This window comes from Nesoenas mayeri, assembly GCF_963082525.1.
Source record: "Nesoenas mayeri genome assembly, chromosome: 3".
Taxonomy (NCBI): Eukaryota; Metazoa; Chordata; class Aves; order Columbiformes; family Columbidae; genus Nesoenas; species Nesoenas mayeri.
Genome location: NC_137544.1, coordinates 4,954,993 through 5,027,081, shown reverse-complemented (window position 1 = coordinate 5,027,081; position 72,089 = coordinate 4,954,993). Strand labels below are relative to the sequence as shown.

The window sequence follows — 72,089 nt, the reverse complement described above, 5'->3', positions numbered from 1 at the left end:
CATTTTATTACAATCAAATTCAAGTCTCTGATGTTGGAAATAATATGCTTACAATATTATTTGAAATATTTACATATGCAGGATATGGTCCAATGTCCCAACAATAATTTGCTTAAAGACTTACATCTTTTGGTATTACATGAGCACTATGAGCCTTTGCTCTGCAGGTAACAAATTATTTTTTACCTAGATTACCATTTGATCTGTTAATATTAATAAACCTGAGCACTCTTGAAGACCTAGAAGTTCCAGTTTTTGACTTATCGACCCGTACAGATTTTTGGTAAGGTTCAATACAGATCTGATTCAACCTGAGTGAACTGCTATATTCTTACCATTAAAAGGCTACCTGCATCCCAAACCTTCTATTATTTCCTTTAGTATCTTAGCAAATTTTAACAGCAGAATTCTTTTAAAAAGGTAGATGTGAAGTTTATTGACATTCACAGGCTCTATATTATTTATTTTTATCTGTACTTAATAATTTTATTAAGAGAAAAAAAAAATACTACTGCTTTTTCTGCTGAGCTAACTATCAGAGCAGTTTGGTCTCAAAATGCCTTTAGTTTTTGAAAATTGAACTTTCAGTGCAGTTTTAAGCAATGAATTGTTGCCATCTCAGAGCACACTCATGAATTAGATCAACCTGAAGGAAGGGCATGGTATGAAGATAGCAGGTGATCACTGGTAGCAAATTCAGTATATTTGTATCTTTTTGACTTTGAAATTAACCTGATCTGAAAAAAAGAAAAAAATCTCCCTTTGAGATATCATGGAATTGTTTACTCCATTCAGGTCAAAAGCACTGAAGGATTACAGTAAAGCATCTAGACCATTGCCAAAGCAATGAATTAAGTTCATGCTTCAAGTGTTGGGTATTTGGATCCTGTTGTACTTCAGTCCATTGCTCAGCTGTGTATGCATTACGCCTTTCCCACCACAAATCTCAAAACACTTTAAGTAGGTCTCTGAACTTACTTCTTATACTAAGCCCTGACACCTTTGACTCACAAAGACCAACTATTGATACTTGGATTTGTTAGCAAATTACTCATGAACAAAACACACTGAATAACCACATGCCTTTCTTCCTGAGGCAATGTGTTACTGCGAGTATGAACTGCTCGTGTGTTGACTAAGCTCTCCAAATCAACAAGGAATCTGGTCTTTGAAATTTCTCTTTAACTTTCCCCCCCTCAAAAAAAAACAATGACAAAACCAAATATGCTACAAAGCAGGCAGAATGTATGGTCCTTCCAGATCCAAGACCTCTTTGTAAATATTGCCCCAGCTCCTTTGAACATGACTCAGTGGCACAGCTGCAGCTCATAATTTTGCAGCAAGTCTCAAGACAGGATGCTTTATTGTTCTAAGAGCCAATTTCTCTAGTTTTGTTTGTTTGTTTCCTAGTATCAACAAGCAGTTTTGCTCCTAGATGCCTTAGGTATCCAAGAGGACTGCTGATAAATTCCCAGGCCATTTTACTTTCATTTATCCTTTGGAGAGTTGGTCCTGCTGCTCTAACTCTTAAAGGACAAGAAAAAATAGCATTGATAGAAGACATAAGCTTGCAACACAAGGAAGAATCAATGAGCATAATTATACAGGAACTGTGTTTGTAAAAATATCCTCTGCCTCTGCCCTCATTACAGGTTCAACAAGACTTCAAGTACAGCTGTGTGGGGAATGGGGGAGGAAGATAAAGTCATTTTCCTTTGCCAGGTGAAGGTCATTTGAAGAGGTCTGATCTTTTTTTATTGCTATTCTTTACTTTTCTTTATTTTGTACAATTAATTCTGTTCTGTACAGCAGCTGTTGTGATTGTATTTAAATGTGAGTGTGCACTTGGTCACCAACAAGCAATGTCCTATTTATTGGTTTGGGGTTTTGGTTTGTTTTGATTTTTTTTTCCTTCCATTTAACTTAATTTATAATTCAGTGGTGAAAAACATAATCTTTTATATTTCTATTTCCTATACAAGCTACCTGTTTTACATGAGTCTATGAAGATAATGACCACATTTGATCAAACATTTCACGGCAATAAAATCTATGTTGATTTAAACCTGATTTGTCTGCTGCTTGAAAAGAATTTCCATCTCTGGATAAAGATAATCAAATCTGGCTAGGAACTTGATCTATGACATTACAGGACCTAGAACTTCCATTTAATAGTTATTACATACAAATCAGAGGAGCAGAAATACTATTCCCTTATTACAGTGAGAAGATTATCTTGTACAGAGGTTAATGGTGGGATTTATTCCACATAATTATAGTTATATTAAATAAGTATCTCATCTAGAATCTGTTAACCAGATTTCATTCTTGATGTATCAAGAGAAAGACAAAATGCAAGGTAATTTGTACTGTCCTAAAGCAGAAATCAAAGCTGAATGGGATGATTTACTTTCAATTAGTCTCTCTCAGTTGACCACAGAGGAAAAGTGGCAGGAATCTTAGTCTCTGTCCATTGACAATGGATACAACCTAGAAAATTATTTAACCTTGAATACTTAATATTTAGATGACCAGACTATATCGACATACATGCCGTCAGAAGTTACTTACCCATGATTGCATGGAAAGGCTGTGATAATGCTGGCAATCAAATCCACATCTCCACAGACTCAAACTAATTCTTTAATCTTCTCTCTGCAAAGTTACAACACTTCATTTCCAAGTCCTATTTCAGACGAGGTTCTGTGTTAGTTGTCAACGTGCTCACTCCGGATTTTGATGTCAGTGTTGTGGCACAAGGTTTGACTCTTCTCAGGCTGAAACAATGAGAATAAAAAAATAAAAAATAAAAAAATAAAAGAAAAACTTTAGATGTAATTAGCACCCTCTTTCAGGTATGACTTGAATTAACTCTAGCTTAGATGTTTCATCAAACTTAAAAAAAAAAAAAAAAAGGACCTGAAAATTTGCTGAAAAAAAAATCAGAAAGAGGGGGTTTTTTAAGTGCTTTCCTAGTCATTCTGTTTCAAAGCTGTTTGGGAACCTGATGACAACCCTTCTTTCTGTGTTGTTTCAGTGGTTGCAGAAATGACTTTATGCGGAATTCTAGACAATGACATACCAAGGACAAAGCTGCAATGGCAGAAACTTCAGAAGGATTTCAGGTGAAAAAGAAAAAGGCTTAGGAGGCAGTTACCACATGTTTAAACTTGGCTTATCCAACCCTCACCTCTGTTCCCTAACAAATGAAATCTCAATAATTAATATTACCTCTCTAATCTTCTGGGAAATACAATTTCCCAGGTGCTATAGAGAATTCCTCTGATTAATTCTGTATATGCTCTTCTCCAAATTCAGATGAAACACAACCATGACAAATTCATCAGTATTTTGAATACAGACACATGATATGTTGCCTCTCCCATCTCTCTTCACTTTGGTGTGTAAATTTTCCACTCACTCCATTAGAACAAAAAGAAGACAAACCTGATGAGATTTGCAGAAGGGCAATGCCAAAATGCATGTCAATGTGCACAAGTAGCCTCTAATTTGTAGACACTGTAACATACAAGAAGATGAAAAAAAGTAATAGGGAAAAAGTCGACCTCTATCAGACTTTAAATGCAAACTGCATACAGAGAGCAAATTCATATTCAAAGTGAGTGACCAGGCAAAAAAGGAACCAATTATGTAAAATTACGAGTGTCTTGAAGTTTCAGAATTAGCAGAAGTTATGAACTATGTACAGTGATATTTGTCCATGTGTTCAACAACAGAATTCCCACTCATGTTAGAGTCTAATTTCTATGTACCCACCAAAAGCCAAACCTAACAAAATGTCTACCCTCCTAACTGCTACTTGGGTTCACCTTCAGAAAGAAAAGATATGAACAAGAAATCAATGGGAACTTCAAACCTTAATGAAAGTGGTTGTTGCTCAGGGCAAAGGTTTATGTTGTTTGTTTTTGTTAGGTTGGTTGGTTTGTTGCTGTTTTAATGAAAATATATTTGACTTCATTGTATATACAGATAGTTTCTGAAGAAACTCATAATTTCAAACTTTTGGAAAAAGCATTACTAGAATTACACCACAGCGTGGGACAGAGTTCTGGTCATTCAGGATCTAGCACACTAGGCAGACCTTCTCAAAGGCAATCAAGACATCGTTTGCTGTTATTTTATACCCACAGACACACTGAGGGCATTATTCAGTCACCTACATATAAGCATCAAGTGATATTTCAGACAGCCTTGCCTATCTTACCTGGCTTCCTTCTTCTTCTCCAGAAGGTTTGTGGTCTCTCACATCTTCACTGCATCTGTCAATCCTTTGTGTATATCTTGGATACTCAAGAAAACCTCAAATAGTACTAAACATCATCTTTCAGCAAACATATATGTACAGTACAGTCTATACACACAGTCTACATGCACAGTATCATTTTGATTCAGTTGCTCACACATAGGCCATTTTAGCAGCCCAGGAGTATCCTGCTTGGTGTCCATCTACCACTCCAGAAGAGAATGAGCTTCCCATAGACCCCAGTGGATCCATCTTAGGAATGTCTCTTAATACCTGATGGGGGGAGTAAACAAGACAGAACCAGACTCTGCTCAGTAGCATCAAGTGACAGTACAAGAGTTGATGGGCATAAACTTAAATACAAGAAACTCCAATGAAAAACAATAAAAACTTTTTGAACTGTGCATTTATTTGAACTCTAGATTAGCTTGACTAGAGAGGTTGTGGAGTATCCATCCTTGAAGATAATCAGAGGCTGACAATGTGCTCAAGATGACCCTGCTTTGAGTAGGACACGTAGAATAAATGATGTTGAGATGTCCTTTCCAACCTCAGCTAGTTTGTGATTCTGTGAATCCTTTGGGCTCAGTTCAGTTGACCACACACAGGACCTAACAGCTTTTGAGGTAATTAAGGTATCCTGCCTAGTCTGTATGCACTTTCGCAGAGAGGACATGTCACATTTTCCAGCCTCACTCTGATTCCTTAGATACTGTAGTCCATAAATGCATGAAACTATGAAAAGAGTAGCTGCCTTGCATTTAGTTACATCTTGGTACCTGTGCAAATATAAGCCAATGTACTGGTGGCACATACACAGACAGTCACCACCTTATGAAGCTCAACAAAGGCCAATGAAGTTAGTGAAGGGTCTGGAACACAAGTCCAGTGAGGAGTGGCTGAGGGACTGGAGAGAAGAGGAGGTTGAGGGGAGACCTTCTCCTTCTCTACAACTACCTGAAAGGAGGTTGTAGCATGGAGAGTGTTGGTCTCTTCTCTCAAGTAAGAAGTGATAGGATGAGAGGAAATGGCCTCAAGTTGTGGTAGGGCAGGTTTAGATTGAATATTTGGAAAATTTTCTTCACAGAAAGGGCTGTCAGGCATTGGAACAGGCTGCCCAGAGAAGTGATAGAGACACCATCCCTAGGGGAGTTTGGAGGATGTATAGATGAGGCTCATAGGGACGTGATTTGGCAAACAATGATAGGACAAGGGGTAATGAGATCAAGCTGGAACACAAGAGGTTCCACTTAAATTTGAGAAAAAACTTCTTCTCAGTAAGGGTGACAGAGCACTGGACCAGGCTGCCCAGGGAGATTGTGGAGTCTCCTTCTCTGGAGACATTCAAAACCCGCCTGGACATGTTCCTGTGCAACCTCACTTAGGCGTTCCTGCTCCAGTAGGGGGATTGGACTAGATGATCTTTTGAGGTCCCTTCCAATCCCAAACATACTGTGATACTGTGATTTAGTCCCAGAGTTAGGTTATGGTTGGACTCAATGATCTTAAGGGTCTCTTTCAACCTAAATGATTCTATGATTCTGTGATTCAAGACCTGCATCTAGAGCCTTGGACTGGATGTGTAATGACAAGAGGATGAGTCCCATTACTGTTATCACCTAGAGCTATCTAGTTTTCACATGTGGGGTTTTTTTTAATTAATTAATGCATTTAACAAAAATATTAATGAGACACTCTGGGCCATCATTATGGTTAGCTAAATTAAGGAGTTATCAAAGCACTGAGACTTTGCTAATTAATATGCAGTGTGAAGCCAATAATAAAACTATGTAGAAAATCAGGAATGGTCGGTAGAGAGCATATTAGAGGAACGGAATGCTCTGTGAATAAACTACTGGAATTATGCCACGATATTATCTCTTTATTTGACAAATTTGGATCTTGGAAATAAATAGGGAAAGTTTCCATTGAAAATTTTCTATGATGTGAAAATGAAAATGAAAGACAAACAAACAAACAATCCTTTATTCACCAACAAAAATGTTGCACAATGAGCTAGGGAAATATATATCAGGAAAACAGCTTAAAAAGCAAAATAGCAATTTTGGTTCAGATTGAAAGAGATTAGGATGAAGTTTGTTTCCCTTTACTCCTATCAATTAAAACTGAAAGTAGAAATGCTGTATGATAAAATCACATTTGAAAACTGCATCAGAACACAATGCTTGTGGTGGAACCAAGTGTTTTGAGTAAATAAAAAATCTTCCATGCCTGCTCAACGAGCCGAGTATACTATGGTAGCAGAAGAAGGTTTTGTGGATCCAATCTTGTCATTTTGGAACAGAATTAAGAGAGATATGACTGACCTTTGTCAACTTTTCATTGTTACTACATTAGTTTTTAACTCTCTTTGATGTGCCTTTCACTGAGACCCTAAACAAAACCATAGATTTGCACAGGTCCCTAATTTTAGATAGAAGTTGGGTATCTATTTAGACTGGTTGATTAGAGCACCCACATTAATGGTAGAGGAAGCCTAGCTTGACTAAATGCCAAACTTCAAGTAGTAAGAACGAAAAATAAAAAGAGAAAGGGAAAGGGAAATAATCTAAACTAACCTTCAGTTAAAATTAAATGGGAGGAACTTTCAAGCACCAGAAGCCCATTCTGTCCTCCAGTTTTACAGGTTCAATTCACCCAACAGAGTAGACAATGTTTTCAATTGCAGCTGGTATTACCACCTCTATTCCAGATTCTTGACTGGTTTTAACCTGCTTAGCTAGACTCAAGGTTGTTGCCTTGAGAAAAACAATCATATCACCTCAAAAATGGTTGTTGTACAGACACATGCAAGAGTCTACACATTAAGAATATTCCTCATTACAATAAACAAGCTCATAGCAAAACTACACCTGTGGGAAACTGAGCAAACACGGATAAAGTTCTGAATCTTTTTTTTTTTTTTTGGTTGGTTGATTGGCTGGTTGGTTGAAGTGTTTTTTATTAGTGCTGCTAAGCACTGCTTGGACTGATTTCTGGTCCTGAAGTCAATTGTCATGGTCTTGCTATACCTATAGAACTAAATTTTAGCCACAAACCAGACAGGGAGTGGTCTCTAGCATTTGCTGAAAAGGCGTTTCCACCAAGTAACCAAGGACATGATAGGTTTCTGTTCTGTGGTGTCTTCTGCAAGACACACAGACAGCAGGACAGGATGATGTAGATGTTCTTTAGGCTGTTCAAGCAACAAAAACATTATTTAGGGCAGTGAATATATTTTGATCTGTATTTATTGGTACACATGTCTGCAGCCCTGTGCACATTTTCTTATAAATTGTCTGCCAAAACTTAATCTCAGTTCTACTCAGTACTCAATCAATTAGCAAGGCAGGAGATGGATTTTGAGTATCCAAACTCAGCTGCTATTAATATCTTCTGGGTAACCTCTCTCAGGAGTCTGTGATCTGAGCTTTCAGAAGTAGCTTCTTGCCAGTCATCTGCTCCTTTAGATTAGTTGATTATGTTTCATTACATAAAATGTTCCTATCAGTCAATTCTGAGACATAGATGATCTCAAACTTTGTGCAAAGTTCAGTAAAGACATACTACCCTGAGGAAGACCATTAAAAACTTTATCTGAAATATCTATACATAATTTAGGTCAGACAAATGTGCTACTGCAACTATCAGCCAAGATCATAAAGTAAGAGGGCCAAATATGAAGCCAAAGTCACAAGAAGCCAATGACTCATTAGCTTTTGAAGTAAGGTACACATATCTTTTTAATTTTATAATGTTAAATGTTACAGAATTATGATGTGGATGTCCTGTAGGTCCTATGTCATATCTGTCAGCCCCATATTTCAGGGATTCTTACCAGGATGAGAGGAAACCTCAGTGGACATACCCAGGCTCCAAGGTGTTCATGTGAAGAGCTGAATTTACTGTAGCTGCTGGATGACCCCATGATCAAGGTAAGAGTCCCACCTCATAGACAAACTAAACATATCTATTATTCAAGAGATCACAATGGCTGTCAAGCAAGATGATTGATTTAGCAAACTAATCTTAATCTAAATAAAAATAAAATAAGAATAAAAATAAAAAATAAATAAAAATCTAATAGTAGGAATAATAAGAATAATAAGAATAAGAATATTGGGAATATTACAACCAATCTGTTTATATTCCAAAAGACTAAAGATTTCTTCAAGTTTTATTTGCAGTCTAATTATTCTTGGGATAAGAATCAGAAGTCTGATTCATGGAATAATAAAGTTAATTATGTAAAGTGTGTATGCTATCTCCTCTAAATGCCAGTTCAAAGGGAACCTCCTAGTTTGTTTCCTTTGCCTAGTTACAGAACACACTAAAAGAGAAATAATTCTTTTTCTTCTCCAATATCACACCACATCCTTGACTTCTAGTACTCAGTATCTTGAGGCTATCTTAATTACCCTATTCACCCTTTACTTGACTCAATAATAAAATCCCCATGGACTTCAATAGGACCAGGATTAATTCCAGACAACTCTGTTTATTAACAATATTTTTGCCCATATTCTCTAGGACTTCTCATACTCCGCATAAATGTGAAGTTTGCAGAGTGATACAATATGACTTTTTCCCTTCAGAAGAGGTGGTTCCATCCAGACCACACAACAGGAAAGGTCTCTGATATGTGTGACCCCTTTTACTCTTATGCCTGGGAGATTGCTATTTAGTCCAGGCCAAAACTATGCCAGGAGCTGTTCTATCAGTATAAGAGTATGGGAGATGGCTGGTAGAGATTGCAGGGAAATGCTCAAGCTGTTTATTGTTTTACAATTCCTTCATAATTCCCCAAAATTCCCATTCTCAGAGAAGAACTAGATTCTCTTCAGCCCCTGAAACAGAAGTGACTGTTCTCAAACATGTCCTCTCCCACCAAAAACCCATCCACTCTGCATGTCCACCACATGGCTGAGCAGCATTCAGCCTGCTTCTAGGGGAATATCATGTTTCACAAAAATCCATATATCGTTACTGATCTACAAATTTCAATTTGTATGACTTGTACATTTTAGAAGTGCATGTTACCCACACAGTTTTCATGAGGTTTTTTTTCCATGTTTTTTTCTGTTCTGCAGAGAAGGTGTGAGATCAGGATAAGCAGATGTTCTGATTCCACATCCATGTTAAGGAGACACGGTGGCACAAGGCGTGGAAATGTTTCACAGTCTTTTTCAGGTGATTTTTTTTTTTTTTTTTTTTTTCTGACAACTATCTAACACCTGTTTGATTTCAATGCTCCATTTGAAATAGTGGAAAGCCACTGTTTTTATTTGACTTCCAGGTCATAATACTTCAAGAATAAGAAAAAAAATCCTGTTCATTAGGTGACATTTTAATCTAAAACTGTGTCCAGATTTTGCTCTATACACAGGAGTACTTCGGTGAAGATTACAATACTGTGTATCGGTCCAATGTAAGAACAGTATGAAACTAGACCAGCAGGGTCATTAACCTGTGTCTCACAGAGACTATTACTAATGCCTCAGAAGAAGATAACAAGCGCTATTACTGATAACTTCATCTCTGGTTGCTCAGTATCTTAGAATATGAAAATTTGAGGAGTTTTCAAATAAATGATGAACTGTCTGCAAAATAAATATTTCTCTTTTTTATGTATATCTTGGTGAAGCATAGAAGCTAATTTGTTGCTAAAGATTTAAAAATATGAGCATAAAAATCCACATAATTAGATGCTCAACAGTCTGGCATCACTTCTGTTCACACTAACGATTTGTCTAACTGAGGACTCAATTAATAAAAAAATTAAAGGAGGATAATATAATTCATACTAATCGATATGGGTTTAGAGAAAACAGACTCTGTTAAATGAACTTCGTTTTCTTCCTTTTAATGAGATTACAAATTTGATTGACTTCTAGAGCACATTTAACTTGCAACCACTAGGATGTTGATTACAATTACAACAATTAGACAAAATGCTAAATGCTTTAAATGGATCTCGAGCTATCTATTTCAACCTGAAATGGATGAAGATGAGAGAATAAAAACTGAGCATGTAAATTTCTACTAGTGTTTCAGTTCCTGCCCTGACATCAGTTTATATTCTTATTAATGAGAATATAAAAACATTATCATCAGTGATGTTATAAGTGACTGAAAGATTGCAGGAAAACTGATGAAGGGGAAAAAATGTACCATGATCTGGATTGTTCAATAAGCTGAATGTCAGTGAACAATTTATTAATGAATGGAAAAGGAAGTTGTAATTCTATGAAAAAAATACTTATATTTTCCATATGAGATGGTGGAGTCCGCTCTGGAAAGCAGTGACTCTGAAAGGGACTTGTTGGTCATAGGTGACATTCCACTAAGTATGAGCTTGAACTTGAGGACAGAAGGACAAGAGTGTTTTGTCTCTCATAAACAAAATTATATCATGGACATATTCATAAAGGTCACGTTGCATCTGTCATAGATGTGAAGCAATGACAGGTGGGATATTATGCTCCTGATATGCTCCTTTCAAAAAAGCTGTTGTTGAACTGAGTAAAGTGGTGTGACCACACCTAGAATCCTGTGTTCAGTTTTGTATCCCTCATGACAAAAAAGACATTGAGGTGCTGGAGCGAGTTCAGAGAAGGGCAACAGAACTGGTGAAGGGTCTGGAGCAGTAGTCTGATGGGAAGCAGCTGAGGGAACTGGGGAGGTTTAGCCTGCAAAAATGAGGCTGAGGGAAGACCTTATTGCTGTCTACAACTACCTGAAAGGACAGTGTAGCAATGTGGGGGTCAGTCTCTTCTCCGAAGTAGCAAGTGATAGGATGAGAGGGAATCACCTCAAGGTGTGCCAGAGGAGGTATTAATTTGATATTGAGGAAAAATTTATTCGCAGAAAGGGTTGTCAGGCATTGGCTGCCCAGGGCAGTGGTGGAGACACAGTCTCTGGAGGTGTTTAAAAGACACACAGATGAGGTTCTTAGGGACATGGTTTAGTGGCAGTGTTAAGGTTAGACTCAATGATCTTGAGGGTCTTTTCCAACCAAAATGTTTCTATAATTCTGTGTCATGACAAAGCATTGTCTGAAGCTTTGTAGAAAATGACCTAGGTGTTCTGGTGGATACCAAGTTGAACATAAGCCAACAATGTGCCTTTCCCACAAAGGTGGTAAAATGATATCCTGGCTGCATTAGAAGGATTATTGGAAGCAGGTGGGAGGTGATCATTCCTCTCTACTCAGCACTGGTGAGGCCACACCTGGAGTACTGTGTGCAGTTCTGGGATCCTCAGTAGAAGAGGCACATGGACATACTGGAGAGAGTTCAATGGAAGGCCACTGAGATGATTAAGAGTCTAGAATGCCCCTCATATGGGGAAAGGCTGAGAGAGTTGAGAGTGTTCAGCCTGGAGAAGAAAAGGCTCAGATGAAATTTTCTCAATGTACATAATACCTGAAGGAAGGGTGCAAAGAGGACCGAGACAGGTTCTTTTCAGTGGTTCCCAGTGCCAGAACTAGAAGCCATGGGTACAAACTGAAATACAGGAGGCTTTGTCTGAACATCAGGAAACACTTTTTTTACTGTAAGGATGACCAAGCACTGGCACAAGTTGCCCAGGAAGGCTGTAGAGTTTCCACCCTTGGAGATACTCAGAAGTTCCCTGGACATGGTCCTGAGCAACCAGCTCTAGGTGGCCCTGCTTGAGCAGAGGGGATGGACCAGATGACCTCCAGAGGTCCTTTCCAACTTAAATCCTTCTGTGATCCTCTGATTCTACGAAGTATAAGATAATCTACCATAGAATGAAAGAAAAAACAAGATTCATCTGAATGACAAAGTGATACAAAGAGCTGAAAAGGGTTAACAGATATACCCAGACAGAAGATTTTGCTGGTTTAAAATTCAAATTCAACAAAACCCAGAACAGAAAACAGATTTGTATCTTTACCAGAGACAGTGATTAAGAAAGGAAGAGTTCATTAAGTTTGACAAAGATTTTATATCCATGACCTTAAAAAGTAAAACCAAGACAGCATTATTACTAATTCTTCTACAAGGTACACTGCAGCTCATTCAACAGTTAATCCATGAAGATTTTCTGACACATGTTTTGCTGGAGTCAATTAACTGAGCAATTGCAGCTTTTGTTTCTATGAAGCTGTGTCTGTCCTGTGCTTCCTGGTCTGTCTGTGGCTATTTTCATGACTTACACAAAATAGATTCACTGCTCTGCTTTATAATAATTCCATATTCAGAGGATGCACAAATGGAAATCCCTAGGGAATGAGAGAAGCTGACCAAACAAGCATCACCCTTCATTTGCACAAGAGATCCTACATGGAATAAGTTGTTTTGAAATAATGGGCAACTTTGCTGAATGTTGTTCTTGCTGCTGCAACGTTGATCTCTTTTATTTTTCTGTCAGCCAAGCATCCTCCTGATGATCACGCCTCTAGGATGTGATCAGTTTTCTTTCAATTAATTGTGTGATAAGGACTGATGATTAAAAGGGAGCAATGTAGGACAGAAAAGAGATTCAGTACAGAAGCAGGTCTGGACCAAGGTCATGCCACTGTACTCGGCACTGGTGAGGCTACCCCCTGAATACTGTGTTCAGTTTTGGATCCCTCATTATAAGAAGGACACTGAGGTACTAAAGAAACTGCAGAGGAGGTGACAAAGCTGGTGAGGGGTCTGGAGCACAAGCCTGATGAAGAGCGGTTGAGGGAGCTGGGGCTGTTCAGCCTGGAGAAAAGGAGGCTGAGGAGAGACCTTCTCGCTTTCCACAACTACTTGAAAGGAGGTTGTAGCATGGAGGATGTTGGTCTCTTCTCCCAAGCAGAAAGTAATAGGACAAGAGGAAATGGCCTCAAGTTGTTCCAGGAGAGGTTGAGATTGGAGATTAGGAAAAATTCTTCAAGGAAAGGGTTATGAAGCATTGAAATAGGCTGCCCAGGGCAGTGGTGGAGTCACCATCCCTGAAGGGGTTTAAAAGGCATTTAGACAAGGTTCTTAGGGGCATGGTTTAGTGCTAGAGTTAGTTTATGTTTGAACTCGATGATCCTGAGGGTCTTTTGCAGCAGAAATGATTCTATGATTCTATGATACTTGGGCTAAAGTCCTTCTTGGCCACAACACAGCATAGAAGAAAACTGAAGGCAGCATCCAGGGAATTATTTGACTCTGCATATATTATACGCAATTTCGAGAATATATTTCCCCTACAGATACAATTTCTTGACAGCATGCTATGTCTTCTTTCATGTACCCCAAATTTTTTTTAACTCCCTAAAGCGTTGCCTATGGTAATATTATCTGAGCACCTACTTCCAGAAGGCAAGTTAAGAGAGCAGAGGAATTAAAAATGAAGTGATGGAGGGTGATAGTGGAGGAAAAAACTATTCTAAAATCAGATAACAGGCCAGGTCTTTTTTTTTTTTTTTTATCTTTCCTTAAAATTAATTAACTCTCTCCTGCTATTAAATTTAAATGCTGCATCTTAAGCATAGATAATTCTTTATACAGGCTATGTCCTAAAATGTGAAGAGTGAATTTCCTTCTATAAATATAACTTAAACCTTGTTTTTCAGCCAGATGTCACACAGTTTGTATCCACACAAAAATAACAATTAAATTAAATGAAAAAAAAAATGGAATCTCCTAACTTTCTGTCATGTTAAACTTTCAATAAAACTGAGACCTCCTTTTAATGGCTGCAGTTTGCCTGTCCTTGATTATGTGACCCTTTATTCAAGTGCAGGGGCTTTTCTTTGGGAACGGGAACAATAAAGCAATAAAAATTATATACTTTATTCAGATGAATGAGCCAGTCTCAAATTTAAGTGTCAATATCCCAACTGAGGAAACTGAAAGATAACCTTGTACATTTAGTTACAAATTTTTAAGGAAAAAAAATTTAGCAACTTTTTTGTTAGTTTTATTTGGCTTCTAGGAGGAAGTGGTTTTAGAAAAGATTCACTCATTTTCAAAAGGTGGATGTGGGGAGTAAGGATAACCCTGAGGCTGTGACAGCGGATCTTGGGACTCCTCAGACTTCCCTTTGTGTTGCAAAGGGTAAATCATCCAGTGGTGGATGGTTCATAAAGCCTTTGGTTTAATGTAACATCACAGACCTCCTACTCTTCCTGTCAATCATGGAAACCCATGAAGTTAACACTCAAGATTCCTGTTCAAAGACCAAAGAAAATTTTGCATCCTACAAATAAGGGGACATAAGTCAGCAACATAGAGCAATCCAAGCTCATAACAAGGGACAGTAAGACATGAGCAAAGCTTTGCACTCTTTGCCTTAAGGACCCAGACATTTATTTGAAATTTACTACCCTTGTCTTAAGTTGAGTGTCTACATACAGGGTAGGTACCAGAATTTTCCTCAGCAAAATAAGACAGACAACACTTGGAGGGGTTGCCTTCTCCAAATAGCCCACAGACTGTGCAAGACTTAGCCTGGAAGTACTAGTCTGCCATTTCTGATCCCAGGCAGGTAAAGGAAGAACCAAAACTTCTTCTCACACTTCCCACTGTCAAAATTAATTGATCCTCATTGCTTTCTATACCATATTTTTTTTCTAGTGATAGAATATGTCATTAATGTTAATATAAACTTGTCATTTGCAGTTGTAATTCTACTGCAACTGGAAAATTTTTTTTTTTTTTTTCTTCCAGCATGGGCAAAGTAATCCCCACTGGAGCAGTCATGTAAGGAGGACACTTCCACCAGAACTCAGGCTGAAACTTGCTTTGTGGGATCAGAAAATCATCTAGCTAAGAAATACTGGCACTGAAGGTGTATAAATGCCTGAAGATTAGTAACTGGGGAGGAGGAAGGAATAGGCTGGCATGGAAAAAACAGAGGTTGGATTTACAGGCAGTGAAATGCCTGAGTACTGCTATGCATTGAGACTTTTTTTCTATATAGTGCATTTCCCATTTATAAAGAACTCTACTTCACAGGCTGTATCAAAGACAGATAGCCAGGTGACCATCACATATAGATAAATAACATTTGAGCTCATTTTTTATCATGACTAGACAAATCCAAAATTTTAATTATTTCTCCAAATAGGGAATAGGGTTCTTCTCAATGTGACTAATTAACTTCCAGATTATGTCAGTGTGAGTTTATTGACTATGAGTGGATATTTGTTATTAGTGCCTCAAAACAAAACTTGATGTTTTGCATCTTGCTGCTTAATTTGTACCTACTTCATGTCTGAGAATACCTGCATCCTGAAAAAAATATTAAGTTGCTGAATGTTGTTTTAAAAGTTCTTCTTAACTCACCTCCTCTCCCCTTTCAAGTTTCCTTGTCTCTGCAATTTTCCAGCCATTTGATGATTTTACAATTGCTGACAAAAATAAATAGCAGAGTGTACTCTCAGCTACAAACATTTGCTAAGAGTATCTTCACTGTCTCTTTGTGGTAAGGACTGGGATTTCCATGGAGTTGCTTCTGGTTGTCCTAAACTCCTTGTTGTCATTCATTCCTTGCAATTTGTCACAATCCCAAGAGATGCAGATGTGGAGAAGAAAGAGAGAAAAACTCAAGTTTTCCTGAGAAGGCATCAGAAATGCCCTCTGGAAAACTGACTGTCTCCAATCTATCTATGGATTACTTACTTACATGACTCAGGTCTTCATAAGAAAAAGTCATCTAAAACATTCCTTGAGTTTGTCAAACATAATTATAAACATGTTTTTAAAAATGGGTGAAAGTCAGAGGCAACAAGCCAGCTCATGGGATTTCTGTTTTGTGACTATTGGGTTGATTGTTCATTACTGAGTCACAGGATCATTTTGGTTGGAAGAGACACTCAGGATCATTGAGTTCAAACATAACCTAATTCTAGCACTAAACCATGTCCCTAAGAACCCTGTCTAAATGCGTTTTAAACCCCTCCAGGGATGGTGACTCCACCACTGCCCTGGGCAGCCTGCTCCAATGCTTCACAACCCTTTCTTTGAAGAATTTTTCCTAATCTCCAATCTCAGCTTCCCCTGGAACAACTTGAGGCCATTTCCTCTTGTCCTGTCACTTGCTACTTGGGAGAAGAGACCAACACCCTCCATGCTACAACCTCCTTTCAGGTAGTTTTGGAGAGCAAGAAGGTCTCCCATCTGCCTCCTTTTCTCCAGGCTGAACAGCCCCAGCTCCCTCAACCGCTCTTCATCAGGCTTGTGCTCCAGACCCCTCACCAGCTTTGTCACCTCCTCTGCAGTCTCTCTAGTACCTCGGCATCCTTTTTATAATAAGGGATCCAAAACTGAACACAGTATTCAGGGGGTAGCCTCACCAGTGCCGAGTACAGTGGCATAACCTTGGTCCAGACCTGCTTCTGTACTGAATCTCTTTTCTGTCCTGCATTGCTCCCTTTTAATCATCAGTCCTTATCACACAATTAATTGAAAGAAAACTGATCACATCCTAGAGGCGTGATCATCAGGAGGATGCTTGGCTGACAGAAAAATAAAAGAGATCAACGTTGCAGCAGCAAGAACAACATTCAGCAAAGTTGCCCATTATTTCAAAACAACTTATTCCATGTAGGATCTCTTGTGCAAATGAAGGGTGATGCCTGTTTGATCAGACCTTTTCTCCTGGCTGAATAGCTGCAGTTTCCTCAACTGCTCTTCATAAGACTTGTGTTTCAGGCCCCTCACCAGCTTTGTCACCTCCTTTGCACTCTCTCTAGTACCTCAATGTCCTTCTTAGGATGAGGGGCCCAAAACTGAACACAATATTCAAGGTGAGGCCTCACCAGTGTCAAGTACAGTGGCACAGTCACTCCCTTGGGCCTGCTGGCCACACTATTCCTGATACAAGCCAGGATGCTGTTGGCCTTTTTGGCCACCTGGGCACACTGCTGGCTCATATTCAGCCAGCTGTCATTCAACACCCCAGATTCCTCTCTGTCAGGCAACTTTCCAGCCACTGTTCCCCAAGCCTGTAGCTGTGATCCAAGAGCAGGACCGGGCACTTGGCCTTGTTAAATTTCATACAATTCGCCTCAGGCCAACGATCCAGCTGGTCCACATCCCTCTATATGGCCATCCTACCCTCCAGCAGATCAACACTCCCACCCAATTTGGTGCCATCTCCAAACTTACTAAGGGTGCACTCAATCCCCTCATCCAGATCATTGATAAAGAGATTAAACAGAACTAGACCCAGTATCGAGGGCTGGGGAACAGCACTTGTGACTGGTCACCAACTGGATTTGACTCTGTTCACCACAATTCTTTAGGCCTGGCCCTCCAGCCAGTTCTTTATCCATTGCAGAGTCCACCCATCTAGGCCATGAGCTGCCAGATTCTCCAGGAGAATGCTGTGGGATACCATGTCAAAGGCTTCACTGAAGTCTAAGTACACAACATCCACAGCCTCACCTACTAGACAGGTCACCTTGTCATAAAAGGAGATCAAGTTGGTCAAACAGGACCTGCCTTTCACAAACCCATGTTCACTGGGCCTGATCGTTTTTTTTTCTTGTATGTACCATATGATGCAACTCTGTTCCATGACCTTCCCTGGCACCGAGGTTAGACTGACAGGTTAGTAGTTCCCTAGATCCTCCTTCTGGCTCAGATAAGTGTCAGGTTTGCCAATTTTCAGTCGATTGGGACCTCCACAGTTAGCCAGGATTGCTGATAGATAAGGGAAAGTGGCTTAGTGATCATATTCGTCAGCTTCCTCAACACCCTTGGGTGTTTTCCATCTGGCCCCATAGACTCGTGGGTGTACAAGTGGTGTAGCAGATCCCCTTGAATTATTTGGGCTTCATTCTGCTCTTCACCCCTGTCTTCTGGCTCAGGGGTCTGGGTACCTGGAGCACAATGGGTCTGACTATTAAAGACTGAGGCAAAGAAGGTATTTAGTACCTCAGCCTTTCCTTCATCCTCTGCCACTATATTTCCCTGCACATCCATCAGGGGATGGAGATTCTCCTTAGCCCTCCTCTTGTTGCTGATATATTTATGGAAACATTTCCTGTTGCCTTTTACAGCAGTAGCTAGGCTCAGCTATAGTTGGGCCCTTCTAATTTTCTCCCTGCTTAACCTCATGGCATTTTTGTATTCACCATGAGCAGCCTGTCCCTCCTTCCAAAGGTTATAAATTCTCTTTTTTTTTCCTAATTTCCAGCTGCAGCTCTCTATTCAGCCAGGCTGGACTTCTTTCCTGTCAGCTCACCTTTCGGCACATGTGGACAGCCCACTCCTGTGCCTCTGAGTTTACCTTGTTGAGAGAGAGACCAGCCTTCCTGGACTTCTTTGTCTTTAAGGACTGTCTCACAAGGGACTCTGCCAACCAGCCTCCTAAACAGATCAAAGTCTGACATTTGGAAGTCCAAAGTAGCAGTTCTGCTGACCACCCTTCTAACTTAAAGAAGTCATAGAATCAATTCCCTGAGTTGGAAGGGACCTACAAGGATCATCGAATCCATCTCCTGTCCCTGCATATGACAAACCCACAATTCACACCATGTGTCTGAGGGTGTTGTTCAATCACTTCTTGAATGTCAGACTGATGCAGAGCTTTTTTACTCTCTTCCTCTTGTATAAATGGTCAGGAATCACAGGGAAGACTCTGCTAGACTTCAGAAATAGATTTTTCTCCTTTCTTTTCACAGGTGGATAGTGCTGATGGTTGAAATGGTCACACCCACCCTTTCTAGCCTGCCTGATCCTACACACAGTCATTAGGGTGTTTCAAAGCCCTTTTCAGGGAAGAAATTTCAGATTGAGTTATTGTCTCTTCCCTGTTCTTTCTGGCTGCAAGCAGTGGTATAAGAAGATTGGCAGCCCTAGGGCAGCAGGATGTGGGTCCCGATGCCCAGGGGTGACTCTTTCACCCTGATCCCAGCTTTGGGAACAACCTCAAAGGGATTGTGGCAAAAGATGTCCCCAGGGAGGTCACCACTGGTGGGAAACCCACAGTCTCTTCCCCACAAGATTATTAAACATGGTAAACTGCTTGGGCCTCTCCATGGGGGCTTAATAAGGTGTTTGAGCTTGCTTGACTTGCTACAAACTACTTCTAGCATCTGAGAGAGGAAGTAGCAGTGAGAGGGTTAGGTGACATCCCTCCACAAAGAATGAGCACTAATAGTTCTGGGAAAATGTAAAATGATGAGGACAGATATTTCAGCAGGACCTGTAGTGATAGAACAAGGGGTGATGGTTTTAAAGAGAAAGAAGGTAGAATCAGACAAGAGATAAGGAAGATGTTTTTTTACAACGGGGTTGGTGAAACACTGGCCCAGGTTGCCCAGAGAGGTGGTAGATGATCCATCCCTGGAGACATTCAAGGTCAGGGCTTTGAGCAACCTGATGTGTTTGAAGATGTCCCTGCTCATGACGAGCTGTTGGACTAGGTGACCTCTGAAGGTCCTTTCCAACCCAAACCATTCTATGACTGTGTGATTTTATGATTCTGTGAAAAACTCTGGTTATGTCTACAAATCTAGTTTCCACTAGATTTACCAGCAAACAATATAGGAAGTTGGATTTATTTTGAGATAAGTCTTGGTATTATTCACAAAGAAAAGGTATAAAATGCACGCCAAAGTAATGATTTATGTAAATTTATGATTAAGCAGGCAGTAAATTTTAAGCTACATTTTTAGATACCTGAAATGTTATAAGAATTACTCCTCCTCGTAGGTTAAGTTGCTGTCATGGTTAAACCCAAGCTAGCAATACAACCACAATAGCTGTTCATGCACCCCCCTCCCCATCTCCCCAAATAAGAGAGAGAATAGAGTGGGAAGGGGGAAACTTGGATTGAGATAAATGCATTTTAATAAAATAACAAAATACTAATACACTACTAGTAAATATATATAAAAAATAGAAGTAGAATATAAAATAAAAGATACTGAAGGAAGTTCCTCACCAACTCCATCCACACCAAGCAGCCAGTCCCAGGAAGCAGCACCTGGTCCCAAACAGCTGATACCAAAGAGAGAAAAAAAAGGGAAAAAAAAAAAAAAGGCAGAAAGGCTCAGAGGCCTCTGCAAAATGGCAAAAGGCCAAACTAAACATCCCAAACAGAACTCCCCCAAGTAGGTTCTCTGAGAGCAAAGGGAAGAGCCAGGGAAGGAGAGACCAGAATATCCTGACTCTCCTGAAATATAAAGCATGAAGCTCCTACTGATCAGTCTGGATGTCAGTCAAGCTCTGCCCCATCTCTCCCCTCCTTCCTCAATGTCTCACACCTGTGGGCAGAGTGCTCAGAACCTCCTTGGTTCTCAGACCAGAGCAATTAAAAACATTAACTCTGTCCCGGGGTGTTATCTCTTGTCCTCAAACTATGTCCAAATAATGACTATGCTAGCTATGAAAAATATAGGTTTCTAATTGCTTGAAGAAAATTAACTCATTTTCAGTCAAACCAGCACAGTTGCAAAGAAACTTTTTAATAAAAATACTGAATCCTGAATCACACGTGAGAACATATGGAAAATACAGTGTTGAGAAAAAAAAAAAGAAAAGGAGATAGTTTGCAAGAAAAAGTACCAAACACGTCCAAAAAGACTGGACTTCGGGTTAGAATTGTCAGAAATCTGCCTTCACATGTGAGCCTGCAGCGAGCAGCAGAGGGCGCTGAGATAAACTGATTTATTTTAGACGCTGGCCAATAACACGGATTTGCTGGGAGCTGGATATAGAGGCGGTATCTGCTTTACGATAGAGACTCAAGCTGGATTTCAAAGGCAGTACAGGACTGCAAGTCCTGTTCTGAAACAGGAGCTTGACTAAGAGCAGGCAAATTTAGAAATAAATAAATAAGGAACCTGAAACGTCATATGAAATGAGAGAATAGCTTGTTGAGATCGTGGCGGGGGGGGTCTGACTTCTCACCAAAATGGTCATGAAGGCGTTGTAGGTCCCCTCCCTCCCAAGTCCATTAACTGACATCTCGTTGAGATTATTTGAATACTTGACCTAGGTTACACACTGCATTTAAAAGTGGGGGATAAAAGATTTATTCCAATTATAAGGTACAGGTTCAAAGACCGAACGGTCTGTTTTAAAAAAAAAAAAAAAAACACACACAAAAAAAAAAAAACAAAACAAAAAAAACCCACCACAATGTGAATAAGAACCTGTAGCTTTACCCTCGCAGAAAAAACACTGCTATCAGCATAATTTCTAGCAGAGGGAATATTTGGCTGTGTGGAACTCCCAGCGATGGGTATGACCGGTATTGGGCGGGGGGGAGAAGCAGCATCTTTCGGAGGGAAACCCCCATCAGAGGGCGCCGCTGCCCCGCTCAATGCGTCTCTGCAGCGCCCGGTTCTCCGCGGCCGTGGGGCCGCTGCGATTGGAACGGAGAAGTGGGGGGTTCCTCCGGCACAGGCAGTGCTGTGTGTAAAGGTATCCTTTTTTTTTCCTTAAAGCCAAAAAAATAACATATATTCCTTTGCAATTACAGCTGCCAAGCTGAGGCTGCAGTGCCCTTGCTCAGCTCACCGCTGGAAAAAACGGAGCTTTCGTTCGAAGAGATTGTAAAAAAAAACTATGACCCAAAAGTGCCGAAAAAACGTATGGTTCCACCCCCGCCCCCACCCCTTTTTTTTTTTTTTTAGGTTTGAAACTGCAGCTTGTAATGGTCAGTTCTGAGTACGCGTCTTGCGTTTTGGACCCGTGGTTTATTGCACGTTTCGGGTATAAATTGATGCAAGTCTTCCCATTTGAAATAGCTTAAAGAAGCTGCGGGGATGGGAGGTGCAAAACAAGCACCAAAAAAAAAAAAACACCGCGAAGTACCTTTGTTCAATTTAATTTTCTAAATTATCACTTCAGACACTTTTGTCATGTTTTGCAAGTGCAAGCGAAATGTAATAGTAGTGGGACTTGAAAGTAAGAATTTAGTCTATACCATTCTGATAGCAGAAAGCCAGTGGTCGTCAAATCTATTTTAGTTTCTTCTTTTTTTTCTCTCCCCTCCTCTCCCCTCCCCCAGCATATTTAATTCAGAGTGCCACGAAACTGTAAAGCATTAGCTGACAGGAAGAACATTCGCTCTGCCCTGTGCCAGCCTTCCAGGACATGACTCAAAGACTTTAACAAAAGTGATGGCAAACTATCCCTTTATGAGCCTGGTATTTTTCTAAGAGGGTCATTCAGATCTATAGGTGCATAAGGGGGTGGCTGCACGGGTATCTCCGCACATCCACATGCAAATCTCATCCATCCTTTCTCCTTTTTAAGCATTTTTTAACACTATCGTTTCGGTTGAAATGATATGTCCAACCCCCTCAAAGATGTGCCCTTTTCTCCTCCTCCTCCATGCAGCCGTGTCTGTGCTGAGAAAAAAAAAAAGACCCATCTCTGCTTTAGCAACTTCCATCGTTGTCCAGCTCCTGTTATAATATCTATCTGCTACTTTTCTCTTGCCTTTTGAGGGCTGAGTTTTTACAAGATGTACACTTTGAAACGGGGGTGTGCGAGGAGCGACAGCTTTAGAGACTGTGGGGAAAAGGGATGATTTTATACTTTCTGCTTTAATTTGAGGCCACAGTGAAGAAAAAAAACAAGAGCCCACCCTTCCCACGAGCCAACAAAACACCACCAGAAGTGTGTCCTGATGAAGTTCTCCTTGTTTCCGAGATTATATATATAAAAGCATCTTTACCTGTAGGAACTTTGGAAGTACAAAGGACATTATGCACTTTCCTATAGGATCCCATGCAGAATAACAAAGATTTGTAGGAACCGTATAAAGCCTGACATTTCCAGAGAGAGGACCTTGCATTTAGGAGCACCTTCTTTTTCTCTGTCTCTCTGCCTCTGTGTCTTTCTTTTTCTCCCCCTTTTTGCCTCCCCTCCTGCTGCACCAGCCCACTGCAAAGCTCAATTGTTTCCTTTCAAAGGCAGAGATGGGCTCTGCTTGCCTGCAGGTCGCCTCTTTGCGGTACAACGTGTCAAAAAAAAAAAAAAAAAAAAAAAGTCGGACAATGAGAAGGAAGGTTTGCTTGGGGAAAAAAAAAAAAAAAATTAAAGGTTAAAAATGGTCCAACTCCTCCTCTCTTCTTCCAAACCAAGAGCTACCCGGGAAAGGCACAAATCCAACTCTGTTTTTTACTCGCTTTCAGAAAGTAGCTAAGCGCTATTCAAACGTGTGCAGAGGAGGGGTTGCTAGACTGATTTTTATTTTTCCCCGGAAAAAGTGTTTCCAAGTTATAAAATATACAGCCCAAGTCTGAAGTGTAAGGCTTTCAAACGGAAAGCATTGATCTAAATTCAGTCCTTTTAGATTTGCTTGAATGTGCTTGATGAGACGCTGTTTTGGTGTTTTACTGCATATAAGAGGATAATTTCTGGACATGTAAATAAAAGCGCTTTGCATGGGGGGAAAAGCATAATATCTCGTTGTAGATGATGAATCACCTAGTGCAGAGGCAACTTATTCTTTATTTTAATATAAATAGGATTGAAAAAAAATTCATTCATTTATCTATTATTTCTCTTTATCTGTCCGTCTGTCTGTCTGTCTGTCTATCTATCTATCTATCTATCTATCCATCTACTAAAATAGCGGATATATGCACTACATAATACATATATTTGATCACTGTATATCCACATATATACGTGCAGATGTATAAATATATACGCAAATATGCATTTATATACACTCCTATATAAATTGACCAGGTTTGTATGTATACATGCATATTTAACGTGTAATATACATGTGCCTACGTATGCAAGAATATATATAATTTACATATATAAATGTGCCAATCTGTGTATGTCTGTGCATAGAAAAAGTTTTGTGTTCTGAGGTATATGTGTGCATATGTGCATGTATATGTACATCTGTGCAACTGTGTATACGTATATATCTTTATATGCCTGTGCATAAGTCTAAGTCTATATATGTGTGTATATGTATATATAGTCACATATATGTCTGTAGATATATGTAACTATGTAACAGATAATGTTTTTTACTGTCCTATTGAGGCAGACTTCTGCAGCCTATTGTTTCAGACAACAGATATAAGTTGCGATGGAAGAGGAACGTCGGATTTGGTGTCTGTCCCCCATTTCCAATTATAGATGGATCATTACAGACAGAGAAGTACTGAGAATCCAGACATCTGCTCTTCACATGAATGCACTCACCTCCTAGAGAACAGCCTGCCATCATGCTCTGGAAACTGGTTGAAAATGTCAAGTATGAAGATATCTATGAGGTGAGTATATTATATGCATATGAGTAAGAGAGTATATGTATATTTAAATATACATCTACTATATAGATGTAGGCATGACTATATAATACAGATATAGCTCTGCATATACATACAGGCAGATATAGAGACGCATACACCAACAAATATATAGAGACGGGAAACCAAGAGTAAATGCTTAAATGCTTATTTATTTGCATATTTGTATTCAGCATGCCAAGTCCTGAACTTTTTTTTTTTCCATGGAAAAGCTGTTTGATGAGATTTAAAACATCAAAGAAATGATCTGGGGGTTGGAATGAGGCAACTTAAAGGCAAGAGTTTAATTGTTTAGACTTCGAATTAAATATAATTCGATTAAATATGGACAAATGTCGAGGGAAAAAAAAAAGCTAAAGATAGAAGAGAAACACAATCTAGTATTCAGGGACTGGATACATTTCTTTCTTTCCTTCTTTTATTTTTATTCTGCATCCATTCTAAGCTCAACGTGAATGTGTAGGGTTTTTTTTTTTCTTTTTATTGTTTTCACAATCGGTTACGGTTTTTACCACTTTTTATACTTACATACCAATAGATATGATGTGCATGCGTATATATACTCACATTAACTAAGCGGCACATACATTCTCGCACTTATGTGAGTACACGCACTCGAATTGATACATTCAAAGGCAGCTCCGCATAGACCGCGGACACGAAAAGTTGCGCACTTTATTCAGACCTCCTCGTTATTTCCGAGGTCAAAAAAGCACACCAAGAGAGAAAAAAAAAATCACAGCGCAAACACCACGAAACCTTTCTTAATTTCATACGGTTTCCCGACCCGGATCTTTCCCAAACGGGCTCCGCGAATTTATTTCTTGTAAGTGGACTCGCGTGCTGAATTTGCTTTGAAATGGGAAAGAAAAGGAAAAAAAAAAAAAAAAAAAAAAAAGAAAGTGTAAGGAAAGGCGCTTTGCAAAATTATATTTTCCTTTTTTTTTTTATTTTTATTTGTTAATTTGGGGGAGGCATTAGCGGCGGGGGGAGGGAGGAGATTTTCAGAAGGGCGCAATCCGCCCCCACCAACGCGGGGGTTGAGCCGTGGGGAGGCGGCCGGGCAGGGGCTGGGGACCTGGCAGGGGCTGGGGAGCGGGCAGGGAACGGGAGCGCACCCCGGGGAAGCGCCGTCGGGGCCGCACTGACCCCACGCTCGGTCGCGCCTCCCGCATCCCTCCCCTCCGGGAGCGCGTTCGCACTTAGAGCGGGGAAACTCCCGAGGAAAGAAAAAAAAGGGGGGAAAAAAAAAACGGAGGAAGAGACAGAGGGGAGGGCACAGCTCCGGCTTTTCGTGGCCGGAGGAAGGACGGGACGAAGGGAAGCGGGGGAAAAAAGGTTCCACCAACCGCACGGGAGAAATGTCTCCGCTCCTCAAAGCTGCCGTCAGGCTAATTATCAACTGGCAAAGCCCAGCACATGCAGAATGAGCACAGCCCGGCTTGTGCGTGTCTGTGTGTGTCCCGCCGGCGATCAGCCCGCTGAGCCTTCATTGCTTTTCCCTCCCCGTCCCCAGGCACAGCCCGGTCATTGTCTGTGCCCGCAGCAGCAGGAGACAAAACATCTCCCCTTCCTAGCCAGCGAGGCCGGGGAATGCCGGGGATTTGGGGTTTTGGTTTGTGTTATGTTTTTCTTTTTTCTTTCTTTCTTTTTTTCCCCACTCTTCTTTTGAAGAGGATTTTTAAGCCGCTGTGTGTTTTAGGGACACTCGTGTTTCCAGGTTGCGGTGGGAGAGAGGCAGAGGTGGGGGAGAGGTTGGGTGAGCTTTGGGGGTCTACTCTAACTTGGGGGTGTGCTCCAAAACAGTAACGTGTAGCCTAAAAATAAAAATTAAAAAAAAAAAACAAAGGAAAGAAAGATTGGGGTTTTTGTTGTGTTTTTTAAGAGCTGAAGCCTTCCAGATTTATCTCAAAATAGATATGTATAATGTTTCTCTCTCTTTTTTCCAATTTATAATTAACAACACGATGGTAAGGGTGTCTCAGCCACTTAATCTGTTCTTAAACCAAAAGTGTGTGTATGTGTGTGCGGGGCGGGGGGGGCGGGGTGCTGCTCTGGGAAGTGTGAGTCTATTTAGGAAGGAACGTAAGTTGAACTTTAACAGAAATGGCAGACAGTCCAGTTGAACGGGTTCCTGCAACATCAAAAAGGTTTTATATCGCCCCTGGCTTTGCCTCAAAACTATAAATTTACCGTCCCTTAAAATTCACTGCATACATTTACTTTTGTGTGAAAACCGAGAGATATATGTGTATATATATTTTTTTTTCATATCGGGTGGGAGGAACAGAATTCAGAAAAGAAGTGGAACCCAACTTCATGCAGATTCAAGTATTTATTTGGCTATTGCGAATAAGTACGATCTGTAACATGCACCAAAAGGGCTTAATCTCCGCTGAAAATGTTAAAGGGACCGCACATTAAAAAAAGAAAGAAAGGGGGAAAAAGACTCTTTTTCCTTTTTATTTGTTAAAAAGGAAAAACATAAGCACAAAAACTTACAAGAACAAAAGCACCAAAGGCAATCAATTCCTCCTATTAGGAATGTATAATTAAGTGGTACCAAAAAAAAATAAATAAAGGAAATATGTTTTTTTCTTCTTCGCCTCTAGCATTGCTTCCTCTCACTTCCTTGCTCCAGCTCAGCAGTGTCTACTTTCCTCATCTTCCTCCGCTCGAGTTAATTGAAGTTATGCCTCTGCCTTGCTAAACTTTTTCCCTCCTCTCCCTCTCCCCAAACTCTGCCTCTGCCAGCCCCCCTCGTCTGATTACATCTAGTAATTCTCCACTGAATGAACGTCATTTACAATAGTAGGGGAGCTCTCGAGCTGGCTGCCAGCTTCACGCTCCATTTGGTCCTGCATTCTCCCTTTAAAGTAGTCGTGTAATATTAATAGTCATGAATATCAATTATTATGAGGCGGTGTAGAGAAGGAAAGGGAGGAAGGGGTAGCGGAGCAGTCTGAGCCTAGCCTTGGGTTGAAGAGGATTGTATCTGCGAGCTCAAAGAAAAAAAAAAAAACAAAACAAAAACCAAAAAAAAAAGAAAAAAAAAAAAGAAAAAAGAAAGAAAGGGGAAAAAAAAAAAAGAAAGAAAGAAAGAGAGGGAGGGGTAAATCATATATGTAGATAGAGGTTTCCAGGCTCGGTTTTGGGGGCATTCGTCTTTTTTTTTTTTTTTTTTCCTCTTTTTTTTTGATGGATAGACTTCGAAATATCTCAAGCTGTTCTCCTGTGTCCAACACGTCCCTTTGCAGATCTCCTTGATATTTTTCCCTCCAGTTATTAGTATTATCAACATTATTTTCTTTTTAGCTATTACAAGACTTTTTTTATTTCCAGATGTTAGTCCACACCTATTCCGCCATGGTGAGTTTGGATCCATGTTGTACTAGAATTGCATGTTCTCTCTCGATCTGTTGTCTCTCTCTCTCTCCCTCTCTCTCTCTTTTTAAACGCCTTTGGCTTGGTAATTTAGCACAATAATTGGAGGAGGCTTGCAGCTGCTTCTCCCTTTTTGCATTGTGTGTTCTCGATTTGAGCTAGGGGAGTTTGAGGGGGGAGAACGGGGGGGGGGAAACTTTTTTCCTGTTTTGTTTTTTTTTTTTAAACCATGTGTGCCATTGCTTGTGGGGGTTTGAGCTGCACTTTGTGGAACAGATATTTTTCTTGTTTACTTTAGCCTCGCAGCTTCAGCACGGTGGAGTTGGACAAAACTCCTCTCCCACCTTTTCTCTGAAGCCTCCACACACTACCCCCCCATGTCCCCCCACACACCCCAAAGACTTTTCATTACAATTAACCCCCACCCCATTCTCCGGAATATCATATTGGAAAAGGAGACAAAAGACACTGGAAGTTGCTGCAGAAATCATAGCGACTGGATTTGTTCAATACCGATGTTTCATTTTTGCTTTTTTTAATTTTAATTTTTTAGAGGTGAACTCTCTTTATACGAAGAGCCCCTGTGATTTTTATGTTATTTTTTCAAGTCCTTTTTCGCAGAACTTCTTACCTCGGAGTCCTCCGAGAAGTGCAACTTTCCTTTTGGTCTTTTCCACGTGAAGATGAGTTGGTGATTTTGAGTTTTAGGACTTCAGCAAAGGGAATAAACATATGTTTGGAAACTTTAAGCAGGACAAGGGGTGGGTTGTTTGGAAGGATGAGTGGTCTAGGGGTTCTTAATTCTTATTATTAATTTTTTTTTAATCTTTGTTTTTATTTGGGGGCTGCTGGAGGGGGAATCGTGTTTCTGAACTGATGTTACAGATCGTGCTCGCATATGGAGCACTAGACCTGCATTTTTAATTTTGACATTTAGCATTTCTCTCTCACACGCCCCCCTTGCCCCTTCTTGATAGTTATTGGGAATAGACACGATGTGAGTGCGAAACACCGGAATATTTCTAATCTGCGGCTGTGGAGTGGGACAGATCAGAGTGTTATTTTGCAACTGTTTACGTGTTTATTTTGGGGTGGGTTTGTTCTCCTTTTATTTATTGTTTTTTTAAAGGTCCTCTTCTTTGTTGTTGTTGTCGTTTTTCTTTCATTCTGCTTGTAGGACCGGCATGATGGAGTGCCCAGCCACAGTTCCAGGCTGTCCCAGCTGGGATCCGTCTCCCAGGGACCCTACTCCAGCGCTCCTCCGCTCTCTCATACCCCATCCTCGGATTTCCAGCCGCCTTATTTCCCACCCCCTTACCAGCCTCTTCCTTACCACCAAAGCCAGGACCCTTACTCCCATGTCAATGACCCCTACTCCCTAAACCCCTTACATCAACCCCAGCAACACCCCTGGGGACAGAGGCAGAGGCAAGAGGTGGGATCAGAAACCGGGTCGCTGCTGCCACAGCCTCGGGCCGCCCTGCCCCAGCTTTCGGGACTGGACCCCAGGAGGGACTACCACTCAGTAAGGAGGCCAGATGTCCTTCTACATTCAGCTCACCATGGCCTTGACTCTGGCATGGGGGACAGCCTTTCTCTGCATGGCATCGGACACCCAGGAATGGAGGAGGTCCAGGTAAGGTACCGCGGTTCTTTCTCCTTGGGCAATGCAAGATGCCTTCTAGGCTCCATCCCTCGGCTAGAAATCATCCGTGAGGGTTCTACAGCAATACTGCTGTGGGTTACCATGCTTTTTTTTTTTTTCCGCACTGGGATTATAATTGCGATACTCGCCCTTCTCGACTTGTTTTTTTTTTAAGAGAATTTATCTCATTGCTGTCACGCACAGGCTCTGCTCTGCAAACCCTCCCCTACATGGCAAGCCAGTAGAGTGCAGGGGGGAAGACAGACACGCTACTCTAAATATTCCACGTGTTTCAGAAGCTGGCGAAGTTTAAGCCTGGCTTTTCAAATTCCAGTTATTTCCCATGCAATCCCAACCCTCCCCCCGCCCCTCCCTCCCTCCCCCCCTCCCCTCCCCCCCCGCCAATTTCCTGCAGTTCGGTCATTTTGATGAAACTGTCAAATTGTTACATTTTTCATCCGTGAGGAAGAGAAAATATAAACAAAACCCAAACCAAAAGCAATAACCGGTGACCAGGAACAAGCCAACCTCTCTTTTTTTTTTTGGGGGGGGGCAGGTGTAGTTGGTAGGGTAGCACTGATTGTAAATAGTTTTATTCCCTCTTTTGGGTAACAAAGAAGTTTCACCGGGCTCATAGCATGCTATTGCCCAGCCTTCTCTCATCCCACGCGAAACTCATCATCACGTGTTATTTCCTAAAAACAGAAAGAAGGCCCTTAACAGCTTCGGTGCTGGGGTATTTGCACCTTGCTGGAGCAAGGCATGGCCAGCCGGTGGGGATCTCCAGGGACCAGGTCCTGCATTAGGTTTTACTAATCAGGATTTAGGGGTTACCCTCGATTTTCTTTTTTTTTTTTTTTTTCCAAAAATTTGTATATCATGTGTGCCATGAATATATATATTTACACTTGGAATAGATAAAAATATGAACGGCTGGATGAAATATGGACTTCCAAGTTACAAAGGGAAAGAAAGAGGAGAAGGCTAAGAAGGAAAAAAAATAGCCTTGAAAAAGAATCCTGCTGAACATTACAGGAATCAGCGGCAGAGAAGCGGGAAGGTGTTATTGCATTGGCTTGAGGTTCGTTTTAGGTCTTCACAGGAAAATCTCCCAGCTTTGCTGGGGCTAGTTGCTTTAGGAACAGAAAGGTTTTTCTGGTTGGAGACTCCGAGCTGAGTGGCCGCCGGGTCGCTGGTTTCTGCGGGTTTCCAAGTTGGTTTTGAGACCTGGGGGCAGCCCCTGACCCCCCACGGGCCCGATGCGCAGGTCTGGTCTCGCATTCCTGGCTCAGACAAACTGGCTTGCGGGTCAAGGCGAGTTTTACCTCCGCGAATGCAGAAAGGGGATCGCTTTCCCTCTTTCTCTCTGCAACCGATAGATGTTAACTACTGTTTATGCTTTGGTACTTAAACTTTTCCCCAAAAGCCGGTAATTGCTCTTGTGAGAAAGAGAGAAAGAGAGAGAAGCGTGAATGAAAGGTAAAAAAAGATGAAGATAAAAGAGAGAAAGAACAAAAGGAAGAATAAAAAGAAGAGGTAGAGAGAAGGAAAGGAGTGAAAAAAAGAGAAGGAAGAAAAAGATGGGGAGATAAAGAAAGGGAGAAAGAGAGAAAGAAAGAGAAAGAAAGAGAGAAGGAGGGAGAGAAAAAAGAAGGAGGAAAAAAAAGAGGAAAGAAAAGAAAGATAAGAGAAGAAAGAAAAAAAGAAGGAAAAGAAAAAGATAAATAAAAGAAAGGAGAGAAAAAAGAAAGAAAAGGAGAAAGTAACAAAAAAGAAAAAGAAAGAAAAGGGAAAAGGAAAAAGAAAGACAAGGAAGGAAATAGAAAAAGAAAGGGGAAAAGAAAGAAACGGAAAGAAGAGTCCTGTTCAGCTCAACTAAAGCAGCTCTCCCTTCCGTTTCCAATAAAACATCCCTTTTGCGGTCAGGGCACAGCACCCACGGAAGTGACTCCCCCCGACATCTCGAGCGCAGCGCTGAGCCTCCGGTCACCGGCCACCCGCTCGCCCGGGGATGGAGAAGGGGATGGGCCGGGGCAAATGAGGTTGTGGGCCAGCAAGTCTGGGGTTCTTGTTTTGGGCTGCTGAGGCCACTTGGAAATGAAACGGGCCTTTTATTTCTAAAAGTTTTGGTCTCAGGCTGGGGAAAGATGGGGAGAGGGAAAGGAGGGTATCCCAAGGAGAAACACGTGAAGGAAGAAGTGTCCAACTGCAAGTTAGCACAGGCAGGAGGGAAAACAGCCCAGTACTCGCTCCTACCGTTCAGCATTTTCTGTTCTTGTTCCCTCACTAGTGACAAATGAGTCTGGGCAGTTTTCCACTCTGATTTTTAATACGAAATTATTCTAGATACAAGGATTCCTTTCTAGCTACAGGGATTCCTATTTAGGCGACATATACTTATTATCCACCAATGTAATTTGGACTTTTTTTAGTCCAAAAAGTTGAAGCAATATCTAGGTATATAGTTGGATAAAGACGTGTCTCTTTGCTTTAGCTCATGCATGTCTGATCAAATACGTGCCACGAGAATGGGTTGGGCTGACAAGGGAGAACGAGACAGAGGAAAAGAGTGCGTGACAGAAAGAAACAGTGGTTATTTTATAAACATCAAATCCAGGCCATGTGTGAGCCGTTGTCCGGGGTAGAATTAAGTGATTGTAACACGATAGCGCCCTGTTATTGTAAACAGGACGTATTGTATTGCTATTGCTACCCCTTTCGAGAGGAATTTTCAATCTGCGATTTACAGCCCTCAGACAGGGAACAGAGAAGCCAAGACGTACTTATTGAAAACAAATTTGCATCATCTAACAGGGACTCTGAAAGCATTACAACCCCGGGTTTTGGTTTTTGTTTTTTTATTTGTTTGGTTGGTTGGTTTTTTTGGTGTGTTTTGGGTTGTTTTTTTTTTTTTTTTTGCTTTGATTTGGTTGGTTTGTTTTTTTCCACGGCGAGGCAAAAATAGGGTTGTACTAGTCAAAGACTGAATAAAGAGCATATAAAGGGGGAAATCTAGATTCTTTAGCCTCTTTAAAGGAAACCAAAAAGATCAATCTTCAGAGCTTTTCCTCGGATATATCCTTAGCTGTTGGATAAATTGTATATATACGGTTTACGGGAAGCTCTGTGCTATCAGATTACTGGAGGAGTGGTGGGAGGGGAATCTTCCTCTTTAAATTTTCTAAGTATATCTGAAAACTCATCACCTTTCCCCTCCCTGCACACACACCTCCACTCCTCCTCCTCCTCCTCACTCACACTGCCGTCCCAGCTCCTATGTGCTAGTGAGAGGCACGGAAAGTTAAGTTACACCAAAACACCCAAGTCTCTTATAAAGTAACCCCTGGTATCACTTTTAACTAAAGAAGTCTAGTAATTAAAAGTCTGAGTTGTTTTTCCACGTTTCCGCATGCAGTCCTAATTAAATCTTTACGATCCTCTCTGTGACTATTAACTGCCAGCATGCTGAGCGAATATCCTGTACAAAAACCCAGCAGGAGGGCGTAATTAGATAGAAAATCAGACAGGAGTCTTCTCATTAACTACAACAACTAACCCACGTTGCTGATGGAGCGAGCGGAGGGCACGCACACACATAAAGTGTGTGCGCAGCCATAGACTCCAGAGATAAGGTGAGATAAGAAGGGGAACAAAATGTATATAAAAAAGAGAAAGGGAAAGATGGCGTTTCATATTTACCTCCAATTTTGTGCCATCGAGGAGCATCACGATGCACCCCAGCTGGCTGCAGGATTTACTCATCATCCCTCTTTGGGAGTTGCTCAGGGAAAGGAGGGAAGTCTTTGTAATTTTATTTTGTGCCCTTTAGGTATGAAGCCTATTGATTATGAGAGAGAGGCACAGCCACGCACAAACACACGGCATAAGGAACCGCTGTGTGTGCGCTCGTTTGAGTGGGTATTCGAGGAAAATGAAAGGAAAGACCTCAAGAAAATATTGTTCCGTCACATTTTTGGGAGATGTAATTTTCTCCTAAATCATATTCCATCTTGAACGTCTCCGCTGAGTCGATAGAAAGACGGAGATAAGGGCTGGATCCGGATAAGTACAGCCTCTCCGTGTAGCAAAGATAAAGTTAAAATAATAAGGGGGGGAAAAAATATTTGCTGTGAAGATGTTTTCCTTATAATGGAAAAAATGTGACAACTCCCCAAATACGCAATAATCCTGAGAAACCCAAACCCTAAATAGTAATGAGAAAAGTAAAATAACAAACCCAAGAAACACACAGGTCCTCCCTCTCTCAGAAACCCACATTTTTCTCTGAAATGGAACCTGTCATAATTCTTATGACACTTCTCTTTGGGAGACTCTTTTACTGTGCTGACCGCAGATTCAGCGGTAATTTTTGTTTATTTTGTTGACTTTGTGTATCCCACTTTCGGGTTGAGAAACGAAACCCAGCATTTGCTCTGTCCTCCGTGCCTGTCTTTGTTCTCTCCCTTGCTGAAGAAGTTAATGCCATAATAACAGGTGTGCTCCTAAGCTGGCTGGTAAAATAAAAGAAACAAAAAAAAAGAAAGAAAAAAAAAAAGAAAAAAAAAAGTGTGGAGCAGAAGGCTTTGAAAATGAGATCGGGGGACTTTTTCTAGGCAATCAATTTAACAGTTCATACTTTTGATAATGTATATTCCCACTCCCTCCTCTCTGTCCCCACTCAGTCAGACCATGGAAGCAACCTCCGGAGCTGTAAATCTCTTTCTGCTTGTACCCTGTACGATGTGGGCGTTGCACCGCACTCCGAATTGCTCAGGCTTTAATTAAAAGTCCATAATGTAAACTATTATATATAAAAAGTAAATGGCCCTTGAATTATTAAGATGTAGCAGGGTTAAACAGACAAACAAAACAAAGCAAGAAAAAAAAAAAAGGAATGGGAGGAGGAGAGGAAAGGAGAGGGAGAATTGAAGTTGTCCTTAATCGTCTTCATTTATGTCACGCAATAGATCTTGCAGATGTTGCCAGATTGCCAGATTTTCAAAGAAAGAAATATAAAGCTTTATCGAATGCAAGGAAGTCTACGTGATATCTGTGTTTTATAAGATAAAACCAGTATTGCACCCCACGTTTCACACCTTCTTTCTTTTTTTTATTTTTTTTTTATTTTTAAATTAGAAGATTATATAATTTGTAAGAATTTCATTTCCTTGTCGATTTGGGGGAATAATAATAACAATAATAATAATATAATCCCTCCTTCCCTAGTGAATTAATATAAATGGAAATAACAGAAACTTCAGTTTGAAATGACATGATTTATGTGCGCGATTCTTTAATATCCAGTCAATTTGAATAGTGATGTTTTTATATCCACAGTCAGTTGAAGATGCCAATAACAGCGGTATGAACTTATTGGACCAGTCTGTCATTAAAAAAGGTATGGATTATTCCAACAAGCTAGACAAACTTTTACTGTGTAGCAATATCTTCATGATATATTTTTACTTTGAGGCAATTAATTTATGCGGGAAGCAGACGTACATGGCAGCAAGATGAATAGTTGATTGGATCGGCAGATAGAAGGAAGGGGAAAGGAAAGAGATGCGAAAGTGAGAGTGGATATTCCCCCCTCCCCCGTCCTTCAAAGGGTTTAATTACACAAATGCTCTCAGATGGAGCATCCCACGCTCAAATGCAGTTTCCACGCCCTCTCCCCCTTCCCCGCCTCGCCCCCCGATAGTCCTCGGTGGGGACCCCTTGGCTTTTAATGGGGGAAGGGGGTTGGTTCCCTTTGGGGCTTAAATGCATTTCCCAGGCGAATCAAACGTGAAGGGGAGAGAAAGAAATGCCGGTGGAAAGGCAGCCCCGACCTCCTTCCCCCCTTGCCCCGAGAATCCCCCCTTCCTCGTGCCCATTTTTTAAATCTTCCTACATATGCGCACATGATTTAGTGTAACTGCAGAATCACCCCATACTGTTAAAGGGAATGTGATATTAACAAATGTTTGCAGTCTCTTGTACAGCTGTAAGCAAAATAATTAACTAATTAAACTAATTAAATGTAATTACAATAACTCATTTTGGGCGTATTGCAGCTGCTTAATTTTTTTACATTTCTCTGACAGTCACTCGAAGATGCTTGGCGATTAGTGTTGTGTTATGCTGATAGACATTAAACAGATCACACACTGCAAATGTAGGGAAAGCTATCTTTAATTATCTAAGGAGTTTCTATTTCTAGATTCAATTTTAAGTACCAGAGATGAGGCTTAGAAATGCTGTCCCTTATGCTTCCTATCAACAGCACTTATCTCCAGGACCTTATTATTTGTCAAATGTGCACAAATACTTTAATAGAGATCTTCTAGAATGTGAAGCAAAGTAACAGGGAGGGTGTTTATTTAAAACGTGTTCAAGGCAGCATGAGGTCCTTCAGTGTATTTATTTTCTTTTAGTTTAAATCCTCATGTACAGTCTCGCACACGTACACTATCAAGTTCTACTTATTTGAGGAAGGACAGATGAAAACTTGAAGACCATTTGGCAGAATCATTGATGACCACCGGCTGAAAAGTCAAAACTGTTTTAGAGAAACAGAAAATTACTTACCTTAAAAGAAAAAAAAATGTTGTTTCTCTTGTTTTAGTTCAGTTTGAATGTTTGGCGGGTTTTGCTCTCAGGGTCTGTAACCTGATGTTTTTTGGTTGTATTTTTCTCTCTCTCTTTTTTTTTTTTTTTCCTCACTTATCTCCCTTCCCCATCCCCACTTGACACCTCGTACACGATGTTTTCTCTTGGGTGTATTTCATTAATTGGTGCTTGATTTGTGGTTGAGTCATTTCTTTCTAACGTTGCTCCGTGCTCTCATTTGCCTTTCGCAATGTTTTTTTCTTTTTTTCACAGAACCCTTTCTGTTGATCGTCTAGTTTAAAATATTACCTTTTACCCCCTCTTTCTCCCTTTGTGTCTTTCCCTCCTTCAAATGACGAGGACAGGAGGGACACTGAATGTGAATGCTGAGTGGTGCAGATAGATAATGAGTAGCACTAAAATGTGAATAATTACATGTATTAGGTATAGATTTAGGTGTGCTTATCGTGTATGGGCATGGCAACGGCCACAGGTCGAGCAGCTGCCGCCTAAAGAGACACAGTCCCATATAGGTGGGATTACATGTGCCTATTTGCAGCCATAGGAAGAGATACCCCGAGCTTAATCCATGATGAACAGGATACATATGCACTTTGGAAATTAGGTTACTAAAAAAGAACCTGAGATTCGTCTGCAGCTGTTTTAAAGCCACTGTAGCAGGATTTTCTTCCTTAGAAGTAATGCTGAGCTCTAAGTGACTTTCCAGCATAAAGGAATATTGTGAGCTCAGTTTCTTTTTTGCACAGAGAGTTGCCCGGGTGCGGAGGGAGAAAAATGGGTAATAAATAGTAGGTCACATTTGTGGCAGACAATATTTAATCAGGACGAGAGAAGGAGCAACACAGAGAGGGTTCAGTATCAATTTCGCTTTGTTCCCTGCAGCTTGTCGCTGTGAGGATGTACTTTCAAGTAAGAATAAGTTATTTAAACTCTGTAAATCATCATTGCAGACGGATGGCATAGACAGACAGACAGATAGGTATTGACTGATTTTTGTACAGTGGAGCACTCCCCATGATATGTATTTGCTAGACGAGGATTGGAGGGAGTCTATTTCACCAAGCCCTAGTTTAGTGTTTAAAATGCTTTGATTACAATATAGTGGAAAAGTATGATGCAGACTTGAAGTCTAAACTTGATAATATCAAACAGACTGCAAGTATCTGCTTCTTTATGGTCTCTGAGACCTGAAGAGGGAATGATCTATCTATGCAAAAGGATTGCTCAAAAATATTAAGGAAATTATATAGGGATTCATACGCGGCTATCGATTGATCTCGCGTATCGATCTCGCACAATAGGTTACATATCCACAGTCTCCTGTTATGTTTGCTATCTGAGCTTACTTGACATTTCTGAAGTAATTTAGTTAAGAGGAAATGAGTTGTTCCCAGTAGAGAGAGCAAACGAGTGGAGTGAAGGTAGCCAGCGTGATAAATGGCTCTTTCATTTGGAGATCTCCAGAGCTCGTTTAAGGCTAATTTTCTGTATTAGCCCCCTTTGAGCTATTAATGCAATAGGCAGGGACCGTGGCCCCTCGTCTCTTAGCTGCCCCATTAGAGCGAGCATTAAGCTACCAAGCCTGAACTCTACTGTGGTGGTGGTGGTGGAATAATGAAAGGTGCTTTTTAAACTCTCCTAATCTAAAGTGGCAGAGGGTGGTTAATACGATTTGAAGGGGGCTGGTCAATGAACAATCAATAAACTAATAATGAGGAGGATGCGGTACATTAACAGTCTAAAAAATCCAACGAGACATTAAAAAATCATCGCTAACTCCTAGTTCCATTAAGATTTGGGTGGTGGAAGTGGGAGGGAGGGAGCCAGATAAATCATCAAGATGATAATAATCACCAAGAGCATCAATACCAGATTTATCTCGGCTTTGAGAGCTTACCGGCTGCACGTTTTGAGGCCTTTCAGCAGAAATGGAGGGAGGTTTTTCCGTGTATCAGGAATAAAAGATCGGGTTCCCTTGTCAACTGCTCATCTGAAATTTCCTTGGCACCGTCTATGGCACAAGAAGTTGTCCTCTTGCAAAATCTTGCGTGGCCCAAGTCCCAAGTCAATTTTTTGTGACTCTGGGGCACAGTCAGTGACCTTAAAATTATCCTGATGCATTTATTTACTTTCAGCTGTTTCTGACGATCGTGTGCACACTCACATCTGATTTAGCATGACAGGCCATTTTAGCCCTAACACCTTCACTCATTGTCTCTTTGCAAACACTCTCTATTGTTCATAATATTCTAAAGAAACATATGAAAAGAGGTGTCTTAACATTTTTTGAACTCCTAATAATACAGTATAAGATTCCTCCCCATCTCTTCTTGAAGTATCCGGATAAATGATTAACTGAAAACCACTTTGGCCTCAGCTTTTCAGGTGATAGATCAGGGAATCGGAGATTGTTGCTTCATTACCACTCAGTTTCGTGCTTTTTCCTGGATTACCTATGGAACTTTAGGATCGCCTTTAATTGAATGCAAAACAATTTCGAGGGAATACATTTCACTTTGAAATTTAGTCCCCGTTTTCAGGGGAAAGGGACTGCGGTGGAGCAAAGGGAGGGGAGGAGGCAAGAGGGACAGGAGGGAAGGGAACATGAGCAGTCTCACTTTCTGTATTTATGCATTAAAATTAAAATAGGAAGGGGGTCTTTTAGTGGCAATGGATAAGACGTTGTCCCTGGACTTTGGGTTTAGCTGCCATGTCAGACTAAATAACCAATAATACCAAAGTCCTGTTGTTATAATGGACAACAAAAAACTTTTTATTCATTGCAGGCCCAGTAGGTAGATTAAAAAAAAAAGGGGGGGGTGGGGGGAGCGTTTGATAGCTCACTAGTAATAAGTTTCTTCATCACGTTTGTTAGTAATAATCAGAAAAAAAATATATTTATTCTAATTAACTGATTGATTGCCTAATCAATTATCATTCACCAGGGGTTTTGCAACAGTATTCATAGCTTACAGCCTTGTTATTCAGCTATTTCAAGGCATAATTCTATATATTTTTTAAATTATTATTTAATTAGTTAGTTCTAGTGCTGCTGAAATGCACTTTTATTCCCATTTTCTCTTGTCCGTGTGCACTTTTGCGCCTCTTCACGCGTTTGTGGAGAGCAACCCAACAGAGAACCACCACCACCACGAAAAAAAAACAACAAACCACAACCTAAGACTTAATGTATGCACAGAAAATTGTAAACATGTAAAGAACTGAAAGCTTCACGCTGAGTTTCGCCATGCTCCATTTCCCCACCATTTCCTGCTGTCGTTTTAAAGCGATCTCACTCATCTAGAGATCCCGTTTGCGGGAACAGTATGCTTATAATTACTAACAAATCAAGCGGCTACTGTTGCTCTCCCGGTTTATTGATAAGCTGAAGAGAAATGGAAGGGGGGGAAATGACAAAGAGGCTGGAAGTAACCACAGAAGAGAAAGAAAGAGAAAAGGAGAGAAAAAATAATATAGGGAGGAGAGAGAAGTAAAGAAAGAGAGAAGGACAAATTCTGGAGGGTGGAATATGTATTAGTGAGTGCTCAATGCACACAGCAAAACCAATTCAGGAGTGAAAGAAAATCGAATAGTTTCTGCTGGAGACAACAAGAAGTAAATAGGATAAAGTTAGAGCAGAAGTGATGGAGACGCTGCATATATCCATGTGTGTTATTCAGAGTTATTTCAGCAGTTCTGGCAATCTCTAACCAACTGGGAAAGTTGACATCGACTAAAAATGTACTGTGCATTACAGTTTATTTACATACACTCAGGGATTTGACACATGCAGCTGCACACACGTACGTGTCTATCTCTTCACCCACATTATATTATCTCCGGTAATGCCTGGGCCATATCTGAAAGCTATAGCTATGATAAACATATAGATATGATATAGATAGAGATAATTCATTCCATGGCAAACACTTTTTTTGAGGCAGCATTAGGTAATTTACAGAAGATGTAGAGTCTAGATAGAATACATCTCTCTGAAGCTATGAAATCGCAATAGATATGCTTACACCGCCTGGTAAGCCTCTAAAATGGGTTTAGAGTTATTAGACTCCAGTTGATGGATATGTTCCTACCGTGCTTTTCGAGGAGGCAGTGGCAGGAACAAAAGCTAAGGAGCTCTCAGCATAGCTGGGAAGGGAGCCAGTCAGCTTCCCAAAAGCAATTTGCAAGGAAAAAAACCAAAACAGCACGTGAAAATCCATATTTCAAAGGTTAACTAATGTAATGAGTGCTCCAAAAGGCCAAAGCGAGTGGGGTGAGATACATTTAAGCGTTGCGCGGATCCCTCTCTCTTTAGTGAGTTTGGACTAAGATCAGATGGTCGTGGAATTGCTGCCTCTTGTTTAATTTCTCAGTTCACTGGACAGTGACCTGATAAACTGGTCACTAAATATAGCCACTGCAAACGTGTACTCGAACCGCTGAGCCCGTGTGTTTGTCCAAAGAAAAAAATGTCACTCATGAAAATCTGTCTGGTGGCACTGCTTTAATATAACTTTTTTTTTTTCCTTTTAATTTTTGTTGATATTTCCATCGCATGACATTGCAGAACATCTTGCATTAAATATCATATACTTATGTACGATTGGGGGAAGCTATATATATTCCGCCCCCCCCCCCCCCCCCATACTACATCTGATACCTCAAGAGTCTTTTCCTATAGTATCAATGGCAAAAATCCTATTAATAGCAAAGAAAGCAGGAGCGGGCCTCTAACTATTTTATAACTGTTTCTATGCTGTTCTCAAACTATTTGAAACCTTCTTTATGAGCTGCATAAAGTGCCTAACTAAAAATAATAGAGAAATAGGAATCCATTTCACTTTCCGATTCCCTGGAGTAAAACCACTCAAAATAATTTGTTTATACTGGAGACTATATACAAGGCATATGAAGCAATATGTATATCTAAACCCGACATGCCTTTTGGTTTTTAGCTGTTATAGAGCTTTTATTGTGGGGGTCTGGTCTGGCAGTAGGAAATGATCTGTAATAAAAACAGTCAAACACGGTTGTGTCTATTCCATACACTGAGGTTATAAAATTGGCAATTGCCCAGTAGTTAGCACTTGGTAATATATTAGGATACCCGATCTTATTGTTTAGCAGCTCCAGACGATTTAAATATCCCCTCAACCCTAATGGTTTGATTCTCCAGATATGTTGCAAATAAACAGGGTTTTTATGGCTTAACTGACATGTATTATAACTACCTAAATAGCTGGCATATGTGCATAATAGAACCCTATTATTTGCCGAATTGGTTTTGCAATTGATTGAGTGGAAATGGGAGACTGTGAAGTAGTATCTGCTCGACGAGGGTGTGTAATCAATTAGTCTTCTCCTCTGAAACATGCCCGCTGGACTGTCAGGGCTCTACCACCAGCAAACCCCCCAATTTCGGACTAAATTTTCTATAAGGAAACGCGTGTTGCCGCGATTTTGAGAGGAAGCGGCAGTAGCAGCTGTCAGCTCTTATTAACTCTTGCATAAAACATACCTTAAGTACGGTGTGTTATCAATTACTTGCAGAAATGAAACAACTGGGAAAATGCAGCGAGGCTCCCTATAAATTAAAGTGATTGGTTGATTGATTAGAGCACCTGCTGTAAATCATAACAGTTACACACAATTATTGAAGTTCATTTGTAAACAAAAGTCACGTCACAGGGTAATTGTTCTCATTCTTAGTTTAGCCGGTTTTATTTTGTTTATTTCCGAGTGTGTCTGGTTGTTATTATAGGAATTTGTTCGTTATAATCCCCTTGGTTACTCTTAAAATAACCTCACTAGTTTCTCAGAGACAATACATATTGCATTTTATCCGTGGTTTTATTTTGTTTAGTTTCACTTTATTGTTCTGTTTTTACCCCTCCCCCACCTCCATAACTACCTTCAAATATGTGTTACAGTAACTAGATCAACTTAATTTAGGGATGGGAGAATTCTTATTACTTCACGGACAGCACAGTATGATCAGGGTGGCACATGCCACGGTTAGAACAGATTCTTTTTTTCTTTTCTGGTGTTAGTTTTTCTGAAGAAAAGGACTTATTTTATTTCTAAACCAGATTTAACAAAAACAAAACAAAAAATACCAAACAAAGCAATAACAGGGCTGTCTTCTGGTTGTTGTATCCTCCAGCCTTATACTTATTTAAGACAGCAATTCCCTTCTTCTGGTGAATTTAATCCTGGCTCAGCTTAGCACTAATGGAAACATTAGGGAAAAACAAAAGGTGGTAAATTTTCATTTTTATTTTTTTTTTTCCCCTCCAGAAAGGCGCTGTCCGTTGTACAAAAGGCATCGGGGGGCTCTGGTTGAGACACAGGCTCAAACCCGAAAGTTGCCAGGTGCTTGCCAATATGTATTTTATTTCCCAATGATCAAACCCCGCATAGAGGCTGTACTGCACCACCTTTCTCTCCATCCATCATTCATGGAGCAGTTTCCTAGAGGTTGGGGGAACAGCACCCTTTAGGTTGCTGGAGGTAGTCAGAGATTCAAAATTCCCTTTCATTTTGCTGTTTTGTGCATGTCAGAGAGACTGTGGTTAATCTCTATTCCTTCGTGCCATAATGGTTTCTCTCTCCCCTCTTCCCCTTTTCTTTCTCCAGTTCCGGTTCCTCCAAAATCTGTTACTTCTTTGATGATGAATAAAGATGGCTTCCTGGGTGGAATCTCAGTCAATACTGGAGAGGTGTTTTGCTCTGTACCTGGCCGCTTGTCTTTGCTTAGTTCAACTTCAAAGTATAAAGTAACTGTGGGAGAAGTTCAAAGACGCCTTTCTCCTCCCGAGTGTCTCAATGCATCCCTGCTAGGAGGAGTACTTAGAAGGTAAGAAGCTGGGGTGGGTGTGTGAACATGCCCCTGTGTGGGCATCCGTGCATGCACCAGAAAAATTTGATCAACGGTAAAGGATATTGCAAATATGCATTGATCTTGTGTGTGTAATGTTCAGGATAAGGTGAAAATACACTGTATTCAGGTATTGAGATTATTGTGTAGAGACTAGAGTAAGATTAGGCCTTGTGCAGTTTCTGTCAAAGAATCCCCAAATGAAGGAACTGAGAAAAGGAAATTTTCACTTACACACGCACATATTTTCTATCTTTTCTCCTTCTCCTCACACTTGTCTCTTAGAAAAAGGACAAAAATAAAATGCCATGATAGGCATGTTGCAGTTAAATGTTGCAGGACGAACTGGATGTATTTCAGGACCTGATGTATTTCTAGGCATTTCCTTGAAAAACTGATGAGGCTTCCTCTATATGGTAATAATGATAAGGCAATTAATGTGATGTCACACAAGACATTATTGAAATTGGCAGGGGATTAGTAGGCAACCTGTAAGGTAGGTAAGTACCTGATTAAAGAAAAGCCATTAACAGATAGCTTTGAAAGTCAGAAACTGAGTGCTTCATCTAGATAAGGTAGCTGGACGAATTAGTCACAGTTGATCTTCAGGCCTTTGCTCTTTAACATTTGTGCAAATCAACCACTAATGTCCTCGTGGATTTTGCTGAAGACCTTCAAAACAGTTACCACTATTAATGCCGAGGAAAATGAAGACCAAGGGATAACCTGGAGGTCTTGTTGCTTCTCCATCTTATCAAGTGAGAGATCGTACCAGAAACAAGGATTTAAGCTCCGACGTCATCGTCTGGAAAGACGAACAGGAGAAGGCTTTTATCTTCTTGATAAGTCCTTCTTGACTTGTCTGTAAGAAAGGTGAGCTAAGGCTCTATCTCCAGTCAGAACAGGGAAGAAGTAGTGATATGGTATGAGGTACCAGTTTACCAGTTCACTCAAGCCGATGTAAAGCTGAGAGGGGATAAGACTTTATTTTCTACATGTAAGGTATACGCCAGACTGGAAGGCAAAGCATAACTTCAAGACAGAAATACATTTAATTAATTTGGCCCTGAATAAGATTCAGGTCATGTTTAAAAGCTGCTAGTCTTAGAGGGGGGAAATACATTGCCAGCTCCTGCATCAAAAATTGGGCTACGTTGACTTCAAGATGTTTTAAAATGAAGTTGATTTGGGGGTTTTAATTTTTTTCACATGCAAAAAAAACCCAACCCTGTGATGATGTCAGGGACTTCAGCCCCGCGTCTGGAGAGGAGAGGGCAAGTCCTGCTATATGCAGTCAGTCACCCAAAAATGCACGTGAGAATTAGGGTCTCCCAAAATAGATGTTGTTCCACGTGAATGTCTGTAATCATTGCTCAGCTGTGATCCTTGCCAGTGAGAGCAGCAGAGATTTTTTACTTACAGATGCTAACCTGCCTGCTCATTCTGTACAACTACAAATGGAGTAGGGAGAACATCTGAGAGATACACGATAGAAAATGTGATTATCAAAGTAAAGAAACACAATTATTGAACTTCAGTGGATTTCTGGAGATGGCCCAAGCCATAATCATTGGCTGCTGCTGACTTCAGTTCCTATCTTTAATCTAAATTTTAGACAAGCTTTTGCTTCAGAGTAGATGAAATATAGAAAGCCGCTCTCTTGCAATTCTGCCATCTCGCCCTATTTACTTTATTATAAAATAGTGGGAAGCCAGTCTGGCTTATTTGTCGTTTCTGGTTTCCTTACTCTAAGTGTAACTGCTAACTCTTATACAAATTTTAAGTCAGAACTAAGATATATTTGGGATGAGCTTCAATCTTAGTGCCCAAACTCCCTGATTTAGCACGTAGCAAGGTTTTATCCCTGAGGGTTTACATATGTATAAGCGTCGGAACAATAGCTCTTTATTTCCCACCTATAGCTCACTCATCCTTTTATTGTCCTTATCAGCAACCTCCGACAGATATTCAAATCTTCCTTCAGGCACTCAGTTCCCCCTGTATAACGCTCCCTGCCTTTGGGCTGGCTCTTCCTCCTAGCATCGCCTTTTTGCTTAAGAACACATTCATACACACTCACGAAAGGGTTCCTGAAGTTTCATAAGTATTTTCCCCCTTTTCTATTTATCCACAGGCACATACATTCTTCCTTCGAGCCTCTCAGATTTTTTTTTTTCTTGTTCTTCTTCCCATTCTGGCTCTTTCCTGGAATAACTGAAGATTTAATTCTCCTTCTCTATCTTTCTGCCTGTCTCCCCACTCCATCCTAATACGAGCTGGTGTCATACAGTAGAAACACCCTAGCTCTCTAGATCAGAACCCTATCCATTAATTATTGCTATCTGGCATTATTTGATTTCCCTGGATAAAACATCCAGAAAAGTGGGTTCATTCCCACTCTCACCCCTGCGAGAAATTAAACAAATCTCAGCAAACTCGAGCAGAAACCAACACACCCAAATCACGTCGAGTGAAAACCCTCCCAGGCTCCATGACTACACAGACTAAACGTTTCTTCCAGAAACACTTGCGGGGTTAATCACAATGTTAATTTCTTTGCCATTCTAGAGCCAAATCGAAAAACGGGGGGAGATCTTTGCGAGAAAGGCTAGAAAAAATCGGTTTGAATTTACCAGCCGGCAGGCGTAAGGCCGCAAATGTCACTTTACTCACCTCCCTGGTGGAAGGTAAGCCGAGGGTCGCAGTTCCCTTCACACCCTTGCCTGCTCTGAACTCGTGTCTGACATTTTACCAACCAAAATACAAAATCAAACCCCCAAACTTTAGGGATCAGGTGGGAAAACTTTGCAGAGGTGAAATTCAGGGCGGATTAAGATGAAAACCGGCAAGGTTAAGGATCCCATTCCCAAAAATGAAATCATCATTGATTCCTCTTGGTGGCAAGAATGCGGTTGTGTGAGTGGGTATATGTATGTATATATGTGTGCATATGTGTGTGATTCTGCATGGCTGTCCCATTCCTCATTGCTATTGATTTCCAGTCTGTGCTCTCCGACTCCATGTCTACTCCATTCTCCCGCTAATTCGCTCCTCCCGAACTTATTTTTGGCCACTACGGGACGCTCAGCCAGGAAAAATAATACAGATTATGTATATATAGACAGAAATCAGAGCAATTAAAGAGTCGCAGAGCACGGTTTACCTTAAGGTGGCTAGAACTGAATGAAGAGACAAGCTATTCCTGAGGAAGGAGAGAGGGAAGGGGAAACTGAAGTTTCACCTCATTTCGAGTCAAATAATGTCATTTTGGTGCTCGGTGTGTTTCTTTGATCTATCGTTCAAGTAGTGAAAAGTAAAATGTAGAGCCACTAATATGTTTAGGATATGTGTGTGCTTATGCTAAGAGAAGCTGGACCCTCTCCAAAAAACACATAACCGAAATAGTATGGGTGCATTTATGGATTATATGTATCTACATTACACATACACACCGAGAGGCGTATAAATAATCCACTTATCTCTTCTGCATATAAGCATGCATAAACATTTGTGCTAGATATTAACTTTTCAACTCTTTTGATTGAGTTGTGGGAGTGATAAGACCTTACCGCATGCAGAGCTGAAGGCAGGTTGGTAAAAAGATGGGGGCTGGTATTAACGAGCTGCTCCTGGTACCCGCTTGTAGGTTATGCTGAGTGTGCAAAACACAGCGCAGGTTATGGATTAGGGTCAAGCTATAGGAGACGTGTGTGAGAGCATCCTACTCACAGAAAAATCATCCCTTCCTCGAAGCTGGTTTGAGGTTCCAAAGCTTGCGCGGTTGTATAGTGAGCTAAAATATATGTCAAGTGTGTAGTAAGGTGTACATTACCCTCCTCTCCCCTGATTTCCTTACAAATCAACAGTTTACCTCCAGAGAGCTATTTTGGAAGCAGCTGCACCTGCTGGAGATTTATCTTTCTTCCCTGCCACCAGCCAGGCTTTTGCGTCGCTGCAATTGTATCGCCGAGAGCAGAAACGCTCCGGCCGGGATTACCCGAGCGGTGCCCGGGGGGACCCTGCCTGGGGCGGTGGGGCCGTGGCGGGGACTCCCCGGACTCCGCCGGCTGCCCTCGCTTTCATTAAGCGGTTTGGTGATTAGCAAGAAGCTTTGGAGAGCAGAAGACGACGTTGGAAAGCAACTCTCGATCGTTAAAAATAACGTGGTCCTGGAGTTATTAGGCATATCTGTTTTGAGGGTTGGAACTCTTCCCCACCCTGATCCCTCAGGCGGTGCTTTAAAGGGTTTAACGCTTTATTCCAGAGGGGCTGAGCTATAATCTGGTGGAATCCCCCTTGAGCCTGGGTTTCCCTTCCATCCCCTCCTCTTCCTATTTTCCTCTTTTCTGAAGCTACCGTCTTCTTCTCGTGGCATAAAGTGTATCCGTAGGAGTTGAATGACACGAACCTCTGAAGGCAAGAAACCTGAAAGCAGACAGGCAGGAAAAGTGACAATTAGAATAATTATTATTTTTCACAGAAAATGTTGCCATTAGTTGCTATCCTTACACCGGGTAGACAGGAGTTCCTAGTGCATGATGGTCAGTTAAGAAAGAAGATTAATAATTTCTATCGGGTGAAAGTCAGTTATTTTCAGTAATTTACAGATGTGACAATAATTGCGATAGTGATGCAAGTGCTCTGTGTACAAACAATGTGTATATAAGCATACACACAAAGAACTGACATTAATATTAACATTATGTCAACGTCTGTAAAATTTTGGACAGTGTTCTGGTGTATTGAAACAGGAACTATTTCTCTGCTGTAAGGGAAGTTTGGATCTTTCTGTCTTTCGGGATTTGAGTTTCCTCTTGCTTTTTTTTTTTGGTCCCAGTTCATTTGAAAGTGTGTGTGTGTGTGTATGTATGTGTGCACTCTTCACCCACAGTTCTGCACAATCGGCTCCATGTGTACGTACCATCACAAGTGCATTGTAGCAAAGTCAAACCCCATTAGCTGAAAATCTGTCCCGTCAACTAATTTCTACCCCCAAAACAGGGCTTGTGGAGGGAAAAAACCTATACCTGGAGCTTGTCCCTAAGATGTAAGGGATGGTATAAGTTTCCTAAAGACGGCCCGAAGGAGCTGGTCTCTCCTGAAGGGAGCGCTGGGCAACAGCCCCGCTGCCCGCCCCGGGTGCCCGGCAGGTCAGACCAGCCCAGCCCGGGGCCGGCGGTGCCCGGAGGTGTTAATGTCCTTGTCGTTCTCCTCCAGGTGAGGCCGTACATTTAGCTCGGGATTTTGGGTACATCTGCGAAACGGAATTCCCAGCCAAAGCTGTTTCTGAGTACCTGAACAGACAGCACACGGACCCCAGCGACCTCCACTCCCGGAAAAATATGCTGCTTGCTACAAAGTGAGTAAAGAGAAAATTCTCCTGCTCTTTAAACCCTCCCTCTGGGCTCGTTTTGAAAGCCGACGGATTTTTACGGTCCCCAAATTCTACCGGCCCCATGGGGAGAAAAGTTGTTCGTAACCTCCTATGGGCAGGTGAGACCCTATAATGTCCCTCTGCAATGGATTTTCTGCCCACACACGCTGTCCTTATAGAGGATGTAGGTGACTGTCCCCTAGCTACCATACATCGCTTCCAAGCCCCTCCCCAGTTCAAAAATCTTTATGGAAAGGGGACCAAAAATCTATATTTTGCCTCCACAGCATGTCTGTCTGTCCCTCCTGCTGCTCACACATACCTGTTTGTCTGCTACCAAACTGCAATGTCTTTACCATAGGGTTTAAAAAAAATAAAAATAACAATAAAGAAACGCCCTCTACCACCACCATGTACTTGTACTGATGCTCGGTTTGGTCCTCCCAGGTAATCTTTCTCTCTTGGGACTTTCTCAGTGGACGTGCTGTATCAGATGATTTACACTTGGCTCTGCCTCCCAGGCTATTAACTGGGTACTTCATGATTTGCTTGAGTCCTACATGGTGGGTGCTCTGTGTCTCCACATATCTCTGTCTATCTGAAAGAAATTTTTAAAAAAAGCTTAAAAAAAAAAAAAGAAAAGAAAAAGGAAAAAAAAATACCAGCCCAAGCAACTCTCATTTATTTCATACTCTGGAATGTGGCTTGCCTCAGATGATAGTGTAATTTCAAGAGATATATGGAGGGTTGAAAAATCATTTGCTCAAATTTGTCCAGATGTTTTTTAGACGTGATTGGAATTTGATTGCCCTTTTCCGCAGGGTCAGAAGATATTAATGTCCCAGAACTTTAATTGCTCACAGACCCTGCTTTGCTCTTTGAAGATGTAAAATGTTGGACTCATTACTGTTTGTTCTCCAAATTCAAAGTTTCCTCTCTTGCACTTTCTTAATGGATAATACACATAGAAGTAGACCTTTATCTTTCCCCACCCTCTGAAACCTTTAAACCACTGGGAATTTCAGAGATATCAGAGAATTTCAGAGGATGGGAGATGAACGCCTTTTTAAAGTGGTTGTGGTTTGTTTTTTTTTTAATTCCAGCCCTTTTCTCTCCAGTCCCTGGGTAGGCATCTGCCTCAAAGAAACTATTCTTTTGGGAACCCCACCAGCCCTCAGGGTTTGTACGTTGCTCAGGCTCCCGTTGACTTGAAGGCCTTTTGGACCAGAGCAATGCAAAAGAAAGTGGTGGTGAGGGAATTAATTATAAAAATGAAATCTGAGTTTTCAAAGGTGCGGGCAAACAAACAAGAGCCAGAGGTCAACTCTAATGTGTTAATTGGGATGTCACTCCCCAAAATAAAATAGAAGGTGCTTGCTTTCCTCCTTATGCAATGAAGAAGCCAGCATGGAGTCCCAAAGTTCTGATCTTTCTCAATAAGGTGGCTCAACCTGAGCAGTCTCAGAGGATGCTCCATTTTGGTCCTTCCCTGCACCCTGTCTCTGTGTCACCCAGTAGCTCTCAGCACATGGTTGTGCTTTCCTCCAGTAATAGCATTGGTGGGAGCTGCTTTGAGCCAGGGTCAAGCCTCCAGGAAGATGGGCAGCTAAAAGACCCATGGAACATCTCATAGAATCACAGAATGTCCTGAGTTGGAAGGCACCCACAAGGATCATTGATCTTTGTTGTTTCTAGAGACACCAAGCAGGGCTGGGTTTTCACAGTGCTTCAGAATCATAGAATCATAGAATAATTTGGGTTGGAAGAGACCTTCAAAGGTCATCTAGTCCACCCCCCCTGCAATGAGCAGGGACAATGGACTTCCTTTTGGCTGCTGGAAAGATTTTAATCTCCAGACCTGCTGTTATCCTGCAATTGCAGAAACCTTTCTCCTGAAGAACATCATCCTGAGCAGGGAGCTGCTGGCTTGTCATGGTCAGTTCCCAAGCATTGCTGAAGGAAAGGAAGGTGGAAAACCTGATCTAGCTAAAGATGTCCCTTCTCATTGTAGGGGGGGGGTTGAACTAGATGAGTTTTGAAGGTTCCTTCCAACCCAAACTGTCTATGAAAAAGGTCCCATCCCAGGGCTTGAGATCACCTTTGACTTGAATCTACCTCTTTCTTCAGCCTTGGTTATCTTGGAAAAGTGTGGGATGAGCCTAACCGCTGCTTTTCTCTCTCTCTTGTCCTATCTTTGCCTTTCTTTCTTCTGTGCAGGCAACTTTGTAAAGAATTTACGGATCTCTTGGCCCAGGACAGGACGCCCATTGGAAACAGCCGGCCCACCCCTATTTTGGAACCGGGCATTCAGAGCTGCTTGACTCACTTCAGCCTCATCACTCACGGCTTTGGGGCCCCCGCTATCTGTGCTGCCCTCACAGCCCTTCAAAACTACCTGACTGAAGCTCTCAAAGGCATGGACAAGATGTTCTTGAACAACAACACTGCTAACAGGCACACATCTGGAGAAGGACCAGGTAGTAAAACTGGAGACAAGGAAGAGAAACACAGAAAATGAGAGAAAGAGAGAGAGAGAGAGGGGAAAAAAAAAAAAAAAAGGAAAAGAAAAAGTTAAATAAAAGGAGAAAAGAGAGAGATAATCTTTTAAAACAAAACCGTCTTAATTTTAGCTTTAAAAATATTGGATTGGGCTTTGGAAGAATTCTATTAGGTAGGACAAAATAATAATAACAATAATAATAATACAAATAATAATAAAAGACAATAATTTAAGATCAGAGGAGCACAATGGCGCAAGATCAGTGGTTAAGAGTCTCTTGCCAGGAATATTTGAAGACAACCACCAGGATTTTTTTCCCGCTTCTGTTCTTTCACATTTTTTAAATAATGATTGGGGGGATGGCGGGAGGGGAATATAATAATAATAATTAATAATAATAATAAAAGAAAGAAATGAATAACTTATTGGAAGAAATCGGAGAAACATTTTTGGTGTCAGTGCTTTGATTTATTGAGCTGCACGGTCTGTCTTGCTTTTTTTCTTGTTTTTTTTTTTTTTGAATGATGTCCTGTCTCCACTCCTCTAGCTAAAATGATCTTCCAGAGTGTTCCTTTCTGAGCAACCCCATCACATCATTCCCCCCCGCAACTCTTCCCATCTCATCTCACCACCCTGGCTCTGTCTAGACTAGGAAAGGAGCCGAAGTCACCAACACCAGCCAATTCATGCTGCGTTCATGGCAGCATCTCATGTTAATGCCATTAGACGGCAAGTTTCAAGTCACTGTAGCTCAGCTGAATTAACTGACTATACTTTTTAAGAACTTTTTTTTGTTTTTCCTGGTCTAGACAGACCTTCTGTTTAGATTTCCAGCGTTTACAGGCATGTATGGGTGTGTGTGTGCTTATGTGTGTGCATATGCGTATGTACATACATAACTTGATGAGGTGCGTGTGCATCTTGTGTATGTTTGTATATATATGTATGTATATAAATATATACATATATATTTAATATGTGTGCATAGCCACACATATTTATGCATGCAAACATACCTTTGTAATTTAGTACTTGCCTTTGACGGTAAAATGCCTTGTCTATAATGGGTTGCGAAATTTCAAAGTAGGGTCTGGTAAAATGTCAGTGCTACCTGATTTCTTAATTTTCTGAAATCTCCTCTTTTTCTCTAGGGAGTTTTATATTCCTAACTATGCCAGTGATTCAGTCCTTAATTTCCTTGACTAGTGTGTGTGAGAGATATCTTCCCCCATTTTTAAAGAACTGTTAACAACAACAAAAAATGAGTGATATGAGTATGTAATTCTTTCTCAGGAGTATGCACTATTTTATTTTCTTCTGTTTCCTAAAGCTTTGCCCGCTTGGCTTATGAGCTTCTTCAAAGAGGACTAGAGATCCCTACACAATATATCAGGTACAGAGAAAAAAAATCCACAATTCTGATATTCTGATACTTTTTTTTTTCTTTTTCAAATCAAAGCCAGTTGTTTCCGAATTCTGTAGGTGCACTTCTTTAAAGAAGCTCAAAGGGAATAATTTGAATGAGATAAAAAAATATAAGTTGAAACTGAGGTGTAATGCTGCAAAGAAAATAAGAGCTGTGTTGAATGTTACCGCATTTGCTTGGCACTAGGGTTTTGTACCCAGGGAGGAAAGGGTTGCCATGTGAGCTGGCTCCTCGTGATGGGAGTGGGGAGGGCTTGCCAGAGAATATCCTGATTTCTAAGCTCAGTCTGAGGAAATCTGTTTCTCTTAGAGAGCTTTTTTTTTTTTAAAAAAAGACCTGTCTTGTGACTCTTGCTTTAGAACAAGTCAATGTAGGGGGGAGAATCCTTCTTAACTTAATGTTTTGCTTGGTGGTTTGGTGTGTGACAGGATGTCTTATGCATATGATTTGGGGGGGTGCAGGGGGAGTCTGATTTCTTTCCTTCTTTTTTTTTTTTTTTCTTTTTTTTTATAACATACATTTCTTTGTCTTCTCTTGTATAAATAATGCTGAAGTGTAAGGATGTGAATTCCTAGTTGGATTCTGCTGTATTGGGTAATTGCCTGTATTTCTCAGTGGGGCAGAGTTCATGCACTAGCACATCTTTTTGTTTATGTCAGAAGAGTTACTGGGTGTGGGTAAATCTCCTGGAGTCACTGGCAAAACTCCAGTGGGCTCAGGCATCCCCTGGGATCCCTGTTAAAGCTTCAGCAATCCCACCCACCCAAGCAGGCACACCTGAAGCCAGAGAAAAAAAAAAGAGAAGCTTTAGTCTTGTTTTAGTTTCTTGATACCTTCCAAAGCGGATGGTGAGGGAGAAATAATTCAGCACTACACTACATATCCCCTGACAAAATTTTCTTAAAAAAAGCAAATGAGCCCCTTGATTGTCACCTTTAATGTCATTAGCTGTCTGAGAAATGGCTACAGCTAAGGCCCTGCTCTGCTTCTCAAATCTTTGTGCAGCAAGTGAAGGTCTTGGTTCTTGTTTCCTGCTTGTGAGATGGAAATGTGTATGTCAATAGAAATCCAGGAATCACCCAACCCTAAGGAGCACTGACCCCTTTGGAGCTACTCCTCATTCAAGTACCTTTGGTTCTTCTGGGGCAGAGTACTGTGGGGAATGTAATGTAAGAAAAGGGGGAAACTGAGACAGACAACCTTCTCCATGGGCTGCTGGGGTGAGTTGGGAGTGCTCTTTGACCCTGGCAGTGGATTTGGTGATTGACATGCCCCTGTGGATGTCACCAGAGGAAGTGTGGATCCCTGGGTCAGGTAAATCTCATGAATCCCATATCAGTAGGCTGAAGACCCCCAGATTGAAGAGCAGCCTCCCACTGGTCCTCCAAAGCCCACCCTTTGCCAATTGTCTACAATTTCAGCAGGACCTGGAGAAGGACAATTCAAGCTCCATTGCAGGGAATGTCCCAGCAGTGATACATAGGAAAAGGAAGGGCTGCATGTGTGTATGTCTGGGGAGGAATGAATGGCACCACCTGAAAGCTTATCTCCTGATGAGACTATTCTGTTTACTGGAGCTGAACGCAAACGTGTTGCTTTGCCCACCCTCTGTAAATTGCCTTTGTGATGAGCCCATGGGTCCAACCCTCCTCCATGATTCAGCCCTGTGTAAGGAGACCCCAAGTGAACTCACAGTCTTCCACCTCCCCACCTACACACGTAGGGACATCGGGACCTGATCCTTGTCATCCCAGAGCTTCCAGCTGAAGGCTTTGGTGGAATGTTGGAAATGGTCCTTCCTTGTCTTTGGAGAGGCATTGGGGATGCTCCTTTTAACTGCAGAAGACAGTACCACACCACCACTGTTGGTTAATGAGGAGGACCTCTTGCAGCTTCTTGGGGAAAGACCTGCACACACATGTGCACATGCACACACTTGTGAGTGCCTGATCCAGCTGCTGAAATCTCCCTTAGGCACAGGTTTAGTCACCTGGACCAGGACCTAAACCTTGAGAAGGTTGAGTGAAGAATTTCAGTTGGCAACTCCTGGCAACTTTGAATCTGCCCCTTTTGCCTTCTACTTGGAGTAGGCAGACAAAAGCCAGGCTGTGCTTTGCTCAGGTGAAATAAAGGCAAATGTAAAATTCCCATTGATTTTGGTGGGAAGCTCCTAGTTTGCTCTCCGAAGCAGGGAGACAAAATCCACCAGTTTTCTGATTGAAACACGACACAGGAGCATACCCATCTCTGTTTTTCTCCCAGCCTAGTACTGGTCCCGGAGAGAAATGTTCATTTATCAGTGGCTCCTATCAATACTTAGGATTGAGGTCCCCCAAAAACTACACTCAGTCTCCCCCTGGAAGGCATTTCCCTGCTCCCCTGCACTTTCCCAACCCAACTAGTTGTGTTGGCGAGGCACCTCAGATGCTTATCTCATAATCGAGTTATTAAAAGATTTCATTTCCTCGGGATCATAAATCAATAAAGGATTTATGGCAGCTTTGCTTTTTATCTCAAGGGAAAAGTTGGAGGAGAGACTGTGAAAAGTTTGTTTTCAAAACAAACAGGTGGGTTGCTGTAAATTTAATGTCATTCTTAGTCTCTCTCTCTCTCTTTTTTTTTTTTTTTTTAATAACAACTCTTTATTTTCCATGGGCAAATTCTTTGTTTTTGCATGCTCCCTGACTTTTTAAAATTCTTTTCCCCTGATTGTTGTTCACACAAGGTGTGAAGGAAACAAGAAGCCAATTTTATGGGAATCCTTTTACAACCCGATGATTTCTTTAAAATCGGGTCGTGTCCTGTCCCACCTAATAGAAATTCTCTGTGAGAAGCTGTTTCAAGTCCCTTTGCATCCCAGACCAACCTCCCCCAAAATCCCCAAATTTGCATTTGGGGCTGGGTGGGAGGGGAGAGGGAGGATGGTTTTAAGACCTTTAGCTGTGCCCAGAGGGCTTATTCCCTTCCCCTGTTCATGTCTTTCTGACCGGTTTATCACGCAGACCTATTCGGCTTTGTTTTAATATGTTTCTCGGAGAATATGGTGCTCGTTTCAGCTGCCCTAGGCATTGCCAGATCGATCCAGCCAAACTCACCCCTCCCCTCCGGCTTCCCTATGTAAGAGAGACCGTAGGCTTTTTACAAATAGTATATTTTCTTATAGAAAGGGAAAAGAAAAAAAAAGTAAAAGAAAATATCCCCAAACACACTGGCAAGCGTTTGAATAAATCGTGAGAAACAAAATATTGTGTGCCAGAGAGGAATAAAGCAAAAAGTAATCCCAAATGCAAAGCTCTGAAAAGCTAATGAAAAACTGGAAAGATGGAAGAAAAAACCAAGAGAAAGTCTCCTTTTATACCCCAAACCATCCCTTTCACCTCCTCTTCTTGAAAAATCTGACCATGCAGTGAGAAATATCAGTTTATTGACTCTTCCTGAGAAGAACTGCGGAGAGGCATTCAGTATTGAGTTTGTATATATTTATTTATGCTTAATTTAACGGGAATGTGTAAATATGGCGAGCAAGTAGTTTTTGGGTTATTTATCTGTGAATCTATACCTCTGTGAATGGGTGAGGGAATTTAAAAACAAAAAGTAAAAAAAAAAAAATTTAAAAAAGCAAACAAAAAAGAAAAAAACAAAACCGACAAAAAAAATCCCGCTTGACTAGATAGTATCCTATCTGAATCTTTTCTGTTCTTTATAGACAAGCTGTTATGGTAATGGGTAGAAATTGGTTTCTTGTCCAGTGATGACCTGATTTACATAAATAATAAGAATAATAATAAAAAAAAAAGAGATTGTTGTGTTTTGTTGTATTTTCCTCTTCAGTTTTTTTGAATGTTGGTGCTGCTTCGGTTCTGCAGACGGATTTACTTATAACACCAGGAAGTCTTTATTTTCCCAGTCTAGGCTTTGGGGAAATTCAGGCCATGTCTCTACATTAAAGAAAAAAAAAAAAAGAAAAAAAAAAAGGACAATAAATATTGCTTCTCAGAAATGTTGGTATTTTATTTCTGTCTGATTCAAAAGTGTCCATATTTTTACCACTCTTACCTCTTCATTCTAAGCAGACCTATAATAAACCTCATGTCATGTTAACGTGAGCTTTCGTTTCATTTTGCTTTTACCAGCTGAATTAGGAGTAAATCTTCTTTTCCTTTTCAAAGTAGTAGCCATTAAAAGAAAATGTTATGTAAGTCTTCAATATCAGGAATCTATTCCCCTCCCCCCGCCACTGCTGTGTTACTGTTACTGTACGTTTCATTTATGTATACGTGGATGTGAGTGTGTATATGTATAGATACTCTTATAAACGGATCGGGAGTGATCGTATCCACAACGCGGGATTATTTTCTACCTTTAGGTCTTCAGTTGCAGCACCACTAATTAGCAAAAGGAAATATTCGAACCAAAACAACTTCTTCCTCCACCTCCACCCTCCCTCCCTTCCATTCCCAAGTCGGTTTTATTTCGGTTTGTAACCGACACTCATTAAGAAGAGACAAGGGGAAATCCGGATCTCCAGGGCTAACTCGGAGCCACTCTGGAGTGACTCGGGGTTTACCCTGTGCTTGGGTGAAAGAGGAGGGCGTCAGGACTTTTTTTGTTTTGTTTTGTTTTAGATATTATAATGAAAAGCACCATATCACGAAAAGCACTTTTTATTTCTATATTTATTTATTTATTTATTTATTTTTCCTGTAAGTCAGAGGCTGGAAAGGACCGTCAATTTAACCCTCCCGCACAGTCACCCTGAAAACAAACACAAACGTGTGCTCAAACAGGGAACCCCGAGGGTGGAAACCGGTTTAAAGCATCGCTTTTACTGCGGTGACCTGTTGTAGTTAAATACCGGCTCTGAAGATTTGTCTGGGCTGGGTTTTATCTGTTGGTTTTTAGGGAGAGCGGTAGTTTAAAAAGGCAGGTGGAGAGATACAGGAGCCATAACAGGCGGTGGATCGGCTTTTGCAATTTAATATTTATCTCGAGGGGTGTGGGGTGGTGGAATAGCAAAAAATAAATCCATGTCCATCTCCACCTCCCAAACTACCTCCCTTCTCCCTCTCCTTCCAGCTTGGACTACAGGAGCCGACTCAGCTGATCGCCCAAGGTGTCCAAAATAAATCATCATCATCGTAATAATAAAAAAAAAAGAAAGGAAAAAAAAAAAAAAAGACATTGCAAATGACGACCCCAAAGTCTGTTTTATGGGGAAGCTTTCGAGGCTCGGCTGCCTCGGCTTCAGCCAGGCTTGGACTCAGCCGTGACCTACTTTCTCTCCTCGGTGTGATGGCAAAATCGCCCGGAGCAAGTTTGGGGGACCCGGGATGGAGGCAGCAGGTCGGGGGAGGCGGGACGACGGGGACACAGCAGCGCCAGGGGTCCTGGCAGGGGAAAAAAGAGGTGGGGAGAGCAGCGGAGCTGCGAGCAAAAGAGAAAAGGGAATCCCACTCAGCCCCCCGCTTTTCCTCCTTTTCATTGGGGGGTCGCAGGGCGATGAGTAGGGACACCCCAAACCTCCCCAGCCTCTGTGGGCAGGTGTGGGGTGAAGAATGCCAGTGGGCAGAGAGAACTGGGAAGACCAGTGACACTGGAGCAGATTTCCAAAAGCCAGGCTGCATGCCATGCTTTTGTAATTTGTTTTCTTTTGTTTAAATCGCACCGATGATATTATTTTTAGTAAAGCATATGTTTTACATGAAGCCTTTCAAAACAGCTCTCGCAGTTCCCAGAGAAGTCTGGGAGGGTTGTTTGGGGGACGAGGCAATCAGGAAGTTCCTCTGTTGCCCAAGAACTGTGCAACAGTTATGTAAAAAGGGGATTAAAAAAAAAATGCACCAAGGAAAGCTCTTTTATAACTCAGCAGAAACAGCCGCTTGTGGAAACCGGGAGGTCCCTTTAAAATGGGACCCAACGAGATGAGGAAGGGCTCACCCCGAGTTTCCGAGGCTCCTGGCGACAGTGTCGAGGTAGCAAATTCAAACCATGTATATGTATATATTTACAATAAAGAACAGTGAGCTGCTCCGGGAGGCTGCCGGTGCGCCCTGCATCCCCGGACCGGGTTCTGCCCCCGCTCCCCCCGGTTTAGAGCCCGCGGTGCTGGAAGGGCTGGGACACCGAGGATCTGGTGTCAGCAGAGAAGGAATATTCCTGCTGATCTCTGTTCCACTGCATTTTCCCAATGGTCTTCAATAAGACAAGATCATATTCTTTCTTTTCCTTCCTTCCTTCCTTCCTTCCTTCCTTCCTTCCTTCCTTCCTTCCTTCCTTCCTTCCTTCCTTCCTTCCTTCCTTCCTCTATTTCTCTCTCTCTCTTTCCCTCTCTTTCTTTCTCTCTTTCCTTCTCTCTTTCCTTCTCTCTTTCTTTCTCTCTCTTTCTCTCTTTCTTTCGCTCTCTCTCTTTCTCTTTCTCTTTCTCTTTCTCTTTCTCTTTCTCTTTCTCTTTCTCTTTCTCTTTCTCTTTCTCTTTCTCTTTCTCTCCCTCTCCCTCTCCCTTTCTCTTTCATTCTCTCCCTTCCTTCCTCTCTTCCTTTCTCTCTTCCTCTCTTCCTTTCTCTCTTCCTTTCTCTCTTCCTTTCTCTCTTCCTTTCTCTCTTCCTCTCTTCCTTCCTCTCTTTTTCCCTCTTTCTTTCTCTCTCTCTTTCCCTATTTCCTTCTCTCTCTTTCTTTATTTCTATCTTGCTTTCTCTCTCTCCTTTTCCCTTTCTCTCTCATTCTTTCTCCTCTACTTTCTCTCTTTCTCTCTTCCCTCTCTCTCTCTCTCTCTCTTCTCTCTCCCTTACGTCCCGGTCTTTTTTCATCTCCTAGCTTCTCCCCCCAGCTAAGGTTAAAAATAAATGTATAGCAGCACTAATACAGCTCATCAAAACTTCCCCTCCCCACCAGTCTGATGTTATAATCTGCTTTCCCACTCATCACCAGCGGGGACCTTCTCTCCGTCTCTCCTTTCTTGCCTCAGTCTCTTTTTAAAGCTCTAGGTAGTTCTAGTTTCCATTACAAAACTTCACCTTGATTTATATAGTCATAAACATCATTTTTGTCTTTCATCCCTTTGGGGTGAACTCCTTTCTTGTCTTCCTTCCTTTTGCCGTTTTTTTTTTCCCCTTTCCCTCCCCACCTGCATGGTATGGCCCACATTTATACAAGACCTCATAAATAACATCTGGTGTCCCTATGATGAAACTAGTCAAATGTCTTAAATAACCCCCAGTACCAATATATTTACTGAATTCCTTTGTTTTTTTTTCTGTCTCTCTCGTAAACAGGCATCCACACGTATTTTTTTTTTCCCTCGTAGCTGGACGTGTGTCTGTGTATGTGCACAGTTGTACCAGGACATCGTGTTACACGTCGTGTCACAACTGCGTGTAGCTCCGCTTTGTCGTGCAGAGCCGGTCCCATTCGCGCACCACTACTGACTTTTATGAGTTAAGGGAGGTGGAAAAATTACGTTCCTCGTATTTGCCTTCGGAATTAAACCCTTGCCATAGACTCCAGCCGGTGCAAAGGGTCTTTCCTCCCCCCACGGGCCAGGGCTCTGATTTCCCCGCACCCCACGGCCCTGGGGGCCCGATCCGGTGGCCTGGGGCAGCGAGGAAAGCGCTGCCCTGATTTCCCTTCCAGCAAGTCGTTCCTCTGCCTGTGAACGCTTTCTGGTCGCGGGGGAGAAGGAAATCTCCGGGGATTTACGAGTTAAGAGTGTTTTTATACCTTCTCCTTAATACGGAGCTAGGCAAAAACCCAGAATCTCACGCAATTACGAAATCACCGCAATTACTTTGGAGCTTCCTCCCAACAACACTGAAATTAAAGAAGTGTGTGTGTGTGTGTTTGCATGTGCGTTTCTCACCCAAATATCCAGAGACAATAATCCTTCTAGTCCCCTCCCTTGCCCCGGATCTGCCCCGGACGGGGCAAATGGAAAAATCCCCATAGCCAAAAAAAAAAAAAAAAAATGAAGACAAAACCACAAGCCCCACAAAAAAACCCAACCAAACAAAACCAACCAACAAATAAAATCTCAAAAGAAAAAAAAAAAAGTTTAACACTTGGCAAGGTGTTTTTAAAGCAAAGACAAGCAGGATCCTGAGAGCTACTCGGTGCAGTGTGACCTCCCGGGTTCCCCGGCGTGGGGAGGTGCTGTGCCGGTGATTATTAGTTCTATTAAATAAATAAACAGCGGCGTGCGCGAAATACCCGTCATCTTCTGGCAACATTTGAGGAGGAACATTTCCTTTAAAACAGAAATTAGTGAGCGTTGAGATTTACAAAGAGCTTTGGGTACAGTTGCAATTGTAGCCAGAGTTTTACTCGCTTAAGACGCCAAGGTGAATGAAGTGCTTGTTGACATTTCTTTGTAAAAATAGATTAAAGCACCAGGGAGGATCTTTTGCCCTTATTAACAATAGTTTATCTCGCTCTTGGTGCACAGAGCATCACCCGACAGTCTTCGCTCCTGAAAAACTCCCAGTGACTTAGCTGAAAACTGCTGTTGCCTGCAAAGCAAAAAAATACTCCAGAAGTTGCAGGAGCAGTTCCTCCCAAAAGCTATGAGAAACGACTGGGGCGAGAGTAAGTCCCGGTCTCCTCTATACTCCGTTTATTTCAGTACAGAGTGGATCCTGTTTTAGCTGGGTAAAAAAGGGAGCCTGTTTCCAGCTCTGTATGGAAAATCACAGTACAATAACTGGTAACAATGGGAAGAGGTGGTGGTGTAAGAAGTGCAAATGGGGCTAGAAAGCATTTTTGGATAAATGCTTTTCACGCAAATAGGCTGGATTAAAAAATCTATTTCAAATTGAAAGGAAGGAGGTGACATATTTTAAAACGAAAAGTTCTGCATTTTAATATTAACATTCGGCAGTGAATGCGGGAGATGCTTTTGTTTGACAAGTAAAATAAACACCGGCTTTAACCTGCTCCAAAGAGCCGTCTGTTCATCCTTGCGGTCACAGAACACTCTGCAGACAGGTGAGTGAAGAAAGCTGAGAAAATGAAGGAGACGACCATTTAAACCCCTCCAGTCTCACTTTCCTGGGTCTTTGCCATTGCAGCCGGAGCCTGGAGCTTTTCCTTGCACCCGGCAGCTGCCGGGGGAGAACGGGGGCGACGGCCGAGGCGTAGCAGGGACCTCCTTCTTCACCACGCTTCAAAGGTTTCTTTAAACTTTAACTTAGGAGTGACATGAGACGAGTGAAAGTAACTCAGCCTCGACCTGTAAACAGCATTTTTTTTTCTCCACCTTCTCTTTTTTTTTTCTCTTCTACCCCCTCTCCTTGCTCTGGCTTGGCTTGGGAAGTTGGGGCTTGTTTAGAAAGTTTAGAAAGAATAATCATTAAAAAGAAAAAAGAAAAAAAAAAAAAGAAGGGAGAATTAGTTACAGAGAATTTCCCTACTGGATAAAAGGTGATAATTACAGCGGTTTTCTCGCCACTGTGGAGCAAAACCCCTGCCCCAAAACACACAGATGGGGCTGGGGAGCTATGCAGTTTTGGAGGGTGGATGTGAAAAGTCAAGAAGGGCTTTTCCCCCTCCTCTAGCTGTAGAAATGGTGCGTGTGTGTTTGTGTATATCTATGGACTTGTGCTACAGACCCGCGGGAAATATTTTACAGCTACTTATCTCTCCCGGTGCAGAAAATGAAGGCTACAGGGCTGTTTTTTTCCTTGCTGCAATGCTTTCTCCATCTCACCCTGTTTATATGCGGTTGCCCCAACCCCGTGCAGGCAGCCTTTCACATTCTCTTTTATTTGCCAAAAAACACCTGACACACTGCTCCGAGAGGCTCTTTTCTGCAGTCTGGGGCTACAACCCCTGCCAAGAGGGATGGACCCCGCTCAGAAACACGCTCGGACAAGGCTGATACAAAGCAAGAACTGACAGCTTGATGCGCGGGTGGAAGGAGAAAGAAAAGTTGGGTTAACCCCAGTGATAGCCAAGGTCAAGGTAATTCCCTGCTAAAGTTGGGAGAGAGGAAGGTCTAGGAGGGAGCTCATTCTTCCCCCAGCCTCATACCGAGCTCCTTCATCTTCGCAACCCTCCTCGCTTCTAGTGAGGTCTTCACGGCCCCAAACCGGCCCCTTCTCTCCGTGAAGGGTGATAAGGGGATTGCCCCGCTCGCTTTGCTTCCCCCGACCTCCCCCCTTCCCCTCGCCCCCTTCCCAACATCCTGTCAAGCAATAGGCTGTAAAATAGTTATCCAGCCCAGCACACAGGCAAGTGCCGTTTGAGAGTAATTTCTGCCCCGGGCGTTTGGCCGGGGGCAAAGCAAGCGTGCTCTCTAACTGATCAACCTGGATATTTCATTATTCATTAATTTACTGTTTAACCAAATCCCACTCATTATCAGAGGCAACGCTTGGCAGAGCCCAGCGAACAGTAGCAGTTGGTGTCAGGCGTGGAGAATTGGCCCATTTGATCCTGGGCTGTTTTATTATTCAACACCACTGACTGAGAAAAAGGCCCATGAATAATAAAGAGCCAAAGCGTGTTTGAACTGAGAAGCATGACACAGCCTTACAAAACAGCAGTTAGGAAATTAAAGGCGAGGTGGCCCAGGCTTTGCATTTTTTATTCTCACTGTGGGCACAGGCATTGGGATCCCACATTTTCATTGCTTCTGTGTTTATTATTGTCATTATTACTATTTCCCCACAAGCCGTTTGAGAGGTGTAAACCCAAAATCTTAGCTGGGACCTTTAAACTGCAAACTTTCTCTCTGCTTCATCCTGATTATGATTTTGATTTTAACAGTAAAACAGATTGTTCTCCTTGCTTTTTATCCTTTACTCCATAGGAAATTAGCCCACTATAATCATCCAATCTGGATCATTTTGGGTGCAAATCCACAAAAATGCTCACAAGAGAAGGTTAACTGAGCACTGGGTGCCACGGAAACTCTACTGAGATCCTGAAGCACCCTCTGGGGTGGGACTAGTCCATCAAGATCAAGTCTCCAGAAAACTGCTATTCTGAAGGCATTTTTCATATTTTGACACCATCTTCATCTCTAGGCACTGACTGATCATCTGCTGAAAAGAAGAATACATGTCCTAGACAGTGACACAATTTATTTTTTTAATTTTTCATGTTAGTAGCAAATTAATAGTAATCTTTACTGTCATCATCACGTTTTTCACTCTTCTGAACCCAGATCTTTGATTTTTTGCCCTAATCCTTCCCTTATATAAGCAGAAACTCATAGGTGTTATTTCAGTCACATCAGGATCAAATTACATTTTCCAAAATGCTTCCATTTTTGTGGGACACATAAGACCGTCCTATCAAGTAGTAACATTTAACATTCCTTTTGAAGAAAGGTTTTCTTCTCTAAGGCAGCTAAAATATGGGGTTCTGAAAAGGAATGAGGAACAAGCAGTCCACAGGAGCTTTGAAAAATGTTGACCAAAAGTCTCTGACTTATAAAAATCATCCAAGAACAGCAGAGCAAAGTAACTTATCATCTGTAGCTACAATAATCACGAGTGAACCGGGAGTGTTCACATTAGCTTAACCCTAATCTCATCCTCTTCAAATGGGAGAGTTTTTCCTATCTTTTGGTCAAAATATTATTTCTCTGTTGCCCTTTTGATCTTTGTTGATTTTGACAACTGCTGTTGTGAAATACCCTCTGATTTCTTTATATTGCATTATAATTTATGTTAGAAACAGCATGTTTAATGTCATCAGGTTGTGGCAAATATTTGCTTTTAAATCTTTCTGTGAACAAATGTCAGGATGTGTTTTGCCCTTCTTAGTTTTTTTAACCCTCTTCTGTCGACTTTGCCAGGAGTTATGGTAGGAACAGTCATGGTATTTTAGTCCTCCTTGTATGTAATGCTGGGCACGATGCTGAGGATGTCACCCCCATAACATTGAGACTTGTCCTCCCTGGCTTTGCCACTTGTGTCTGTTCAGACTTAGACACTGCTTAAGACAGACAATGAAAATAGATTGTTCCTCCTGTTTATGTCCCTTCCTATCTTCTCGCTCATCTTCTCCCCTGCCTCCCTGAGATACACAGAAGTGGGATTTCTGATGGGTGGTAGCCGTGCAGGGAATGATAATTATCAGACCAAGTGCAAGTTATCTACACGTATTAGTTCTGGTCAGGATCAACAAAGACACCCTAAATGATTTAGAGTTACTTGATTTGGATCAATTGCTTATTTAATTAAAAAGTGGCCAATTCAACCCCAAACCACGTCTTTTTTATCTTTTTTTTTTTTTTTCTTTTCTTAATTTGTGGCTTGGCTCCCTGTTAAGGTATTTTTGAACAGGCCATGTGTACCCTATTGTGGTGGCAGGCACTTATCCATAGGCTTTGTCTCATCCTGCAGGGTGTTTTTTAGTTTTTTGTGTGTTTTCTACTTTTTTTTTTTTTGTTTATTTTTCTCTCTTCCCCCCCACTCCACCCTGCTGTTACTTCCATAACAACCAGTGTGAAATTCATTGGGATTTTAATGTCTTGATTAAAAAAATAACCCAAGTCCAAGTCTCTGTGAGCAATATGCAATTGGAAATTTGGTTTCTTAGTTAGAGCTTTATCTTATCTTTCTAAATCAAAGCCTGCTTTAGCAATCACTCCAGATTATATAAGCTTCCTCTTAAGTCTGATTCACACTGGCTATGGGTTTTGAACTTTGGAAAAAATAATAAGATATCTGTGCATGTGGGTGCACATGGGTGACTATGGTTGGTGTTGCTGGAGTGAAATGTATCCAGTGAAAACAGTCCCACAACAGCCCTCATTTCTTGTTAGTATTTTTGTGTGGTCTTCACACACCTATCAGGTGGGTCTTATCACTAGGAAGACCTGATGGGTCTAAGGGCAAGGTCCATGATCACTGAAATAACCTTTTTGCTGAATTTAGGAGAAGAAGGATTTCACCTGCATGTCACCATTACCAAAATGCAAAAGATGGCCATGGAGTCAGGCAGAAAGGACTGTATACACAGATAGTCTCAGATGATGGCAAACTGCTTGGGCATCCAGTCACCATGGCGGTGAATGGCTGGCCATGTGTTAGGGAACATCAGTAATATGCTTTTATAACATTTCCATAGATGTAACAGGGTATTGACATGGTGACCTTCACATTCCTACATAAGAAACTCCATCCCTTTCTCCAGCTGAAATATTGATACAGCCCTCATCTCTTTAGGGTAGGAACTGTCTTTTGTTTGAAGTGCCCAGCATTTTATGAAATGGCACGTTGACTTTCATTCCCATTACGTACTAAAATAAAAGCAACCACAGCATATATTCTTCAGGAGGTATAAAATAAAGATTCAAGGTGATTTCCTGGGAAAGCAACATTCTACAGGAACTGCAGGTCTGTCTCCTCCTTGGTAAAAAGTGGGTGCTCCTTGTGTTGCTGAAAGAAAAACTAAAAAACACCCTGCTGTCAGGATGAAAGAAGAAATCTGGTGTTTCCATGCATGCATGAATGTGACGAGCAGACGTGCATCCCAGTGAAGGCTGTTGAGCATAAGTGGATGCGAATGCCAGTGAAGGATTATACTGTAGGTGCAGAATTGCAGGTTTAATCACATGTGATTATAATTGAGTGTGGGGGGAGGTGGGCAGCACTGGTGGTGTAACTGAATGGGGAGTGTGAGGGTGTGATTGTAATTAAGTGTGGGTGTAGCATGCTGAACATAAACGAATGTGAGTGCCAGGAACTGGGTATATAACCAAATGTGAAAGTGTCTGAGTGAGTTCATGTTAATGGAGGGAAGAGGCTGTGATTGAAGCTGAAGGTGAATGTGGATGCGACGGAGCTGGTGTGTGATCCAAGGACTCTCAGAAACCAGGGTGGCAGCAGTAGGACCTCAAGAAATGGGCTGAAATCCTGTTTCTGGAGCAAGGGGTGGGAGAGATGAAGCATGGGGATTGTAATCAAAATGCAGCCTGGGTTTTCTAAACTGCAGTGTTAGCTGGGACAACCCTTCCACGGGTGTGCTCAAAGTCACAAGCAATCTCATTGACTTTACTGTAGCTGAACATGCATGAATAAGTACCAGGAACAAGGACTACAAAATCAGTGGATGTAATTAATGAACCCAATAGTGAATAGTGCTGGGCTACTCTACAAAACATTGACTACTTGCTCACATAAAATACTATACGTATTTTTTCCTGTATTTGTGCTCCCAGTGCATTTTATATATCTATATCTATATACATATACATACTTTAGCTTGTAAGTTTACTGCAGGAAATTTTGTACAAATGAGGAATTTCCAATGACTGTTAGAGGATATTTGTGGCAGAGGTATTTTTCAAATAATTTTTTCACATGTAACACGTGTTTCTAAGAACTAAATTAATCTAATCAAGGCAAAGAGCTAACACATCATAAACTATGCACCTAATCAAAACTAATTAGCCCAGCTTGATTTTCATATATCAAACATATACAATGAACAGCTCATAGAATTGCAACCAAGATGTCTCAGATAAATTATTTGGAATGTGAATTCAAATAATGAATAAGTTGTAACCTTTAACACCATGTGTGAATCTAAAAAGAAGTTGAATTAACTCAATTCTTTTTTGCCCCCCTCTAAACTAGTTGTGCAGCTCTAGTTGTTCATGTGCCAGAATGATTGAAAATGATGCTACTAGCAACATTCTCATCGCCATTTACCAATGTACGAAAGTTTCCTATTATTTTCACCTTCCTTTTAACAGATTCTCATTGAGACAGGCACACACTTCTCTTCACATGCCTTAAGGCTTCTTGACAGTTCAGAATTTACCAGAATAGCTATTCCAGAATTCTGGAATAAAATTGGCTACATGGGGGCTTTAATTAAACAACTACTTGGGAATCATTATCCAGAAATAGTAAATTTCCAGGAGTAGAAAACCTTTAGAGGAACAATGAGGCTCAGTGAGTATAGACATGGCAGGGGAAAAAAGAAAAAACACAGTGTTTTCTCAGACTTACTGGAACAGCTGCTTTGTCTAATTTTAAAAATATACATAAATTGGGATAAAGAGGCATATTCTGGTTGTTTACTAAAGAACTGAAGTTAATCTCACTAGATTTTACTTGTCTGTAAGGTAGGCAGCTGTTTAAGTTGCAGAAGTTGCCTCTGTACAGATAGAGCTTCATCCAGCAGCTGTGTGATTCTATCCTGACATGAGTATCTACATAGGCTGGGTGAACATCATCTGTACGGTTTTGTTTCTCAAAGGACTTGAGAGGGACTCAGAAGACTCAAAGGAGATGGTATGAGTTAATGAACTAAGATGCCACATCTGATACGGTTGCTAAATTAGGTACAGATAAATGGTAAAAAGATGACTGTTACTGCTTACTTTATGCTAGGAAGCCCTTTGAGTTATAAGGAATTGCACTTCCCCAGAAATCTCATTGCTACTGCAGACTTTCCTCTTTCCTTGTCCTGTGTTTCTTTGCATAAGTGGATTTAACTTGCAGAACGTAGGGGAGATTCCCTCAGTTTGACCTCGGAGGATTCAGTGTCTGTGGCTTAAAGGGTAAAACATCAGTTCAACTTTCACAGTATCTTTAGGGTCATAGATGTGCTCATCACATCCACTTTGCTCTGACACCTTCTTAGCTGCTTGGTCTTGCTCTGGTTTCATTTGTAGGCTTTGATGGGAGGGATACATATTTTCTACTGATAGTAGAGGATTTTTGAATGTAGCCTCCACATTCAACGCTTGCTACCATTTGTAATATAGCGGCAGGTCTATGATGCAAAATAGCTATCCAAAGGGAAATTATCTTCCATTTTGTTTCCTCACTTCTGGTTTTACAGTGACTTAGTCACAGCATGAGGGAGTGAGATTCTTTTTTTTTTTTTCAAAAGTAACCTGGTGGTTTAAGGGACTTTGTTGGCATACAGGGGCCTGAAATATTTCAAGAGGAGCAGGATACTGACCCCAGTCATCTTCTTCTTGGGCAAAAGCAGGTCTTAATTCAGCTTTGAATAGAAGTAGGCATGAACTGTGACATCACCTGTTATTCACCCACCCTGCTCAGATCAGAGCGCACATGTGGGACTGGGACACTTGGGGTCATTAGATACACCCCACTTGTGAGCCTCAGGCAGGTGGCACATCAGCTCAGATCAGGATGGTGGAATCAGGATAGTTCTCTGATTCGTTACCTGTTGTAGACATGAACTCTTGGATCATGCTCCCAGCCTTCTCTTTCAGGTATGAGAGTCTGAGGACACAGATTCTAGTCTGATCTGTGGGTGTTAAATCATAGAATCATAGAATAGTTTGGGTGGGAAGGGACCTTCAAATCTCATCTAGTCCAATCCCCTGCCACAAGCAGGGACATTTTCGCCCAGATCAAGTTGCTCAGAGTCCTGTCCAGCCTGGTCTGGGATGCCTCTCACTGAGCATCAAGCCTATGGTGTCTGATTCAACACCCATCTGTCACTGCTAAACCTTTCAGTGACATCAGTGGCCCAAGACTGGGACCTTCAAGTGTAAATTTTAAGGAATGAATCACAGCACACTTCTATAAAGGTTCCTGCTGGAAATGACTTGATTAAAAATAACACATTTAGGAGAGGTGTTTCAGCTGCAGCCAGACCTCATTAACAGAATCACTCTTGATGTTCTCCTTGGCAAGCCTGGCGTTAGGTCTGCTTCAAACCTGTTTATGAGGTTGTTTGAGGTTTGTGCAGCACACAAGATCTACAGTTGGAAAAGTGTCATTGCATGAGGCTGTAATCCTTGCTGTGGTCAACGTGTTGAGAGTTTTATATTTCCTGACTGCAGGATCTTTCCATAAAGTGAAAGGGGGAGGCGTATTATTGTGATTAACCAGCTGGTTATTAAAACTTCTGGAAGCCACGGTGAAGCTTTAATGAGATTATTGTGTCCATAAACTGCAAAGTTTCTTCTGCTCTTTCTTATTATGGGGAAATGAGATGAACTGCCCAGGCCTTTCTCAGGCCACGTGAAAGGTTGTTAGAGACCATAACTCTGGGTGTGAATGGTGGCAGTGAGACAGGGAGAGGCCTTCCTGATTCACTCAGCAGCTGAAAATTTGTGAGGTGTTTTTTCCCCATGGTGTCCAGAGGTGTAAACTGCAGCAAGAGTTTTTGGCAGCTGCACTAGAAACAGGGGCAGGATTCCCTCCTTCCTTCAAATCTCCCTGGTTAACCCGCAGGCTGAAACATGAGCAAATTTTCCACAGGCTGGCCATGACCTATGGTTTGAAACCACACATGATATTTATAGTCCCTGCTTTGGCAGAATCCTTAAACACCTACACAACATGTGTGACATCAGCCTGACCGCTCAGCCTATGTCCCCATAGAATCATAGAATACCCTTAGTTGGAAGGGACCCACAAGGATTTTCGAGTCCAATGCCTGTCCCTGCACAGGACAACCCCACAGTTCACACCATGTGTCTGAGGACGTTGTCCAGTCTCTTCTTGAATACTTGAATACCCAGAGCCATGCCAGGCTCCTTTTCTATCTTGTAAGATTGACAGAGCAGCAGTTTTCACATGATAACAACAACATTTAGCATTTGTATAGAACAACACCTATTTGTCTTGTTTTCCAACATAAACAAATTCATTGCTCTCCCAGGTAGCAGAATAACACGAAGTGGTGCACAAGGAAGAGGTTGAGTGTGGCTGGATCTAAGAAAAAAGAGTCATAACATCAGTCATAAGAATTTCTTGGCCTTTCTGTCTTGATTCCTCCATTTCTTGTACTAACTTGAAATGAAACATAAAAAATAATTATAGGCCATCCTAGCAATTTCCTAATATTCTCCCTGTTTGTTAATTATATTATTCTATATCTTAATTTCCTCTTTTTCATTGCTCTTCCATATTTTTTTTTCTTTCCTCCACTTTATTTTTTCTTTGCTTTTGTAGACTATTTAAAAAACCCACAAGATGGCATTTAGCCAACTGTCATTTTGCTTGGAGATGTGAAAAAGACATTAGAAAAGCTTCACATGAAAGAAGAAAAGTATGTCACGTTGTGTCCCTTCTGGTGATCTTTTCCGGACATCATTAAAAAAAAAGACCAAAAACCAGTAGGAAACTCAAATGATATTTATAGCATAAGGAGTTATAAGTCCATCCTCCACAGCAGACAGCTTGGAGTTATGAGGCCCCACTTACTTGGCACCAAGCCCAAATGGCACAATCTAGTCATATCAGTATTCATATGGGGCAGATTATTCTTCATTTGGGTGACTTTGATGCAAAACAAGAGCCAATATCACACCTTCTGGTGTCAGGCTGGCAGTACACAATGCCTCCAGTACCCAATTCTTTGTAATCGTACCAGTAATTGTATTTTTTCAAACAGATCAGGAGTGAGCCTCTTCAGTAGACACCCTCTGTACATCTTAAGGTGCTACAGGTCCTAGGAGTCATGCAAATGTTTTTAAAGCCCAGATTAAACATTTCTAGGAGAAACTGGTGTGTGGTCTGTTTTATAATGAGTGCAATAAAAATTACCGGATCCAATTTATCCCTAACAAATGCAGAGCCAGAGGTGAATCCTATTTTTTTTAGTTGATACTGTAGCAAATATTTACTTTTTTTTTTTTTTTTTTTTTTTTTCCTTTTTAGGTATCAGCTCAACAATTTCTGTTTATTTGGAGTATAAATGAAGGAGAAAGGATGTTGTTAAATGAATAAGCCATTTAAACACAGACATAATAAAAACACAGAGTTGGCTATTAAAGTACTCAGAAAAGTAGTTATGAAGTCTGATTCAGCTTTCATTTCAGTCAGTAGCAAAATTCTAATTGATTTCTGTAGGAACAGGGCCTGGCCTTAATTTCTTCAGTCCTGTCCACTGTGAACTAATTGATTCACATTGCTGCCCTCTTGAAGCAGCACAGCCTGTTACTTAAATTTTCGTAGAGGAGGACTCACCCTTGTCATTTGGGATGGACCAGAATCAGTGTGTCATAGGACCTCTTTCAAATATGTAATTTTATTATCCCCATGTGTGAATAACTTTAATTGTAGAATATGTATGGAAAAACAGGACTTTTTTTGGAAGTAATCAAGTCAAGTTCTGGTTATAACCACATAGGGTCAATGAATTAGTTAGCAGAAACCTCATCACTGTAGGCTGTGCTGGAAACACCCACAGGTGGACATCTTTCAGTTAGGGAGGGCTGATGGGCAGGAGTCTTTCATCCTTCCTGCTTTGACGTATTTGCAGTCATCAAATTTATATTGCACATGGTCTTCAACATCCTCAGTCCATTGCAGGAATAAACCTACTTAATTATACACTGTTCAGTATCCAAAAAACTACAGACTTCCCCCATCTCCTATCCAACCATATCCAGAGAACCGGCTCATTTCAAGCATTCTGGGCCTGGGACATAAGTGATTTGACTGTCAGACACTGGTGACATGGTACTTTACATTGAGAAGGATCTCGTACAGTAACATCTGATAATTTCTGTTGTTCATTTGTATTGGCTGTGAGGTGACATCAAACATTATATTTACTCATTCTAGATCCCTTGTGCTTTGCATGTATATGGTATAAGTGGTCTATAAGGAGTCTGTACTGGAGCCATTAGCGAAACACATAGGATAAGAAACATCCCATGCTTATGGCAGCTCTACTTGTAAACTACTGTAGACATAGCCCTGCTTTGAGAGGTGGCTTCAGCACCCCTGAGCCTGAAATGTGATGAACAGACCTTTTATAGTGGGTGAGATAATCCTTCACATTTTTCTTTGGCCAAAAGGCCAGTAATCACTTTTCCAAAGGGAACTCT

The 72,089-nt window shown here is 41.3% G+C and overlaps 1 protein-coding gene across 1 annotated transcript; it reads left to right on the top strand.

The window, feature by feature from the left end:
- Positions 1 to 24,380: 24,380 nt before the first annotated feature.
- On the top strand, positions 24,381 to 51,745 carry TFAP2B (transcription factor AP-2 beta; the record flags this gene model as incomplete). Its single annotated transcript, XM_080342399.1, has 7 exons — positions 24,381 to 24,461; positions 29,059 to 29,517; positions 34,864 to 34,924; positions 42,775 to 42,994; positions 45,584 to 45,702; positions 48,233 to 48,374; positions 50,607 to 51,745. The coding sequence occupies 7 exons, from the start codon at positions 24,381 to 24,383 to the stop codon at positions 50,905 to 50,907; spliced, it is 1,383 nt and encodes a 460-aa protein (XP_080198525.1). The 3' UTR covers positions 50,908 to 51,745.
- Between the last annotated feature and the right edge of the window lie 20,344 nt (positions 51,746 to 72,089).